General features: G+C 47.3%; 1 protein-coding gene across 1 annotated transcript; it reads right to left on the bottom strand.

Annotated features, from left to right (window-relative positions):
• Nucleotides 1-31,122: 31,122 nt before the first annotated feature.
• LOC144119677 (uncharacterized) lies at nt 31,123-33,253 on the bottom strand. Its single transcript, XM_077652243.1, has 2 exons — nt 32,464-33,253; nt 31,123-31,130 (listed from the first exon to the last, which is right to left on the bottom strand). The coding sequence occupies exons 1-2, from the start codon at nt 33,251-33,253 to the stop codon at nt 31,123-31,125; spliced, it is 798 nt and encodes a 265-aa protein (XP_077508369.1).
• Between the last annotated feature and the right edge of the window lie 38,836 nt (nt 33,254-72,089).

Here is a 72,089-nt window from a genome sequence, read left to right as displayed (position 1 = left end):
GCGACACCGCAAGAGAGAGCCTCGGCCGGACGGCCCCGGCTTCTTTCGTATCGCTTCTCGCTGCCCCCCTTATCCTCTTCTCTGCCCTTCCCCGCTTTGTGAAGGATGAGTTAAGCTCCCTACGGGCCGTCGTTGCCTCGTGCGCTTATTCTTGGTCTTTGTTAGCCTTTTGTGCTGCTGTTCTGGTGCGTTTCGTCCGAGCGCCTGGCTGGCTCGGCGGTTCACGTTTCAACGTTGTCGTTCTTGATTACGCTTGTTTCTTTATGGCCTCTGCGCTGCGGTACGCCTTATTTCGGAAAGCGTGGCGGCCACGAGTCGTCGCACTCTTCTTTTTTCCTCGTCCCATTTCGTGTCAATATCACCTCTTCCGGTAGTTTTGATTTCTTTGGCTCCGGCTTAACCTCTTTTCAAATCGAAGCGCTCCGTCTGCCGTTTCATTTGAAACAGGAAAGCTCTATAGGTTTCAGCTCACTATAGGTGGATAAATAAAGGGCTTTTTCCTGTTCGCTGCCGGTACTGAGGGATATCCTTTGAAAATAACTGAGTCGACTTTATTTTGATTTGTTGGCACTATTTTGCCCTTTATTGCTTGGCTGGCTATGGTTGACGGCTTCAGTGCAGACATTCTTTGCTAGTGATATTTCATATCAGTGCTTGCAACGATATTCTTGTGATACCTTTCAAATATTCTTTTGCACTTCGTGGAGTAACGATATGAGAATGTCAGTGGCGTACACTACCGCGGTGCCTATGTCCATTCGACCCGCAGCGCAACTATGGTAGCGGCGTATCTCAGACGTGGCTTTTAAAATCTATTGTTAGCCCTCAGAAACAATCGGACAAGAAAGCTTTGGCACTGAAATTTGATCTGTGAACTGCTGTGCACAAAGGTCAGTATAGGTAGTTCCTCTTGAAGACTTCGTTATCGAGAACCTTGCTGTGCGAATTCAACCTTTTTAAATTTATCTGTACCGCAAATCTCACTGCACCTAGCCCTGAAACTCGGGCGCAGTTTATAACACAGTGAAGAAGTACGAGCTACACGCTATTATCCAGACGCACGATTGAGCTATTTCGTTTCTCAACAGACTACGCAAACCAATTTGCTGCTCTCCTGTAAAGGATGCTTTGCTGCATAAAGAAGCACGACGAGGAGAAGCCAGCTCAACAGGTAAAGTGATGGTGGACGGCTATACAAACAAGGCGTCATCGTGGCTTAAGATCGAGCGGCTGGGTTAGAAAAGCACTGATTGAAAACAGCTTACACGTGCCGTCGTCTCTGAGCATGTTCCTGTGTAGATTTTACAGAAAGCTGTTATCAGGGTTGAAAATTCTGAGATGGTGGGACGATGCTGAGAGCGCGCTGCTGACAATTCGTTCAACAGCAGCCGCAACTGCAGGCTTTGGCAGCGCGATGTCAGGATCAAGGCAAAGCATGTTTTGCGCAAACCGAGGTACCAGGCACCTGAGTGTGATGAAGTGAGAGTGCAAGGGACGCAACTTTTTACTGTACAAAGTCTCACTGCATCTTGTCACCGTCGTTAATCCCTTATTCGCTACAACTGATCGTCCCCGTATCTTTGTGTGGAGCAGGAGTAAAAAAACCTGGTTTTCCTGCCAACCTTTCCACCTTACCTTCCTGAACGCCACCCTCTCCTCTGGCATGCAGTGAGCTTCTTCGCGTTGCGCCAGCGTCGACTCATTGGCTTATCGCTTCGCCCTTCGACTGCTGCAGCGCCGTTGTGTGGCGCTTCGAGAACCAATCGGTGCGCGGAAAAGGTCTGACGTCAGGTCGGGCGACAACCCGTAAAGCACGCCTATTGGTCACCGAGCCGCCAATCCGCATCCATTGGATCTGCACCGTTTTAATGCGCAGATGTCGCGCATCTGCTCTGAAAAACGCTGAATAAAACCACACAGAGCTTCTCGCACTCGTTCTCTGCTACTGTATCCTTTTGTTCAAGCTCCTGATTTGACCCTGAATGTTTGTGTGACGAAGAGCTCACGAAGTACAAGATATAATTACTAGTGCAAAAGGATTAAAGAATAAAAGAGACGGACATGCACTAGACACAAAACAGTTTTACTGCCATTAACTAATTGATGTATGCGTATGTACTCTAACATCCATTTGTTTTCGTTATTCAGTCCGTGTTCTTTTGCGCTTGTTATTGCGTACCGCTATTACCAATTACCCGAGCTCTTTGTTTTTAGTACCAGTGAGAATTTTTTTAGGCTAACCCGATGCTTATTTGCGCTCAGTTTTTTCACAGAGGTGGCATTAAGCTGTAATTTTTGTTTTATACTACGTCTGGGTCGGGTAATTGCCTGAATAGCTGATAATTGATCGAAAGTCCGGATCGTATGCAGCTGTGCCGGATAAGAAAAAAATTGTAGGACGCTTAATCTCCGCCTTTAAGAGTGGAACGCGACAGCGTGTTGAAGCACTGCCAGGGAGTACACGGAACGCCATCGCCGGTTCGGCGCGACGCCTTGCCCGTTAGGCAAATCGCTGTGCCACGTACGGTGAAACGGACGCGCGGAGCGGCAAACCACGTAGAAGCGCTGCCAGGCGCCTTGCCGAAACGCGCGGGACTCAAGTTACAGTCGTAGTTCGTCGGCACATCGTTCTCGACAAACCCGATGCCACGAACGCCAGCATAGCTTCCGCGCCGAACGAACGGGCAGCAAGCCGCAAGCTTCGTGGTGAACGCGCTTTGGATGTGCGCTGCGTTGTTCGCCGCTCACCGCATGATTCCTGCGTACCCGCACGGCCCCAATGCGCCCGAACGAGACGAGCGGGAGGCGCTGCCGTCGCGCGCCATCTGTTGGGGCAGTGGCGCACATTGCGAGGAGGAGGAGGAGGGATTTTTCGCTCACGGCCGACGCCGACGACACCGGCTTTTCTGCGACACGGGCGCTGTCACGTTAAAAAGGTGGTTTCGCAGCAGCTCTACTGGCAGCGGCAGCTCTTGTCGACGGCAAAATGGCAAACGTAGACGATCGCGAGACGCGAAACAAAAAGGGCTCCCCAAACTTTTTTTTGGGGGGGGGAGGGGGGGGGGGAGGAGAGATGACGCTGCTGGTACAGCTATAGCTATTGCGAAAGCATCTTTTTCTTCTTTTTTTGTGCGTCGTTGCTGCATACGATGCGGATTTTTGTTTAATTATTACCACTACAGCTAAGTACGCGACCCAAACGTATTGTAAAAAAAAAATCATCTCTATCTACCACCTCTCTTGCAAAATTTGTGCGCGAACGAGCCAGTGGTTTAGCCGGGAGAATTTTTCTTCGATTTTTTTTCTGAGCGGCGCAAAGCTTGGCATACTTACAAATGAGCGAGAGTACGTAATATTGGCGAAAGAAAAATATTAACCATTTTTAGCATTGCTCACGGCTGGGCGCATTCATGAAGGATAGTACACGTTTCCGAGTTAGTGGTAGCCGAAGTGGGCGCCCGGACAAGAAGCCAAAGTTCCAAGTAACAAAGAAAGAAATTTAAAGACGAAGTCCTCCTTGGGCGGGCAGAGATGAATCTTTGAGAAAAGTTTTTCACTGAAACATTAAAGCTGGGCGCTTACGTGCACGAGCGAAAACTACACTTTTCCTTTTTTTACAATGCCGGCTATCTGAAAAGTGCAGAAGTATATTTGCAGTGAACGGCTCAGGGCATCTACTTCAGGGAACCGCTTACTATAACACGTACAAGTTTCGGAAAACCTACTAAACGAGCTGAACCAGTAGTGCGTCTTAGTTTAGTAACAGATTTCGTCTGCATTTCTTTTACTCCTTAGCCTCGTTAACCGGCTTTGAGTTGTTGGTGTTTATTGAATTGAATGTTTATTTATTTCCAACAAAATACAGAAAATGGGCCTCGGACGAAAAGCTACCAGGATAGCTTGAGACGTGCCCGAGGCTCAGCTGGGCAGGTTAAAAAATATAAAAAGGCAGAGCAGCAGAGCATGTGTACACTCACAGGCAAACATATACATGAAGCACGTTGTGACATAGTACAGAACAGCGAAATTTCGGCTCATCAAACAAATAAATTAAAATAAAAGGAAAAGCAGTAAACCACCAAAGACCGCCGAACAGTATGCAAAGAAATTAAGTGCTCAAAGTAATGGCTTCCCTAGGCAAGGAAAAGAAAGACGGAGCTGTATGAAAGAAATGCAATGTAAAGTCCTTCATGGGTGCTGTAAAAATGACTGGGTTGTTTAGGCAATGATGATTTAACATGCACGGTAAAGTGAAGCGAAGGGTCTGGTAGGAATACAATGTCCTCCTTCGAGGAACGTCCCATTCCTGTTTACTTCCGGTGAGGAAGCGTTTTTCTTAAAGTTTAAGTCTAGCAGGAAACTTCAGAAAGTCGGATGCGCATTGCGGAGAGAACCTAAGGTAATGCAGCAAGCGATACTCAAATGTGGCATGCAGCCGCCATGATGGCTCAGTGGTTACAGCGCTCGGCTACTGACCCGAAAGACGCGGGTTCGACCCCGGCCGCGGTGGTAAAATTTTGATGGATGCGAACTTCTTGAGGCCCGAGTACTGTGCGATGCAAGTGCACATTAAAGAACCCCAGGTGGTCGAAATTTCCGGAGCCCTTCACTACGACATCCCTCATAACTGCCTGAGTCGCTTTGGGACGTTAAATCCCCATAAACCAATCAAACATGGCATGCACGCGAAGAATGGAAATAACCTTCCCGTTTGAGCAGTGTAGCCCGCACCAGCGATAAGTCTAATTGCCTTCATTTGGAGGGCGAATATTATATTTGGGTTCATTTTATACTTTGCGCCCCAACAAAGTGACAGTAATTTAAGTGGAACTGAAACAATGCGCGGTAAAGTGTAATTGTAACTGTAAATTGTCGTCCCGCCCCGTCCGCTTCGCGCCTCGTGCCTCGCGATACCTTCGTAGTGTCGGAGGGAGCGCGCTCACCCACGACTGTGTGAGCACACAGTGCGTGCAGGCGCAGCCCATGCCTCGCACTCTCCAATAATCTTTTAGCCTCGGTGTCGTGAAGCGCGAGCATTGGGGGGTGGGACGGGGGATTTCGTATGACGTCACATTACATCGTTGGCACGTGACCTGGTATGACCTCGTCATACTAACATGATGTAATCAATATTACACTAATTACCCTTGGCACTGCCTAATTGAATTAATTATATTGCCTAGGTATGCTAATTGCACGTTAATTAATTAATGATATGACTTCATCATCTTCATCACGAGCCTCGTCGGCGCGTGACGTCACATGGTGTCATTTATTGCGGAGACTTTTTGCGGCCTTCACCTTGATATTGAGCCATCTAATGCTTTCTCAAAAATAAAAAAGCGGAAGACGATCAATGCGATTGATGCCGAGGGATAAGCGTTAAGTTGCGACTCCGATTGTGCGACCGAATTGTGTTGAACTGAATTCACTCACACCAACGTACTACAATTAAAGATTAGATTTTACAGTTAATTTATTTGCATACTGTTCAATTAGTTGAAATTAGATTTTTAGCAGCCATCACTTTTCCTGTTGGGGTAGGTTTTAATAATAATTGGTTTTTGGGAGAAGGAAATGGCGCATTATCTGTCTAATATATCTTTGGACACCTGAACCGCGTCGTAAGGGAAGGGATAAAGGAGGGAGTGAAAGAAGAAAGGAAGAATAGGTGCCGTAGTGGAGGGCTCCGGAATAATTTCGACCACCTGGGGATCTTTAACGTGCACTGACATCGCACAGCACACGGGCGCCTTAGCGTTTTTCCTCCATAAAAACGCAGCCGCCACGGTCGAGTTGAGGTTTTCACTCTCTTGCACATAATCTCCAAATCACCAACGATTCCGACTTTGCCCGTAATGACCTTACTAACCTCAGCGCATTAAAGCATCATCCTCCTTTCTACTTTTCTCATCTACAAAGCGCGATTGAGGTGTTCACCGAGAACTGAGGCAGTCACTTCTTCTGTACTTTCCTATTCATTTTAGAGCGAAACCTCAACTTCACAATCACGGCTGCAAAAGCCGGGCCATCGCTGAAGCCTTGACCTTGACCTTGAATAAATAAATATGGCCGCGACTGGGATCCGTACCCGCGGCGGCGCGAACAGATTAGCTTCACGGGCCACTACACGAGAGCACTATGCTATCACCACTTTTTTTTATTTATTGCCCTATGCTATCGCCGCAGCCGATCATGCCTCGTGTTACACTGCAACACAAGTTGTTGTTATTGTCGTTGCCCTCATACAATGGCACATGCCCACATCGGGGGTTGGCCAAGAATTGGGGGGCACAGAGAGTTTTTCAGATAACTATTTCCTGGACAAAAATAAAATGAATGCTGAGGAAGGAAGAAGTAAACAAAAGGGAACAGCGAAAAGAAACGGGAAATGCATAACACGCGCAGGAGATCGACACTGAGGTTTATAGCCGAGTGGTTTAATGATAATGATAATTGTAAGAAGAAAAATAATATTGAGAAAAAAGTTACAAAGGTAGGCGATTTGATTCCATCAAAAAATTTTGGACGGCGATAAAAACAGACTTGTGGATGTACCGAAGTATGGCGGCTCCAAACGACAATATGACTGGGCTGCTCAAGCAAAGGCCAAGCTGTTGTAATGGCTGCTCTAAAAACCGTCTTCTCATCATGGTGTAGCGGCGACAAAATAACAACGCACTTATTGTTGTTGTTGTTGTTGGCCTCACACAATGGCACTTATGCAGCGCAACGCACTCTCGCGCTGTGCACTGCACATCGTCGTCTTCATCAACTTTCATCAGAGCTTAACCTGATCCTAATACTGTCGCCAGACGGGCCAACGACCCAGCAAAGCGAAACCATGCGACAATCAGGCTAAATACATGCTTTCGCATGTCTACTCAGTTTAACTACGTTGAAATCCTATCATTTTTTTTCACTATCTGACCCCGAGGCTTCACTTGCCGACAACGGTACTTTTTGTGATGATGGAAATACTACAGTGCTAACGCATTAATAATCATTATCATCATTCAGTGGCTATGAGTGAACCCACCACCTCAACAACCATCACCAAACTCGTTACACATTGCGTTATCATTTATTTCATCGATCATTTCGCGAACTAACGCTGATCCGTCGCTGTACCATTGGTATAAGCGCCCGTCATTTTTCATTTATTTTTGTTCGCTGCAAGATAAATTGAAGGATTCATTCAAGGTCAGATTCTGCTTACGGTTAGGTATAGTCTGGTTCTGCTTGTTTTTATGGAGCGCGGTTGTTCTCCTTCAGTGCATGCTTCCCCTCGTCTATTATTAGTTGTATTTTGTATTTTTGTAGTTGTATTTGTATTGTATTTTTGCTATCCTCCGTAATTTCGGCCAAACGAGCAAAAGTTATTCTGTTTCCCCCATGCAATAATGCCTTCGGGCGCTGCAGGTATCTGTAATAAAAAATAAATAAATAAATAAATAAATAAATAAATAAATAAATAAATAAATAAATAAATAAATAAATAAATAAAATCTATGAGGTATTTGCGGTATCGCGCAAGGCAGCTGTATGGTCATCGCAGTCGTTTCAAAATTGGTCGAGGTGAGCGATGTTTGATTTTGAGGATTTTAAGAGACTATGTGCCATAGTCAACATGCGAGTAAATGGAACTGTGTTGCTTTGTATGTGGCAAAAACTGTTTACATGCTTATTCCGTTGAAGCGGTTAACGTTTTGCGTACACTACATAGATCGCGATTCCATGTAGTTTAGGTCACCTACTTCGCTGCTCTCTTGGCGGCTGTGGCGCTCCTTTGCTAACTCTAGTAGGACAGAGAGAGAGAGAAATACTTCATTCGTTAACACCAACACTAACGCAAACGGAAACGTTAACTCGTTATCCTGTCGCTGTCGTTGCTTCCGCTTACGAGCTATGACCTACGCTGCCAAGGTGGCATTGCAATTGTTCCATTCGGTGACTCAAAACTGCTTTTGTCAGCCGCTTGGGTCGCTACAAACGCGAGAACACATTCTGCGCGATTAGATACCCGCGTTTGGCTGACAACATTCATTGCCTAGCTTCTCTCGGCGTAACCCGGATAGCTGACGCACGGCACGTTCGCCTTCGGCAGAGCATGGAGGCTCACGCCAATAAGCGCCTGAAGGTGGCGCGGAAAAGTACTAAGAGTACTACCCAAAACTGCTTGCTCTTCTCGCTAGGCAGTGTGTTATGGCGCTGCAATCGGCACCGCGAACTTCAGCGCAAGTTCCCCTCATTTAAAGACGCTCGCACTCATTTAATGACGTCAGCGGTAGCGCCACCCATGAAGTCCATTCATACCGCGGGGTCGGGTGATAAGGGCGTGACAAGTAGTGCACATTGTCCACTTTTTAAACCTAGAATCTAGTAGAGGGGAATTCTCTGTTTGAAATTAAGAGATACGCAAAGTATAACGAGTGGAGGCATATAGCAAATGGCTACGAAGATGAAGGCGCTGCCACCGGCACATTTTTTTTTTTTGCGTACTGTGTATGTTTTGCAATACCGAAGATCTGCGAGCACTGGAAGGTATTAGAGCGAACAAGAAAAATGTACAGGCTGGAACACCTGCACGACCTCAGTTAGAGATAATGGCCATAGTCCAACATTAACATATGAACGCCATTACTAGGGACGACTCTTTCGCGGTTCATATTTATGCTACATAAGCACTCTTTTGACGAACACCGCCGCGTTGTGAAGGAAAGACGATGAGATAAACTTCCACGTGCACAGATGAGACGCTGGAAAGTATGTTCCGGCTTCAGTAGGAAAGTCCTGTGAAACCTTTTTTCATGCCTTCTAGAGAATTTTAGTCAAACATTTAAATCAAGCATCGCAACTACGTCAGTACTAAAACTACAGGACGAATACTCTGACTTCAAAATGAAAACTGGTTTTTGAGGAAAGGAAATGGCGCAGTATCTGTCACATATGGGCTGTCACCCGAACTGTGCCGCCGTAAGGGAAGGAATAAAGGGGGGAGTGAAAAAAGAAAGCGGTGGTCGTAGTAGAGGGCTCCAGAATAATTTCGACCACCCGAGGATCTTTAATGTGACCCGCCGCGGTGGCTCAGTGGTTAGGGCGCTCGACTACTGATCCGGAGTTCCCGGGTTCGAACCCGACCGCGGCGGCTGCGTTTTTATGGAGGAAAACGCTAAGGCGCCCGTGTGCTGTGCGATGTCAGTGCACGTGGTCGAAATTATTCCGGAGCCCTCCACTACGGCACCTATTCTTCCTTTCTTCTTTCACTCCCTCCTTTATCCCTTCCCTTACGGCGCGGTTCAGGTGTCCAATGATATATGAGACAGATACTGCGCCATTTCCTTTCCCCCAAAAAACCAATTATTATTATTATCTTTAACGTGCACTGACATCGCACAGCACACGGGCGCCTTTGCGTTTCGCCTCCATCGAAACGCGGCCGCCGCGGTCGTATCTGACTATAGCGACTGTCTTATCGCATTTACTGTTCAATAAAGTTTCTTATTCTTCTTCGAGCGAACACAAACAACGAGAGACAAAAACAAGCCTCGCTTGAATGCTCTCGACATAACAAGAGCCGACGTAACTATGATCACGACCTCTCTTCCAGCCCAATCGAGCTCGCAATTAGGCGTGCGCGGATTACTAGACATTAAGAGAAGCACCGCTATGTCGCACTGAATCAGTGGAAGGAGCGACGGGTGCAGGCCCGGGAAGTTCAGTCTCGCATCGAACGTCAGTGTATAGCGGTGATCAAAAACAGCGTTCCACCAGACACCAGTAGCGACGGGGCTGCGGCGGCGCAGAGTCTGGGAAATTCGGAGCGGAGTCGTCGTTCCAGAACGCGGCGGATGCCGACGCTGCAAACTTAATTACCGCCTCGCTCGCACGCTGCATCGGCCGCGCATTGCGAGCGCCCCTGCTGCAGGGCGAATTCTCGACCCCCCCCCCCCCCCCCCCTCTCCCCGCCATATACGAACATGGCCGGGCCCGAAACACGTATACGAGCTGCCGGCGGCGATATTAGATTTATTAGCCGGAAAACTTTCTCCCCGAGCGGAGTTGCGCCTCCTGGCTGAGCCGAGTCTGTGCAGCCCTAATCGCCTACGCAGATTTGCCTATGGCTGTCTGGGAGGGAGTCCGCGCTAGCACGCGTGTGTTCGTTCGCCTGAGTCCAATCGCGTGAACACAAACGGATGTGCCAGTACTATTTCCAATGACGAATCGAATGGGTCCCGCTTCAGTTTAGGAATCGAGTACTTTGGCATCACATGTACATAAATGTGCTGTTGGATCGGGGAAATGAAATTACTTCCCTCGATAACGCGCTGTTTACCGTGATTTATTGTAGGAAAGTTCGATTGAGTTAGTGGGTAATCTCAATGGGTCACAGTTTTGTTTGTTTGTTTGGAAGATGGCTTGAGCTACATACAACGCAGAACACTTCGCTACTTTGCTGTTCTGCTGCGAGTTTGAGATGTTTCGGAAATGCTCGTATTACCTCAGTACTACGAGCCAAGTACTGGAAACGTCGAATATATCGATTACCTTGCCTAAATTTCCAATTTGCTCAGTGTATCTAAGCGAAGTGCGTTATTGATTACAAATAGGGAGTAATGCCTAAATAGTATCCAGAAAAGGTATACAGCTTTCTCAGACGCTTCGAAATTGAAGAAAATAGTTTTTCTAATAACTGTTTCACTTCTATTCGCCGAACAGCTATATAGCTTTTTCATGTGCTTGCTGATAACATGACACGAGCATTAGCAGCGGACTTAATTGAGAACTTTCCTCTGTAGCTGCAAAGCTGCGCTTGGGTGGATGACAATGAGTAATTACCCCCTTATTAAAAAGATGCTTTTTGGCAATTGATATACCGGGTGTTTCAGCGGACACTTTCAAAAATTCCTGAAAATATTGGGTTCAATATAGCAAAAAAAAGTGTAAGATCACACACTCTGCCCCGGTGGATACAACATCCTGCAAAACTCCTCTGATCATCCAGGTAATTAACAGAAACTCACTAATTAACCTTTTAATTATCGTAGCTGGGTGGTTGGTCTCAATTGGGAGTTTGATGCCGGGAACAAGACGATGTCATATCAGTTTTCGAAACGAAGAAAAACTCAATTTCTAGAGTCCTGCAGCGTGAAGAAATCCGACGCTTTTTCCCACACGTGACCGAAACTGAGCGCACGAGGAAAGCCGGAAGTATGGCGTAAGCGAAGCATCCGCTGGTGACGTGTCGTGATGAATGCAGCGCCTAATTCGAAACGCGTGTGCTAATTTTCCTCTACAGGCGTTTTTTTTTTTTTTGCGCGCCCCTTCTGGTATGGTTGCCCGACGGGCTCATTTTTGTGCGTCATCATGAATTCATTTACTCACTAGGTTATCTTCTGTTTTCTTATCGCTGCGCATCAGGAACCACGACCGAAAAAGAAAAGCGCTGTCAGCGTGGCAAGGACAGCTTGCGCTGCAGTGGCTGTGTACTATCGGGCAGTTGTTCTTGCGGTTGTGTTAGCATGTGTTAGCTTCAGTTTCCCAATAGAGCGCAGTCGTTTGCATTTCAGGGGCTTGTCTTGGAAGTGCGCGTGTGACAAGTACATTGAGTGCCAGTGTTTCAAATCACTTGAATGTGTGGAAGTGCCGCCTATAGGATTAAAACGTCACGTGCGAATTATGGGAATGGTCTCGCCAGCGCAACTCCTATACTCCACTGCCGAGAAGGTGTACATTGTGATCGCTTATGTGAGCACGTAAATGGACGTGGAGCTGGCATCCAGACTGTATGTTGCCCAACATCCTGGTCGTCAATTGCCGACTTGTCCTACGTTCGTATCGATATTTAATCGATATAAGTCTACTGAATCAGTTCATGTTCAGAAAAGGAAGAGACCAGGGAGCGCAACCAACGATTTTGACATTGACGGTTCTGTCAGGCCAGAAGCAAGTGTCAGGGAGATCGCCAACATGTACGGAGCCAGCCCGGCATCAGTTTGGACGTCACTATCAAGACACAGCTATCCCCCCCCCCCCCCCCCCCCCCCATATTGTGTGTCTTCACCAGGAACTGACACCGAATGACTTTCAGGAGGAGCTCGATTTTTGCAACTGGTGCCTAATTAAATGTGATGAAGACCCGGAATTCCTGCGCAAAGTGCTTTGGACAGACGAGGTCTAATTTTGCAGGGACTCCAATGTCAGCTCGCACAATGCGAGTTATTGGTGCGACAAGAATCTACACTGGCTACGCCAGCACGATCACCAAGTAAGATGGTCAGCAAATGTTTGGTGTCGAATTAATGACGGCCGTATTGCCAGTCCTTACTTCATCGATGGAAACCTCACTGGGAGAAAGTACACAGACTGCGTCCTAAAAGGCGCCGTCTCTAAATTTGTCTCAGAGCTACCACTGGCCGGGTTGAAAAAAAAGTGGTTTCAGCATGACGGAGCCCTGCCACGTTTTTTTCGTTTCGCGGTGCAATTCCTTTCCCAACCAATGGATTGGACAGAGGAAAAGGGGGGGGGGGGGGGAGGGGCAACAACGTGGCCTCCAAGATCGCCAGATTTGTCACCACTGGATACCTTCCTCTGGGGTATTTAAGAACAAAGTTTTCAATACGGAGCCAGCGAACCTCGAAGACCTGAAGGAGCGTATCAAGATATCAATTGAAAAGATTCCCCGAGAGATGCTCATTTCTGCTGTGAATTCCATCATAGACCGCAATATACTGTGCATCGCAATGGATGGCAAGCACTTTGACCACGTGATGTGAAAACAGCTTCTTTTCATCCCATACACTAGTTCTTTCCTAGAGTGTCCAAGTGGGGCTGCCACCAACTAAATCCATAAAAGGTACAAATTTCATTTTTTCCTGTTTGTTATACAACTAGAAAGTGCTAAACATCTGAGGACAAGGTTTCCCATTTAAGTACTAGGGCTTCTTACAGCACGGGACGTGTCTGATCTAGCACATGGCAACCGTACTGAGCCAGCCGATACGGGCACCTTAGTGCTTAAATTGCAATGTTTTCAGTTAGAATATTTTTATCAACGAAGTAATTCTCATTTGTTGTAGCAATCAAGCCGATACTGCATAAGAGAAATTGACGCTTGACAGAAATAATACAATGCATGTCGATATACCGGCACTGTTTAACGTTAAACAGTAATCCGCACACTGTCAGAGAAGAGTACTTTTATCCCTTTCACGAAGCTAGTGATGAAAAAAAAAAACTATTTCCGGAGTTAACCAGACAGGCAGAGCGCCAGGTGTGCTTATCAGTGTTCCCAAAAGCGACGGCCGCGTAGCAGACGACGACTGTTATTTTTCTTACTCCGAGCGACTAAGCGCCGAGGTTCTCTAGCGAGGAAAGTTAGCACACGCGTTTCTAATTGGGCGCTGCATTCATCACGACACGTCACCAGCGGACGCTTCGCTTACGCCATACTTCCGGCGCTCCTCGTGCGCTCCGCTTCGGTCGCGTGCGGAAGGAAGCGTCGGATTTCTTAGCGCTGCAGGGCTCTAGAAATCGCGTTTTTCTTCGTTTGAAAAACTGATATGACATCGTCTTGTTATTACCCACCGCGGTGGCTCAGTGGTTAAGGCGCTCGGCTACTGATCCGGAGTTCCTGGGCGGAGTACCCGACCGCGGCGGCTGCGTTTTTATGGAGGAAAACCGCCAAGGCGCCCGTGTACTGTGCGATGTCAGTGCACGTTAAAGATCCCCAGGTGGTTGAAATTATTCCGGAGCCCTCCACTACGGCACCTCCCTTTCTTTCTTCTTTCACTCCCTCCTTTATCCCTTCCCTTACGGCGCGGTTCAGGTGTCCAACGATATATGTGACAGATACTGCGCCATTTCCTTTCCCAAGAAACCAATTATTAATTATTATCGTCTTGTTTACGGCATCAAACTCCCATTTGGAATTAACCACCCAGCTACAATAATTAATCGTTAATTAGTGGGTTTCTGCTAATTACCTGGATAATTAGAATGGTTTTGCGGCACATTGTATCCACCGGGTCAGAGAGTGTGATCCTACACCTACTTTTTTGCTAATTGAACCAAATGTTTTCAGGAATTTTTGAAAGTGTCCGCTGAAACACCCGGTATATGATACATTTATTTTTTCGCAATGAAGAGGGTGAGAGACATAATCCGGCTCGTAATATTCTTGAATATGTGCGTCATAATAAAGTAAGGACGGAACAAAAACAAAAAGAACAAATAGAGGGACACCGAATGGAATGCTACTTATTGCTGTACTTTGCTGAAAAGAGATCTGGCGACTCCAGCTGGGCGTCGCGCGAACTAGTGCAGTCATGTGTAATATCTCGCTTGCCACTGGTTGGCACCTTGACATTATTTACTTGTCCGTTTGTCGCAGTGCAACGTTTTCTTTTGTTCTCAGAATGTCGTTTCTACATTGTATACATATACTCATCAGTTTACCCCTTTAACGCCAAAATTGTGAAGAAATCAAAGAAATCGTAACTGCCATATTTATGGTAGCTAACGTGACCGCATTCAAAAGCCAATATGAAAATTTGTTAGCGCCGCTGAAATTTGAGAAAGTGGTGCGTTGCGAATTTGTGACAATGGGAATTCGGTCCGTTTTGCGCAGCTACTCCAAGCTGAGCGGAAGATCGAAAACTTTTACCTGTGATGAATGTCGTGTGAACGTTGTTCTTGGTTAGACAGAGGTGCATATTGCATCTGTTGCCAAATGATTCTACTTGGCAATGTGAACTGTTCGGTACTGCCTGGTAACATTTATTCGACATGTTCGTTTCTACTGCCGCGAAGAAGAAACTCAGTCTGGCGTCCGCCTCTGCCACTGTTCTCCTCGTGGTCACTGCTGCTATAGGCTCACCGACAGATTCCTTCCGAAAACGTGCACGGAGTCTGGGCCATCACTGTCGCAGTCACTAGTGAGATGTCTTTTGAAGCACAAGCCCAGGGAGCGAGGAGGAAGCCTCACTCCACTGACCAGGGCTTCGACAAAAGGACTTGTCTTCGTCTGCGGTCACCCTTAGCGACAATTATATAGGCTCCTCCACACGTTGAGGAAAAGCAGGAGTGGGATGAAGGAATGGAAAGGGTGCGGAGAGGGGAACGGGGACATAGGGTGGTGTACTTTGTCTCGAAAATATCAGTGAATGCTTGGCTCAGCGTACTGAGACTTCCCCGCTCCTCCTCTTGTTCGTGCAGTGGTTGTCGCGACATTTTCTGACAAGCCGCGCGTCCTTTAGCCTACCTGAATTGTGTAACATCTTGCGGCACACACTATGTGTTAAGGTAAACGCGACATTTTTCAGTGCAGTGAATTTCGATATATTGTCTTGAACACGTAAAATGTGGCGGAAATGTTCAATGCCGCGATTACGCAACATGCAAGGAATAAGCAAATTGTCCGCTCAAAAGGAGGCTGCCACGCTTCCATTTGTTTCGACGCAGGCAACCTTAAAGACCCAGGAGGAGTACGAAAGTTTTTATCCGTCATATTTACTCGTATTCTTCACGTGATAGTTCTCACAAAATTATATACAAGGAGTCGTTCAACGCTTCCTGAAAGTCTCGCATTAGCGCTCCCTTTTTCATCACTTTTATAAAAATGGCTTGCAGACTGCCTATAAACATTTTATAGATTCTATTGCCTTCCTATAGATATTTTATTTTGTCTATTCATAGTCTATGCACTGTCTTAGAAATAAGTCTACTTAAAGTTTATGGCCATAAATATATAGATTGTCTGTTGAGTGTATATACGATTTGTATTGCCTATGAATAGTCTATAGGATTTGTCTATAGAAAGTCTAGAGGTTTTTAGACAAAAGTTTTTGGACCGTCTATAAAATGTCTGAAGAAATTTTTTTAGGGCACAGCGTACTCACTCTGGCGGACGATATTTCGTTAAGAAAGCGCAAGCTGTTGAGATCATCAGCCTGCGTGTACCTTCCGAGGTGCAAACCGTCGTCGTGAAATCCTGACACTGGGCATTAAAGGCGTAAAGAGTATTCCTACTATGAAAAACAAGTTGCAGCATCACCTTCCCCAAGTAACTTCGGCTTCAGTCCTCGTTGCCGAGTAACGCTGTGACAGCACAAAAGTCATCGCCGGCTGACAGGCCAACAGACCGGCCGACTGAAACTGACCCTGGCACTTCGACAAAGCAGTCGATTTCATGGCATAATCAGTAGTGCCCTGGGCCGTATTGACTATAGACTGTTAATCTCGCTCGAAATTACTATTTAGTCATGTCATCCATGTCTGCGGCGGAATTTAGCTTCCGGTAGTGTTATACGCCTCCGAAAATCATGCTGACCTTTTCAGTGAGGGATGCCTGGGCGTCGCCATACTGGTCGCGAGACCGTTGTGTAAACCTAGCGCTAGCATGGTGGAAGCAGCAGCGGAACCGGCTTGCAACAGTACAGCGAGGACACGCTTCGAAATCTTTGTCGCCCAATGGAAAGGCCTTACGAGAGAAAAACCGAACCTCTATTGTTCCAAAACGCGCGCGCGTGAGTGAGTGAGATAAAACGTTTACTGAACAACCAGGGATTGTCTCTAGTCAGATGGTTGGCATCCTCATTTTAGGACATAGAAATGTTGATCCATCGCTACGAGATGAGAACACAAAGAAAACACATACCACAGGACGGGCGCTGTTTTCTTTGTGTCCCCTTCTCGTAGCGCTGGGTCGACATTTCTAAGCAATGAACCAACTAGCCCAGACCAGAATCCTCATTCAACTCATTTCAGTACGCCGGAGGCTTGCGCTTTGTTTCTGACTGCATGCTGACGCGAATGCTTTTCCAGGAAACCAACGCTGCGCCGACCATTTCCTGTCTCGCTCTTGTGGCAACACCGCCGCTTTAAAGGAAGGGACCTTGCGATAAAAACTTCCACACTGTTGTGCAAGCCAGCAGTGACGTAAAAGCGACGGCCTTGCAGCTCGAGCATACGCGCATGCGCATCACGCTGTCACTGATTCTGCAAAGCGTCAGGGAGATGGAAAGAAAACGTATAATGCAGAAACTCGGGGATACAGAACGAGAATAGATAGGCGCGCCAGAGAGAACCCTTAGCTCCAGACACAGTGAGAACGTTCGTCCAATCCCCAACAATCCTTGCTTCGTACTGTAGTGGCCTGGAAAACCAGAGAACGAATGCGTTAGGAGCAGGAAAAGTTTTCGCGCTGGAAAAAATGTGCGTGCTTCGGAGAAACATGGGGCCGTAAGGGTTGCGAATGGGGAAGGGCAAGGGCGAGCCACAAGAGCGGCCCGCGGAGGAGAGAGCGAGAGAGACGAACTTGGGAGGGAGAGGAGGAAACGGTGGCACCAGTAGGAAAACACACGAGTGCCCGTTGCTGGCGCGTCGTGCATGCTGTCGCGTGCGTGCTGCGCAAGCAGCGCGGTATCTGCGCCGCGCGCTCTGCCAGCAGGAAGCCAGCCGGCCGGACGGCGGACGAGCGCAGGCGGCGGGGCACGTGCGCTTTGAGCGCGCGCCGCTCACCCGAGCAGAGCCAGGGATCCGGTCATATCTCTGCGCGTCCAGGCAGCGGTGCGCATTAAAGTTTCATTTAGGAGATGGCCGCTGCTGCAGCCGCACTCCGGAAAAGGGAGCGCAGGGAACGGGCAGTGTGAGGAGCATGGGGAGAGAGGACAGGGAAGGAAGGGAACATAGGGAACGAGTGGTGTAAGCGGGAGAGGAAAGTTGGGTAGGGAAGAAAGGGAGAGTGCGGAAAAGGTGAGGAACGGCTGGTTGGAAAGGAGGAGCGCAGGGAAACAGGGATGTTAGAGAGGAGTTTTTGGGAAAGGAGGAGCGAACAGGGAAGAAAGGAATGGCGTACCCTTCGCTCGCTGATTGCTAACAGGAAACAGAGGTAGGAGAAGGGAGGCAGAGCAGAGGGGGAGGGGGCTATGAGTATTGCTGCCTTTCCCTTGCCCCCCTTCCGCTCTCCTCTCTCAAAGCACGCACGTAGATAGAGGAGCGGCTGGCGCTGCTGCGTCGGCTTCCCCTGGCTGGACGGTTGGTTGGGCTGGCGCGCGTGACTGGAGACGGGATGGCTGCGTTGCTTCTCTACACGCGCGCTCGAGGGTTGTGCTCTTCGTGGAGTTTTACGCGTGTTTTCGTCCGCGCACGCGTGAGGCCGCGCTGTATAGGAAGAGCGAAGCCAAGGCTGAGCGAGGTATAAATAAAGGAGGAGTAAGTGGGAAGAAGAGAACGCATGCGTGTCAAAGTGTAGGTGTAGTGCATCGAACATAGAATCCACATGGGATAACGCCGCTCCCGGTCTGCTTGTGGTTCCAGTATGGCTCCTGACTACGTGAGGCAGAAGTGGAAGTTTGGCAAATTCGTGGCTGGCGCACACTTGTCTTCCACTCGGCATTCTTTGTGGTTAGGGCTCTCGGCTACTGAGCCGGAGTTCCTGGGTTCGAACCCGACCGTGGCGGCTGCTTTTTAATGGAGGAAAAACGCTAAGGCGCCCGTGTGCTGCTCGACGTCAGTGCAAGATAAAGATCCCCATGTGGACGAAATTATTCCGGAGCCCTCCACTACGACACCTCTTTTTCTCTCTGTTCCTTCTTTCACACTTCCCTTCTTCCCTTCCCTTGCGACGAAGTTCGGGTGTCGACCAATATGTGAGACATTTACTGCGCCATTTCCTTTCCTCGAAACCATGTCCATACTGAAGATGGGCCATTATTTGTTGCACTATAGAGAACCACGTTTTGCTGAAACAATGAAAGCTGCTAACCTCCACTTAGAAGCACAGAACATAAACTATACCTTAACTACTACGTTCTGTACTCTGCGCCGAGCGTGACTTCGCCCTACTCTTACTATTATGACTTTTCTGTCATAGTCAACGCTGGTTTGTCACTGGACCCTAACGAACAGAAGCTGAAAAAATAGAAAAAGCAAGCTGCGAATAACGTGAAAAGTTGTAGGCAGAGAAAAAAAGAATACTAAAAGACGTCAAAAGTTCGCTAGTTTGAGGGGCGGCTCAAATGAAACACGTGGTTATCAACCGCCGTCACGGAGGGAGAGTAAGTAACGCGCGGTCAAGAAAAAAAAAGCTCTTCAATACCCCGAATCACGGACGCGCTGCCGATCCAAAGTGGCAGATATTCGACCCGGGAGAAAGCGAGGCGGCCAAGAGTGCTTCCAAACTGCACAATTAGGGACTCGCCCTCCTTCCTTCGTCACACTCGGTCGCTGCGTGCTTCCGAGGCACTTCTCCCGGAGCCTGGAGTGGTGGTGCAGAGCCGCTTCCCGATTTTCCCGATTTATTCTATCAGCGGCGAGGTGTACGAAGGACGTTAAGGAAAGAGGAGTAATCCCGGAGACGTGACTCAAACACCGATAGCCAGTCGGGAGTCGATGAGGGGAGAAACGCAGGAGGAAGAAGAAAGGACAGACGTGCAGAAAGCATCGATGAGGAAAAGGGGAAAGAAAAAGGAAAAACAGGGAGCTTGGGCGGAATCTGGTCAGGAGTGAATGGATCCCGACAAGCGCTCCTAATGAGAGCGCCGCAGCCGGGCCGGTGGGAACCCTAGCGCGGCAATTAAGATAATGATCCGCGTGGCTGGCTCTGCTGGACTCGCCGCGCGACTGGCTGGATCGCACCGACGGGCGTCGGTGTGGCCACCGTGCGCGAGTCGCCGATCGTCGCGTGGTTTGGCCCCCAGGCAGCTGACGTGGGGGTGAAGGAGAACGCGCGACCACTCTCAGTTGCGGCTGGCAGGAGACTTGGGCGTCGAAAAGCGACAATCCGCGCATTCCCCGGGGTACTAGAGACCTGTTTGTTTTGAAGCGATAGTCTATGTATGGGACTTCGTCTGTCTGTATATGAAGGGTTAGCTGTCGGCGTGGTGTGTCGTAAGCACAAACTCTCGCTCTTTCCTGAGTGTGGTGTTTCAAAGTCTTCGAGTAAAGCTATGGCCTCCCCTCTTACACTCTTGTCGAGAGGCAATGAGTATACAAATACAAATGCATTTATTTCAACATCAGATGATGTTAGGAGGTGCACTCAAAAAGCCTTAGATCGGCTTGACAAAGGAGTGCACCCCCATCCTTCAGGAAACAGCGGCAGCAACAGTGTACAGAAAGCAGCAACAAAAAATAACGAAGCTTACGGCTCAATTTGCTTTGAAAACGATGTCACAAACATTGAAATGACACAAATGATGCACAAAATAGAATTACTTAAGCGTACATTTTGGTCTAAGCAGCAGGAACATACAATACACTGACTCTTCAGAGGCCATAGGCTTACGGACGGCCGGCTATTAAGAAACTCCGTCCTAGGTGCTAGCGCATTATGTCGCATTTAGCTTCACCAGGTAAGTCGCGGGCAAATTTTTATTTCACCTGTCGTGACGGACCAGTCACCATATCAACATCCAATGAAAACGACACACTGAACGTTAATTTTTTTTCTCCCTTGCTCCTTGGACGTCAGTCGATTGTTATGGCGCAGCAGTTAATTCCGTTATTCCACAGTTAATTCCTTGCTCCTGCTAGCCCCCTGCGATATGTGACGAGAGCAGGTACGAGGGGATTAACCATGACGTCATGAAAATAGGCTGACGCAATTGGCTTTAGAGCCTCCTTTCAGACGAACATGTCCCTTCGTTCTTTAGTTGAATCCCACTATAGGACCTTCCCTTCAATATCGTTCGACTTCCCTTTGTAAGGCCTATGCATGCATAGTGCATGTGAGCAGCACGAATGATGCTGGGTGCACAGTCGAAACGGTATGGGCAGTCACTTAAAAAACGAAGCGTACAAAACTTTATGAACAGGAGCGACGGATGGGCAGTCTCTTAAAAAAGGAAGCGTACAAAACTTTATGAACAGGAGCGACGGATGGGCAGTCACTTAAAAAACGAAGCGTACACTTTATTAACAGGAGCGACGGATGGGCAGTCACTTAAAAAACGAAGCGTACAAAACTTTATGAACAGGAGCGACGGATGGGCAGTCACTTAAAAAACGAAGCGTACAATACTCTGTGAACAGGAGCGACGGATGGGCAGTCACTTAAAAAACGAAGCGTACAAAACTTTATGAACAGGAGCGACGGATGGGCAGTCACTTAAAAAACGAAGCGTACAAAACTTTATGAACAGGAGCGACGGATGGGCAGTCACTTAAAAAACGAAGCGTACAATACTCTGTGAACAGGAGCGACGGATGGCACCGAACGATATCAGCACCAAGTGGTTGTATGCCCCGTCTCTTGGTTCGAGAGGTCCTTGTTTTGGTCTTGCATTTTCGGAGTAATCAGTTCCTCACTCCTTCCCTCAGCGTTCTTTTTTTACAGCAAAGCCGTTTAGTGGCTCACTTCTGGCTTGAGCGTCGACGCTGGCATTTGCGTCGGGCGTTGGCGTAACACATCACGGGACATGACGTCACCGACAGCGATGAAGCGTGAGAGCGCTCCCCGCGCAGGGGTTGGTGGAGTCTTTTGATATCATCGCAAATCGCAAATGCATAAACAGCCGCGATGGTGCTTTTGCCACTCCTTGCAGGAGCCGCCTTCGACTGGCCACTACTGATTCCCGGCTTCGGTATACGCGAGGAGCTGCAGTCGTGTCTAACACAAGGATCGAATTTGAACTGGGGCCTTACACCTCATGTGATCAAGTCGGTCAGGCGTGTACTCAAAACGTTTCCACCTATAATTAGACCCTCTCCACCGGAATATTGGGTACGCTCCAGAGCTGTTCGGTGAACGCCAAGATTAACTTGTTTAGGCATGTTTTTTTTTCTTAGGGGGCTATAAAGGTCTTTTCTCGAGCCAAACCTTCGACCTTCGCAGGTTTATGCAAGGCAGAAGAAACTCTGGGGCATTTTTCAATTTGAGGGCGCACGATGTCGCAACCGAATGCACTATATATATATACCGCTCATTTCAGACGCCCGTGCAGGCGTTTTCAGAAAAAAGAAAAAAAATAGCGTCGGAAGATTGCATGCTCATGTGCATACTGACTCGCCCGATAGAACAAAAACAGATGAAAAAAACAGGAACTGGGAAATTAACTCAGTGGTGTGCTCCAGACAGGACCCGATGTCATTTTTATTTTCTGCTCCTAAAGTCCTCGTGTCCCCCCAAAATCATAGGACATTTAATGAATGCTTTCAGAGCACCTAGCTTCGGGCGCCCCGCAATACTACACGCAACTTGAGGCGTGCTTACATGTACACATACAACTGCAGCACACTTTTATGAGATATTTTTTCTTCCAGCTTGACCGTCGGCTCCAAACTCTCTTTCGCGGTGTAAACTGTTCTCTCCCGGCTCACGCTAACTTGCTCAGACGGCGGAAAACACACGCGAGGAGGCCAGGCAACTGGGCGGGCCAAGTTGTGCTCCACTTCCACGACACACGCGCACTTAAAAAAAAAAAAGGTAGTTAGAGAGAAGCAAAGAGAGGGGGAGGAGGAGGTGGGCGGCATTCGACCCAGACGTCCGTGGCCAGGGACAAAAATTTAAATAATAGATGTCGGCACGCTCGACAAGGGCCTCTCGTTGTCGGCTGCGGCGGAGCTGTCGTGCGCAGCTGACGGCGCCGCGTGCACAACTTACGCCGAAGCGCGGGAAAAAAAAACCTAGAAAGTAAAGGAATATCGTAATGGCGCGTCGCTCGACGTCCAGTCCGGCTACGCTGCCGTTAGGTTTCGCTCGCTAGAGGCGCCTGCTGGGGAGAGAAGGAAGATGGCGAGAGAGAAAATAAAACAAAGGAATAAATAAGTCTCTCTGCCTCTCTCTGTCGAGAAGATAAGTGTACACGCGCAAATGCGCGTATTCGAGGACAGTCTAGATTGCGGGACTGGCACGTAAGGGCAAAGTGTAAATGGAGAAAATGGCTAGTGCATGCGTATAGTGGACGGGGCTAGTAGTAGTAGTAGTAGTAGTAGTAGTAGTAGCAGTAGTAGTAGCCGTAGTAGTAGTCGTAGTAGTAGTAATAGCCGTAGTAGTAGTAGCCGTAGTAGTAGTAGTAGCAGCAGCAGCAGCAGCAGTAGTAGTAGTAGTAGTAGTAATAATAATAATAGTAGCCGTAGTAGTAGTAGTAGTAGCAGTAGTAGTAGTAGTAGTAATTAAAATAATAATAAAAAGGAAAGATAATATTTTTGCTAGCCCCGACATCTGCCATCGATACTGAAGCACCTGAGCTGGGGCAGCGTAAATAAAGTATAGCAGGCAGAATGGAGAAGTGAAATGAAAGAGGTGAGGGGACAGCAAGAGAGGATAGGGGGATAGGTAATATACACAAACTATCTACACAATAAGAAATGTGTACAGGTTGCGCGCGTGATTAGGGCTCAATCTTGCATTCTACGGCGCGACTTGAAAGAGCGAAGGGAAGAGGAAGGAAGCTTCCCTGCGTCGCCTCTTATGTCTTGCTGTAGTAATAAGGAAACACAAAAAACGTAGGGGGCTCCCTGTAGTGATTCCGCCGTTCTTAGTGCACGTAGACCTGGGTGAGATGAAGAATTAAAACCACCAAAAAAAAAAGAAAGAAAGCTGAGCATCTCTGTAGCCATAAACACCGTGGTGACCGTGCCGCCGAATTCGTGATGGTTGGTGTCGCGGTTCTTTTAGCTAACCTTGTCTTTCTTACGTGGACAGCTAAGGAGAAATGCTGGTTCGGCTAAAGTTACTGATCTCTGTTTAACACGATGTTTTCTTAGAATGCTGAAAAAGCGCTTTAGGGGTACGGTGACACATTTTCGCCCACTTTTTCGGTCCGCATTTTTCCGCAAAGATTTTTCATTCGCACTGCCAGATCTCATGTGGTTATCAGATCTAATTTCGATGGAGGCGAAATTCTAGAGACCCGTGTACTGTGCGATGCGAATGCACGTTAAAGAACTCCAGGTGGTCGAAATTTCTAGAGCTCTTCACTACGGCGTCCCTCATAGCCCGAGTCGCTTTGAGACTTAAAAACCCCCATAAATAATAAACCATACCAGTTCAGGCCCATGCCCACCCGGGGAACAATAAAAAGCACCAGTCTTTCACCTTTTGGCGGTCGAATTTTTCCTCAAGAAACGTGCCCGCATGGTCATATTTTTAAATTGATGCGTTAAATTAAAGGAAGAACCTTTCTTAGGCTTGCGGAGAGGCTCAGGAACCTTGCCTTAAGCGCCTGCGTTCGGTCTGGGCGCTCAAACAGGTGATCTCCACCCTACTTGTACGGCAATTACCACGAGTAGCATATACAAAGCATACATGAGAGCGCAGATAAAAGTATATGATACTTTGTTGCCCAGATAGGCTTGCGAGAAAATGAAGTAGTAGGCGAAGCAGGTAGTCTCAACAGAATACATGGGCTTTGATGGGAGCTCCCGTGAAAAGGTCAGAACAAATTATATGCCGCAATCCGACACCAATCGCAGGCGCTATCGCCCAGAATGCATTCCCGCGGGAATGGGGCTGTTAAGCAATTAATGCGATTAAACAATTTCTGTAGCGGTAGCACCCTGCGTTTCGCGGGTGTATCTGCAAAATTTTCTTTTTTGTTTTGCTCCTTATCTACCACTTCCGCTGCCTGTAGCAGATAGCAATGCATAACACGTGACCGAGAGGAGGCGCCGTTGTGGAGGCAGATTATCCCAGTCCCCTTATTGCTATGCAGTCCTTCCAGGAAATATTGTCAACCACGAACGCAAAAATACTTAATGTGCACTTACTGGACATCGTCAGTGAAACATGGTCGACGCCAAAATACTTTGCGAAATACGGCAGAAGGCATTTGGAGAGCGAGTGGTTAAGAGCTTATTGCGAGAAAGTAGAGCTTACTGCCGTTCGTCGTTTGCTTAAAAAAAAAAAAAACATTCAGGGGGCGATCAACTCAATTCATGCAGCCTTCTTCTTTCACTTGCCACTTTATTCCAATTCTGATTGTATGCCAGTTATGTCATTTCCCATTGTTTTATCTTCGGTTGTTTGTTAACGGCTGTGGTAGCTAATCAAAACGTGTCACATTAATAGATCACGGCTAGTCCTGATGCCACTTCCGGCGCACTGGTGTAGCGGTTAAGCGATGTGCCACTGCACTGGCAGGTGGCTGTTTTTCCTGGTTCTTCGCAATCAATTCGGATAAGGAATAGCTCCCGCAAGCCTCATTTTTGCACAGAGTTCTTCGGGAGGCTGTCTATCTTGCACGTTGGCCTCGCGTGGTCTGAGTGATTTTAACTCGATAGAATAACGGTTTCCGTTCTGCAGAAAATGTGGCATCGGCGTTTTGAGCTGAAAAGCAGGTGGCATTCCTGCCAGCTAGGTCCTGTGAGCTTGTGCCGTTATCACAACCTGCCCATCGTGGCGGTCACAAGTGGTTGGTCGAGAGAGGTTGCTTAGGGGAGCAGCCTTTGTTTCACAAACCCTGCCGGTGGTTGTGTTTGAAACAGCCACCTAGCATAGCAACAGCCTGTGCAGAAATAAAATTATTATTGCCGCGTCTGGGTTTAGTACTCGCGGCGGCGCGAACAGATCAGCTTCGCTGGCCACTGCACGAAAGCACTAAGCGATATCGCCGCAGCCAATCACGCCTCGCGTCAAACTGCAACACACTTTCGCGCTGTGCATTGCACGTCATCTTCATCAACTTCCATCGGCGGCGCGAACAGAGCAGATCAGCTCAACCTCGGTCAGAGCTTAACCTTAGTCCAGTACCATCGCCAGATGCCAGATGTGCCGACGATCCAGAAAAGCAAAACCATGAGCCAACCAGGCTAAACACGTGCTTTCGCACATCTACCAAGTTTAGCTACTTTAAAACCTTACCACTTTTTTTTGTACCGGAGCGAGGAACTCTAAGGAATGTGATGTGATTGTTAACCCTGCAGTTGTAGAGGGGGCGGGAAAGGGGACAGGTGGGAGAGGCGACGGTTGGTAGGTGACAGGTGAACAGAGGGAAATCCCCCTAAACACCACCTGCCACGGCCACACAGACACCGACGCCAGACAATTTACTTCATGAGCCTCCAGTTGCTCTCGCATTGAAAAAAAAGAAGGAAAAAACTATGGAGACGTTTAAGTCACCGTAAAAGTGGAATGCGATAGCATTAAATTTCACATATGTCGCAGCCTCTGTTGCAACTCCTATGTGCGTGTAGCGTATCCATGGCATGCTCGCAGTAACGCCACACCAGGGAAGCAGCAGCGTAGTCAGTAGAACCAAAAATGAATGTTTATTCATAGGTGTAGGGCGTATTTATAAGTAGTCTAGTGGCAGGAAGATAGGAAAGAGCACGTGTTAGTCGCGATAGTCCGAGGCTCTGAAGGATCTTAAGGCGATAAAAGGTGCGCGCACGCGCACTTCGAAACCACACATGACGTTGCAACAGTGTGTTTGTGTCAGTTTCTTTGCAATTGTAGGCCTCTCAACCGACGTATTCGGGCTGCTATAGCTGCGGTAGCAGGTATCCGCTATACAAGACGGTGCCGACATTTGCATTTGTATCTATCACAATTGAGTTTATTTTTGTATTTTACATTTTGTTTATTTTTTAGATTATTTCTTGAACTCAAGTTACTTAATTCATGTACATCAATTTATTTCGAATGGTCTTCGACTCATGTATTGGAGTCACTTTGGGCCCCCATTTCTTCTTGGAGCGCTACGAGCATGGCCTCCTGGTCAGTGAAATGACAAGTTGTATATTCTGCTTCCACAATGTTGTTCTTGTCAGGGGAGGCCAAGTCTATGCAAGTGTGGCGACTTGCCGAGATGGCATTCTTTGGTGCGACCAATTAGAGACCAGCTGTGTCATGCAGCAGTTGGGGAAACTTCGTGTAAACTTCTACGTTTTGATTGAAGTCACCAACCACAACCAATTTGTGATCATGACACCGGACGGTCGTTGGTTACTCCTGACGTGAACTCTAATGTTATCTAGGTTGCTATCTAGAAACTAGGTTCCTCACAAACCGGTAGGCAGGTTTTGATGATCTGAAAAGGTCACGTGACTTCTCTCGACCAAGCATTAATTTAATTGCCTCCTGACGTGGTCGGCAGGTTGCACACAATCTGGTGGCCAGGTTGCCACCTGTCACGGTGGGAAGCTTGTGATGACGTTGTAATATCACGTGACCTCTCTCGACCAATCAGCGAATTTCGTGGCATGGGACGGCGGATATTGCTCGTGACGTGAAGTTGAGTTGAGTTGAGTTGAGGTGTTAAATGCTACAGGTGGGGTTAGCCTTGTTTTATCTGCCGGCAATTGCTCTACCGTAGCCTCCCTTCTATATTAACAATGTCGCATCTACCCCGCTATGAGCACAGTCTCTTGTAATAGCACACATTCTCTCCCACAGTCACCATCTATGCACACAATCAGTCCACACAGTCCACATCACAGTCCACTCCAGAAGTCACCATCTATGCACATATTCAGTCACAGTAGAACATAGGCCATTGTAGTGCTACAATCCATACACACATTCACTCACAGTATAACGTAGTCCACTCCGGAAGACACCATCTACGTACACATTCAATCACAGTAGGCCATAGTCCGTTCCTGCTGTCACCATTTAGAAACAAGATCCGTGTCCTTCAGAAATGTTAAAAGAAGGCGTGCAGCCTCCCTTGAAATCTAATGCTACCGCATTGAAAGATGCAGGTACTTCCGCGAAATGTCGGGCGCAATTCCTACAGAAATACATTTCCACCGATTGTCCAAAGAAACCTCTGTGTTCCATCGAGGCTAACTCCATCGTCTGCTATTCTCCCCCTTACTATGCATTTTCGTATCAAAAACAGAAATACGAAGCAAGACGAATCAAAACAGGAATCACAAAGCAGCGCCTTAAAATCTTTTCTTTTCAGCGACTGTGTTACATCGTAGCTCAGCGTTCTGGGAAAACTTGCTACAATATCTGAAAGCGCAACTTAACAGCGGGAGAGTTCAGAACCTCGTCGCAATCTAGCTCGGCAGCGTGGCGTCGTACGGGTGCGTGATTTTTGACGTCGCGTTCTTGCCTCCCCCCCTTCATCCACTTCCAAAGCGTGCTGTCTCTTTTTCTCGTGTGCGTCTTTGAACGACGCCTTTCCTTCAGGACAAGAATTCGTCCAGTCTTGAGCAGCTGAGCTCAAGCGGCGCTGTCAGCCGCGGCAACGCGTGTGCAAGAGTAATGAAGCGCGGTGCTGTGTGTGAACGGGACGGGAGCTCGAAGGGAGGAGGCATTCATGCCGTAGACAGGGACCAAGGAAAAACGTTGCATAAACGTTGCTCGAGCGCGGAGTTAATAAAACAGGAGGGAGATACAGGGCGACACAGTGATTAGAGAACGAAACAGGCGAGGGACATGCATGGTGGTGTTGACACGATGAAAAAACAAGCCGTGGATTAGGGAAGACAGGAAGGCTTTAAAGCGCTGTAAAAAGCAAAAAAAAAAAACACCAACAAGGCAGGAGGGAAGGAAAAAATGCTATCTGATCTGTGGTTTTCGACAGCGTTGAGATATTAGTGAGGAGGCGAGTAGGCGTACATCAAAGTTCGATGTCCAACGCACGCCTGTTAAAAATGCCAGTTAAGCGCAGAAAAGAGCTTGCTTCATGGTGACTGGGGGGGGGGGGGGGGGGCACTGTAAGGAGATTCGAAGCTAAACAAAGAGTACAGAACGGTAATTTGTTTACGTCCGGAAAGACATGACGTCAGGTTATTATGACAAAGAAGAAAATAGAAATGGCAGAAACGTACCATACCCTGGAAGGCAGAAAGTTCGCCACTGTGCACAAGGTTTTCCGCATATACTTTTGTTACGAAACGCTGTGACTCAGAGGGGCGCAATGTGTTGTTCACGCGATGGAACAGCTGCCTGAATAGAGAGGAAAAGCGCGCCGTGTCAGAGAACAAATGTAGAGGCAAACAAATAACGCTAAGACAGATGTGCAAATACGTCTGAATCCAAGAATTGTCCGTAAAAATCTTGAGGAAAGCAACAGAAATGCCCTTTCAATTGTGCTTTGTAATTATTGCGTTTGAACACTGCACCACTCGGTGCTTCTGCTATTTGTGATGCAATCAAACGACTTCACCAACACCTGTGCAGAGCGTGCTCTGATGGCTCCTCGGTATGGGTGACGTCACCGTTAAAGCGATGGTGGCCTCACGGTAACGTGATACCGTATGATCTGTCCCATGATGGCACCATCATGGTCAGACGATGTCACGCGACTCTCCGTGAGCCGCCGCGGTGGCTGAGTGGTTACGGCGCTCGGCTGCTGGCCCGAAAGACGCGGGTTCGATCCCGGCCGTGGCGGTCGAATTTCGATGGAGGCGAAATTCTAAAGGCCCGTGTACTGTGCGATGTCAGTGCACGTTAAAGAACTCCAGGTGGTCGAAATTTCCGGAGATCTTCACTACGGCGTCCCTCATAGCCTGAGTCGCTTTGCGACGGTAAACCCCCATAAACCATAAACCGACTCTCAATGACTAGTCACAAAATCGTGACATCACGGCTACAACGATAGTGTCACGTGGTGTGTTACACAAACGACGATGCCGTTCACGCCATAAATGAGCCGTTAACAGCTGAGCTGTAAACCAATTAGAACATTAGCTATGGAATACTGCAAACGGAACACCGACAGGAAAGTCGAAAGGAATCCGAATAAATAATGACATGATCACCAAGGTAAGCGGCGGCAAGCTAACAACAAGGTCGAACCGGCCCTCATCGAGATAATTGAACCAGTTACCAATGATACATATCACTTAGCAAGAGCGCATTAAGCCAAACCGACATGAACTTTGATCAAATAGGTGAAGCATGGGTTCACCGTCGCATTATTTTGGAGGAAGCTCACGTTCACTGGGGATCCGACATTCGTGTAAAACCAAGCAAAAGGGTGTCACGAAAGAAGACTAATTAGCAGCTCAGACGCGTAGCACGAAATAACGGAAAGTGGTTTCGACGCTAATAACGAAATCCACAGCATGAACGGCACGGTAATGAGCTGCGACAAAAAAAAAGGAGTGAGCGGAACGATACCTGACGTAAACTATCCGGCCTTCTAACAAGTTACCACGACGAACTGATCCGAGTTCCCTGATTAATCAGTGGTGAAATTCAGGTGAAGCAGTCTGTTAAACATTGCTTTACGGCATCTGCCACTTTAAGCCGCCCCTGTATGCCGACTTCTCACCAGAATCGCCATTTCTTGCATCCGCTGTTGCAACAGTCGTGAGGTGACCGAACACCATGAGTGCACCTACTCAAAGTTTGCTTCATCGTTGCGTGTATGCAAGCGCGCTTTCAGATTTTTCGCAGTACTAATGCGTGCGGCAGTGAAAGTGTTGTTTTAGTGCGAAAACACTACTTCACGAGGTCAAACCGGCTCACCTAACGTCTGCGAAGCTTGACCTTGGACAAAAAACAAAGACAGACAGAAGGACAGACAGACAGACAGACAGACAGACAGACAGACGGACGGACGGACGGACGGACGGACGGACGGACGGACGGACGGACGGACGGACGGACGGACGGACGGACGGACGGACGGACGGACGGACGGACGGACGGACGGACGGACGGACGGACAGACAGACAGACAGACAGACAGACAGACAGACAGACAGACAGACAGACAGACAGACAGACAGACAGACAGACAGACAGACAGACAGACAGACAGACAGACAGACAGACAGACAGACAGACAGACAGACAGACAGACAGACAGACAGACAGACAGACAGACAGACAGACAGACAGACAGACAGACAGACAGACAGACAGACAGACAGACAGACAGACAGACAGACGGACGGACGGACGGACGGACGGACGGACGGACGGACGGTCAGACGGACAGACAAATTATGGTGAGGCATAAAAAAAGAATAAAAATAAAAGAGCACAGACAGACAAACAAACAAGCGAACAAGCAAACACTGCTGCGACTGGGATTCGAACCCGCGGCGGCGCGAACAGGTCAGCTTCGCTGGCCACTGCACGAGAGCTCTATGCAATAGCACTGCAATTTTTTTTCTTTATTGCATGGAAATAGTGCCGAAAAGGAAAGTCTAAGCACGCTTACGCCACAAAAAACCAGGCCACCTTACCCCTGAATGACTCCACCTTCCCAAACATCAAAAGTCTGAGAGGCATACACATGCATCCAGTTAGGGGAGCCAGATAGGCAGCTCTTCCAGGGCAGCATATACTCCCCGCACCAAAGCGCATTGTTCGCGAAACAAAGATTTCGACAGCCGTGGTGATTCGCCGTGGCGGTCCATTATGCGGCTCTTTCAGAGGCTAAATAGTCCCAGCAACATAAGTAGATCATATGGCACAACACAGTTTTTCTCCACAGGCAAAAAACGGATACTGTGGGGTGTGATGTCAATGTCCTTCTTAATTGTTCGTTGTAAAACGCTCCAGAAGAATAAAGCATCAATGCACAGAATAAAACAGTGGTCAATTGTCTCTGGTGTATTGCACAGGTGGCAATTCACTGTCCATGGAGCAAGCATCTCCTTAGCATGAAAACATGCCTTCACATGCAGCGTGGATGTGTGCATTTTAAAGAAGAATATTTTTGCGGCAGAAGAAATGCACATTCGCCTAACCCGTTTTAAAACACAGGTGTCAAGGAACTCCAGAAAAGGTTGCCGATACAACAGTACAGGGAACAAATACTCTCTAAGTGCCTGAATCATCTGCCTTCTGGAGAGGCTATACATGCAGTCTAAAGAAAAGCGCACAGTGAGGACAGCAGCTTCAGTCTCCTCATCAGAGGACAGCTTGGTTTCCTGGATGGCTGCCGCACTCAAACCCCACTTGTTTAAAAGATGCCATAACTGATGTTGCATTCGACGATTACGCAAACCCCTAATGTTAAGGGTAGCGACCTGAAAGGCTGTGGCGTCCGCCATTTTTGGTGCTTGTCTTATTGAAGGCCACCCCCTGTATTGGGGTGGCCGACCTGCAAATCGGCGGCCTGTAGGGCAGACATCGCCCTTCGTTTTGAGGTGACCCTTCCCAATGCCACCACACCAGGTGCCTTCTGCTCATCGTCATCGACACACACCTCAGCATCTGCAGGACGCTTCAAAAGTGCGCTGTTGTCCATCGCCTCTTCCGAGACAGACCGAACACACTAGAAGCTGACACTTCAGGCGACACACTGCTGCTCTGCGATGACGAAGGGGAATCGCCGGCGCAGAAGGCATGTCGCACATTCACTGGCTGAAGCGCCTCCACTGATTCTACAGCGGGGGCGTTCTGCTCTCGTGATCGTTGGGTGACAGGTGGCTCCTGAGCAGCAAGCACAGGACTCAATGTATCAGACCCGGGCAGACCCGGGTCCGGTGGCTTTGGGTCTGGAGACAGGGATTCCTGTTTGTCCGTACTTGCAGGCGGACCCTTGCCGTTATTCGGTGCAGAAGCCTTTGGTCCATCTTCTGTTTGGAGCTCATGACTCAGTTCACCCGATGCTTCCACAACATCCAACAAATCCATAATGTGCCCTGACACCACTTCATCCTCATGTGCCCAGTTGCCTTGGTGTAACCTGTCAGCATAACTCGTAACGCAGTTGTCTACTGTGTGCCCAAAGCGTCGGCACTGGGCGCATCGAGGCGTACGACACTGACGCCGTACATGGCCCACACGGTTACAACGAAGACACAACGAAGGCCTGCCTGGGACCACAAATAAAGCTTGTACCCCGAAAACGTTGAGCGTGTGAGGAATTGTACTTGCTGACACTCCGTCCTTAAGCGTGAGCGAGATTTCACGGTTCGCTGTATCCATGTGCTCCATTTCGGGGCACCGCCACTTCTCACGCTCGATAGTTTGTACGGTTCCAAAAGGCTCCAAAGCTCCCTCAATCTTCCGGTGCTTCATATAGCGCGGGAGACAAAGAAGCTTGGTGTCCGGGTCAAACACGATACATTTTAGACATTTGACGTGTAACTCTGCTTTGCCAATAAGCTTCTGTTTTGAGGAACTGCTCTCGCAGGTAACCACCCAAACATGGCTCATTTGGTACTGGCCAATACACAGAATCTCACGGAGGTCCACAATCTGTGCGAGCGCGTCTCGGAAGTCGGGAGCACGGTAGGGGCGACCCTTGAGGTCAGCATGCAGAAAGACGGTGTTGAGGACAACACTACCGGTAGGTAGTCGAGGGAGGACAACTTTGTACGTGCCCGTGGCAACTTCATGTGTCGGGAGACCTCGGCCAACGGCCGATGCGCTGTTTCCAGCTAGGAGCATTTCAACACACAGCCGTTCAGAACGGCTTCCTCTTCCTCTTCCCCATGCTATAGCACTGCAACTGATAATGCCTCATGTTAAACTGTAACACGCCCTCACGCCGTGCACTGTACATCGTCATGTTCTTCAAATAGCACTACGATGGAACTAATATATATACACAATATCGCGCTATGAACTGCACATCGTCGTCTTCATCAACTTATGCTAGTGGAATGATGAAGATGATCATGCGCCGACGCCAGCGACGACGAAGCTCTTTAGTTGCTTTAGTTGCTGATCCAGGGCCTCGCTGGCCAGGGCCACCTCCCATTGCTCATATGTCGGGTTGGACACAGTTAAGTGCCCAACCCGACATATATGCTGGGGAACTGCTCCTTGTGACCCTGCCTCTCATCCCGCTGCTTCATCGATTACTTATGCAAGAGTCTTGGTCGCCGGCGCTTGCCACGTCCAAGTAAACCACCCATTCACCACTATCGTACTGATATCGTCGCCATACGTGCCAACGATTAGCCAACCAGGCTAAACACATGCTTTCGCACGCCTACTCGATTTAACTATGTCAAAACACTGCCATTTGTTTTGTAACCTCCACAGAAAAAAAAATCACTCAGACCACGGGAGGCCTACGTGCAAGAGAGACAGCCTCTCGAAGAACTCTGTGCAAAACTGAGGCTTGCGGGAGCTATTCCTTATCCGAATTGATTGCGAAGAACCAGGAAGAACAGCCCCTTGCTAGTGCAGTGGCCCATCGCTTAACCGCTACACCAGTCCACAGAAAAAAAAAATCTTTCTCCCTTCTTCACAAGAGCATGAGCTTAGGCGGCGCATGCGCAGTCAAGCTGACCATCACACGCCCCGTGAAACGTGATGAAACGGACACACCACCTACGCAGGCAGCGGCGAATGAGAGGGCATCACAGGGAACGAAGATATCGTATCATCTCTTGTAGAAGCACATCAAGTTGGAAGCACTTTCTCAGACGAGAAATTGCGGCGTTGCTTCGGGTTACGTTTCATGGGCTTAAGTGCGTGCGGATATGCCCTTTTCCCGACAAAGTACTGCCTCAAACTTTTCGAATTCACGAATATTTCTTCCCGTATTTCCCCACTCCCACCGACCTATCCTCCTTTCCACTCCTTTCCATTCCTTTTTCTCTTCCTACATACGATGCGCAGCAGGTGCTTGCTGGCGTGTGCTCTTACGCTCGAGAAGCCTGTATAAACATTCGAATTTCGTGCCAATACGCCTTTCTAGTCGGCAGGTCTGGGAAGCAAAAAAATAAATAAAAAGAATTCAAGTAAAAGCTCCAGAGACATCGAGAAAAGGAGGATGCATCCAAGACGGAGGCGAAACGAAATTTCAAGTGTGGCTTGCTGTAGACTTCATCTCGAAAACAGCGGCCTGCATTGTTGAGGAGAGTCTCCCGCAGGAGTTCTCCTTTGCCTGCCTTATTTCCCGCTTTTACTCAGCTGTACATCGCGCTTTTGTGCGTGTATGGTCGTCGACGCCGAATTCTTCTCGACGAAGAAAACTTCAAACTTCGTGCTGCCAGAATTCCGGATCTGGTATGGCAGTTTAGCAGGAGGGCTCCGGCACGAAGCGAGATCGACAGAATAAGAAAGAAAGATAGTAAAGTAAAGAAAGAACAGGGTAAAAAAAAAGAGGGGAGACGGAGCTTTGATGCGAGCCAAAAGTTGGTCGAGCCACCAGTCGAGATATTTCAAGATTGGCTCCAGTTGAGCGCAAACTGCTCAGTGGTCCGTGCGTTAAGGTAGTTCCTCGCCGGCGTTCCTTTCGAGGCCGGTTTGCAATTCCTCAAGCTTGTTTTATGCGAAAGAAACGAAAAAAAGAAGGAGGAGAGAAAGAAAAATGAAAACGAAAACGAAAAAATGCAAAGGCAAGAGGCAACGTGCTGTTCGCTTTCCTATCACATATATATTTTATTCAGAATGTCCTTTTCTTCGCTATTTTCTCTTTGTTTTTTTTGTTTTACTGCCGGCCTTTCGAATATGCGCCGTTTGGAATTTGGGTTTCGACGTAGAGCTGGAGAGACCGGACAGCGCGGCGGTGGGCTCGCTAGGCGAGTGATGTCAGCCGAAAGAAACGCCCCCTCGCGTCATTGGAAAACGCAGCCGGCCCAGTCTTGGGCAATAAGACTGGACACCCGGGCAGTACTACGCTGGAAGTCTGGGAGAGAATGTGAACTATAGGGGATAGAAGACAGGGGCCGGGGTGGGTAGGGAGTTTCAATATTTTCTGGTGACCCAAGTTCTGGGTTTGCTCGACGAGGGTTGGGCTCGCACCTTTTTCAAGCAGTTATTTTGGTTCCCTGACCGCCTCAATAAAACCTATTTACTGGGTTTTGTTCTTTCAAGAACAACCTTAACTGGAGTTAAGGTTGGAGTTTTGTTTCGCAATTATTAAGTTAAAAAAGAACAAATACACGATTCTGAACGGTATCACTCCACGAAATAAAAAAAAAATATATATATATTGCGTTGGAGTTAGCAAACCGTGAAGCGAGATCTCGAGGAAACGGATGGTTGAGGCTGTAGTAACTTTTTCAATGCTCCAAAGTGGGCTTCTTTTTTCAGAAATTTTTCAGTGCCATAGGACGGGCAGTTAAGTTATGGTGCTGGTGAGCTGAAGTTAAAGGCTAGACATGTAGTTAAGTTAAATCAAGTGTTAAACGAAAAGGGTAAAGGCGAGTAAGCCAACTCCTAATGAACCTGATGTCGAAATGTCTTCTGTGAGTCGTTCATTCAGTGGGAGATTTTTTAATTTAATTCAGCCTAATTTTGATGCGCATGCTGTTCATTTATCGATACGTTTACCACGATTTACTGGGCACCTAATCTTCACTCCTCTAGGCATTTACTGAGGAGAGAGAGAGAGAGAGAGGGAGTAGAGTATGGAGGCATGTAGGCCTAACGTATTGATTTATTGCGAACAGCCATTCTTGCCGTTAAGCGTCGTCGTATCGTGATTGATACATTAGAAACAAGAACCGTATTCTCCCTATTTTGTTTGATATGCTAACACGTCGCTCTTTCCCGGTGGTTCGGAGTTCGCATGGCAAGTATAAATAAGATGGGACGTACAGATGTGTCTATGCTTGATAGGTTAATGCTTTTATAGTTTTTATTGTTTGAATTTTGTTGTCTTAAACTTTTTGCTTGCTTAAACTTGTACGTTTGGTTTGTAATTTTTGCCACTATGTTCATGTATATTGTAAAGAAGAAGATGACAAAGCAGATGGCTCGTGACAACGAAGAAGATGGTTCTGCGCGTCAGCCGCATTGCTATCGCCACGTGTGTCTGTGCCCGACCTGGTTTGCCCTCGCACTATTCTTGCCCCTGTTCCTGTCCTCCTAGCTCTTTTCAATACCCCCCCCCCCCCCCCAGCCCCCCTTACATTTGGTGGAGGTGCGGGGTAACAGCCCTGGAATTGCGCAGCCGCACTCTCCCGCCACCTGCGATGCCTAACGACGTTCAGCATCAAGCCGTGCAAGTGGGGCCAGCTGTTACCTGCGCCGGCTCCCTTCGCCAATGGGACCCGGTCATCTTCAGTGGGACCGATGAGCAGGATGTCGAAGATTGGCTCACGTCTTACGAGAGGGTGAGCCTTTACAACAAATGGGACGATGCGACAAAACTAAATAACGTAATTTTTTATCTCACCGGTGTGGCTAACCTGTGACCGGAACCACGAGGTGGACATCCGAACTTGGTCTGTTTTCAAGACAACCTTTTCCGAGAGAGAGAGAGGGTTTGTTGATAAGAAAGGCAGAGAGGTTGGCCTGAAAAATAAATATCTGGCCTGCTACTCTGCTCTGGGGGACGGGAAGAGGAGATAAAAGAAGGTCACGATGGGGGACGATGATGATGGGAGGAGGCAGATGAAAAACTACTTAAAAAAAAAAAACAAGGCACACTTTCTGACATCACAAACGCGAGACAAGGTCCGTGTCGCTCAAAAAGCGTGAGAGCGCTCGCGTTGCCTTTACAGTTCTAAAACTATCTGGCAAAGCGCCGAGGATCAAATCCTCAGAGAGGAGCGATGTGTCCATAGGCTTCAGAGCAGATGCGAGTATGAGTCTTTCACGTGCATACGCTGGACACGCCACTAAAACATGTTCTATAGTCTCTAGCACGCCACATGTGGTACATTCCGGGGAGTCCGCTTGTCCTATTAGGTGCAAGTATTTGCGCGTGAATGCCACATTTAGACGTAGTCTACGGATAACGCATGCAATAGGGCGAGGTATTCCGCGAGGAACTGAAAAGGTCATCGTCGGATCAAGCCGTTTAAGGCGGATGTGGCGGGTGTCTGGCAGGGCCCAGTACCTAGCCGTCGCCCTCCTCATCAATTCCGAAAGGAGACAAGTTGTGTCCACTATAGAGAACGGTACAGCTGTACGCAGGCCACTGCTGAAGGCGCTCCTTGCTTCAGCGTCGGCGGTCTCATTTCCATCGAGTCCGCAGTGTCCGGGGATGCACTGAAACACTCTACGGTGGCCGTTTCCCTGAGCAAATGATACCAGACTAATAATATCAAGAGCCAGAGCTTGGTAGGCTGTGTGGCGTAGGAAGCATCCTAAAATGTGTAGCGCAGGTTTACAGTCGGTGAAAATGCACCACTCCTGAGGCGGTTCTCCGCAGATGGGGCGAATCGATTCCCGAAGGCCCACAAGCTCTGCAGCGGTTGAAGTAGACTTGTGTCCCAAAAAGAATCTGCGGGTCGTCTGTTGTGCAGGGATTGCGAAAGCTGCTGTTGATGCATTTGGAGACGCAGATCCATCCGTGTAGACGTGCACACATTTGTGGTATTCTGACCAGATGTAGGCAAGTGCGAGTTGCTTCAGTCCGCTAACTGGCATCGCAGACTTCTTGATTATGCCAGGGACATGCAGGCAGACTGAAGGCTGAGCCATTACCCATGGGGGCTGCAAGGAATGATGCGGCAGGGCAAAGTCTCCGAAGTGTTTGGTCGTCCTGCTGTCCGGAAACTCCGCGCCGAACAACGCTTGCGCGAACGGTCCCAGCAGTTCGGCGAAAGCTTTACCAGTTACATAAAAGATGTCATTGACATAAGCAAGCGTGTCAACCTCGACATGTCAGAAGCTGACAAGATTAAACACATTTTGAAGGGTGTTGACGACGACGCCTTTCAGATGCTGGTAGCGCGCGACTTGCGCACTGTTGCCGAAGTCGTCACCCTCTGCAAAAGTTTCGAGGAGCTGCGGAAGCAGAGGCTCCTGACTCGTCAGCACCCCCGACAGGTTGAGTCGCTTTCTGGGCTGACGCCAGCATCTGACACCTCCTCCTCCCTGCTGCGACAGGTGAAAGACTTTGTTCGGGAAGAAGTGGCGCGTCAGCTTTCTCTTCTGCCGAGCCCTACAGAGCGAGCTCCATATTTGGCTCCGGCTCTTCGACACGCCATTCAAGAGCAGGTTGCCGAGGCTCTTCCACCCGCCCATCCGCCACCACCTGTCGCCGCTGCACTGACATACGCCGACGTCGTTGCCCAAACGCCGCCCTCTATGGCCGCTCCACTGACATACGCGGACGTCGTCGCCAGACCTCGACCGCCTACCAATTCTTTGCCTCCAATACCTGCGCAAGCGGTGGCTCCTTCTCTTCGACCGGCTCCGCTAGTCAGCAATCCCTGGCGCACCATCGACAACCGGCCTATCTGCTACAATTGCGGCTTGCCTGGTCATGTGGCCCGGCTCTGCCATCGTCGTCTCACAGTCTACGCGCCACCTCCTCCAGCTCCCGCGTACTGGCCTTCCACGAGTCAGTACTCCAGACTTGCTGAGTCGCCGTCTAGTCGTCCTTTTTCTCCTGACCGTTCGGCCCTTTCTAGACACCGTTCATCTTCACCGAGGCGCCGCTCCGTTTCTCCTATGCGACGTCGCCCCAATACCGCTCAGGAGGAAATTTAGGTGCCGCAGTTCCTGAGGCGAGAACTGTGCCCTTGTCGAACTTTCCAAGGCCTCGCATATCCTCTGCTAATCTGATCGAAATTTCTGTCGAGGGCATTTGTCTTGGCCCTTGTGAACACCGGCGCTGCGATTTCTGTTATGGACGAAAAGTTTTGTCGTTCGTTGAAGAAGGTAAAGACGCCGATTGCTGGACTGTCGCTGCGTATACGCCCAGCGTCGAGTACATCAAGCCGTCCGCAGTTGCGATTCAGTTGTGATTCAGGACTCGCTCTACACGATAGTATTCATCGTGCTGACTTTCTGTTCCTATCCTGTTAATCTGGGCTGGGATTTCCTTTCCGCCCATGAAGCTACCATTGACTGTGCTCGAGCGGAAGTCGGGTTCTCCTCTCTGCCCAATCATTTGCTGGACGCTACTCGTGTTGCCTGTGTTAAAGCCCTCGCCGCCGAAGACATCGACATTCCCCCATGCTCTTGCGTTCTTGTACACCTGTCTTGCGACTCTATCGGTGACGACACTGTCCTCTTTACTTGAGGCCATACTTTTCTGAACCGCAAGTGTCTCCCTCTGCCATACGCTGTACTGACTGTGTCCGCTCGCCTCTCGATACTTTTGGTCTCTAACCCGTTTTGCTGCCCTACCGCTTTGCGCCCTGGTGAATTCCTCGGCAGTGTGCAGCCCATCGCATCTCTGCTCATCCGCGAGGAGACCGACGATACACCGCTCCTCGCCATGAACGCGCTCAGCCCTCCTGCCCATACGCCAGATCCCTCTTCTACCGAATTGTTCTTCCGCTCCATCGACGCAGATCTTCCCCCGCTGCAAAGAACACAGCTTCTCGCCCTCCTTCATCAATTTCGCTCTTCCTCCGACGCTCACCAAACTTCCTTGGGTCGAACTTTCACCGTCACCCATGGCATCGACGCTGGTGCCCACGCGCCGCTGCGCCAGCGCCCCTTTCGTGTGTCTCCAACCGAGCGCCAGAGTATTACAGAGCAAGTCGACCAACTGCTTCAAAACGGCGTCATTCAGCCCTCAAGCAGCCCTTGGACATCGCCTGTTGTCCTTGTGAAAAATAAAGATGGCTCCATACACTTCTGTGTCGATTACCGCCGCCTTAATAAGATAACGCGCAAGGATGTCTATCCGCTCCCACTCATAGGTGACGCTCAGGACTGTTTGCAAGGGACGGAGCTCTTTTCATCCCTCGATTTACGTTCTGGGTACTGGCAGGTCCCCATGGAAGCAGCCGATCGTCCCAAAACTGCTTTTGTGACCCCCGACGGATTGTACGAATTTACTGTGATGCCATTCGGCCTTTGTAATGCCCCTGCAACCTTCAAACGGATGATGGACACCATTTTGCGTGGACTCAAGTGGAAAATGTGTCTATGCTATCTCGACGACATTGTCGTCTTTTCTACCGTCTTTGAAACCCACCTATCCCTCCTGAAGCATGTTTTGACCTGCCTCTCTGACGCTGGCCTGCAGCTCAACTTGAAGGAATGCCATTTTGCTGCGCGTCAACTGACAATTTTAGGCCGCGTTGTCTCTAAGCAAGGCACTTGTCCCAACCCAGCCAAACTTTGCGCTGTCGCTGCCCTTCCCAAACCTACTTCCACCAAAGACCTGCGCATCTTCTTAGGTCTGTGCTCTTACTTTCGGAGGTTTATTCGCAACTTTGCTTCGATTGCTGCGCTTTTAAAACAACTGTCCGGCAGTTACGACTTATCGATGTGGTCTCCGGCGTGCGACGATGCGTATAACACCTTGCGCCGCCTCCTCACAGCGCCGCCCATACTGCGCCATTTCGACTCGACCGCTCCTACCGAGGTCCATACGGACGCAAGTGATGTTGGCCTCGGCGCCGTACTCGCCCAGCGCATCTGTGGTTTTGATGAATACGTTGTTGCCTACGCAATCCGCTCACTTACGAAAGCTGAATCTAATTACTCCGTCAGTGAAAAAGAGTGTTTGGCCATCGTATGGGCCCTTGTCAAATCCCGCCCGTACCTCTATGGCCGCTGTCTTGACGTTGTGACAGACCATCATGCGCTTTGTTGGCTTTCCTCATTAAAAGATCCGTCCGCCCGCCTTGCCAGGTGGGCTCTTCGTCTTCAAGAATATGACATCTGCGCGGTCTGTCGCTCCGGCCGCAAGCATCAAAACGCTGAGGCCCTGTCCCGGTGCCCACTTCCAGCTGAGATCGCCAGCCTTTCCACCTCTGGTCTTCCCGTCGTCGCTTCACATCAGCGACATGCCCTCAGCGCAACGTAGCGACCCCTGGATCGCTTCTCTTCTCGACTGTCTCTCCTACCTCACGGCTGCTTCTCCATCCCGTGCTCTCCGCCGCCATGCTTCCCACTTAGCGATTCGCCATAACCTCCTCTATCGCCGGAACTACAGCATAGACGACCGCAAGTGGTAACTCGTTATTCCTCGCCACCTGCGCACGCACATATGCGCCTATTTCCACCCTGACTCATAATGCGGTCACGCGGGAGTTTTCGAGACGCACCCGCATCCGGCTGTGCTATTACTGGCGCGGCATGTACACCTTCGTACTTAAATACGTGCGCTCCTGCCTAGCCTGTCAACGTCGCAAGCCATCTCCTCATCGTTCTGCTGGAGAGTTGCAGCCACTCCCTTGCCCACCACGCCCTTTCGACCGTATCGGCAATGATTCCTACGGCCCGCTTCCGTACACTGCGGTCGGCAACTGTTGGGCTATCGTTGCGGTTGATCATCTCGCGAGGTATGCCGAAACCGCCGTCCTTCCGTCTGCCACAGCGACAGACGTTGCCTTCTTCCTTTTGCAACGTTTCGTCCTTCGTCACGGTGCACCTCGTGAACTGCTCAGCCGCTGCGGACGCGCCTTTTTGTCCGATGTCGTCACAGCCCTGCTCCGCCAGTGCAACATAATGCATCGAACCACCTCCGCCTATCATCCGCAGACCAACGGCCTCACCGAGCGATTTAACTGCACCCTCGGGGATATGTATGTCGCATCCAACCACTCGAATTGGGATTTCATCCTCCCTTATGTGACTTTTGCCTACAACACCACTCAGCAGTCCACTACTGGCTTCTCTTCCTTCTTTCTTCTTTACGACCGTCATCCATCTGCTACAATAGACACCATTCTGCCTTACCAACCTGACACCTCCGAATATACCCCTGTTTCCGGAGCCGCGCAACACGCAGAAGATTGTCGCCAAATCGCCCGGTAACTCACAACTGACGCCCAGTATCGCCAGAAATTCCGCCACGACAACGCTCACACCACATCGCACTTCTCTCCTGGTACGCATGTGTGGCTCTGGATACCGTCAAGCACTCCTGGACTGTCCTCGAAATTTCTCGCCAAGTATCACGGTCCCTGCCGTGTCCTAGAACACACATCTGTTAATTACGTTGTCGAACCCCTCATGCCATCTCCCAATCTCCGCTGCCGCGGCCGCGAGACAGTTCACATCCAGCGTCTCAAGCTTTACTACAACCCCTCCATCTTACAGTCGCCGTAAGTCTCCAGGATGGCTCCTCTTCTCCCCGGGGGTGATTGCAAATAAATAAAGACGTTTAAAAAAAAAAGAAGATGACAAAGACAAAGCAGATGACTCGTGACAACGAAAAAGATGGTTCTGCGCGTCAGCCGTATTGCTATCGCCACGTGTGTCTGTGCCCGACCTGGTTGCCCTCGGAATTTTCTCGCCGCTGCTTCCGTCCTCCCAGCTCTTTTCAATAAACCCCCGCCTTACATTATATGTATTTCCTCTCCCCTAAAACCCTGAAAACTGAATTGCAGCACCCGCCGCGGTGGCTCAGTGGTTAGGGCGCTCGGCTACTGATCCGGAGTTCCCGGGTTCGAACCCGACCGCGGCGGCTGCGTTTTTATGGAGGAAAAACGCTAAGGCGCCCGTGTGCTGTGCGATGTCAGTGCACGTTAAAGATCCCCAGGTGGTCGAAAATATCCGGAGCCTTCCACTATGGCACCTCTTTCTTCCTTTCTTCTTTCACTCTCTCCTTTATCCCTTCCCTTACGGCGTGGTTGAGTTGTCCTCCGATATATGAGACAGATACTGCACCATTTTATTTCCCCCAAAACCAATTATTATTATTATTATTATTATTATTATAATTATTATTATTATTATTATTATTATTGGTGTACCAGCACCAAGACCTTTGGGTTGTTCCTGGGCACCGAAAAAATAGATTGATCATCATCATCATCATCATCATCATCATCATCATTATCAATAAATACAGTGCAATACAAAAAGTCATCTCTAGTTCTGAAGTCTTGTCAGCTTCAAAGAACTGCACTTCTAATGACGTTATGCATTGATCGCAAGCCCGGCGCTGTTCTAAAAAAAAACTTGTTTCTTAATTGTTGCAGTTAGAACATCAGTCCGAATAGCGTACTGATTTAGCCAGCACAGAAACTGCAAGAATTGCCCGAGGGGCATCTGCAGCCAACGACTGTTTCTTGTAATGCGCTTGGCTGAGCGCTTACAAACGTTGTTCATGCATGCCTTGTGCGACTAAGTTCCGTTGTTGCTTCGTGGCCTTTTTTGGTATCGGCTATTTGTGGCGCAATTTGATGCAGACGCTTTTTTGATGGTGCGTGAAATTTCACAAACAAGTGTGCCGAACAAAGTTATTGCGCATCGAGCGAAAAACAAAGAAAATAAGATGATGCTATATAGTTCCTGCTTTTCTTTGCCCCTTCCAACTTTTCAGATTTATTCAGTCGTTCGAGAATCTTACTGCTTCCCCCACGCGACAGATTTGAGGCGCGTTATACCGAGAGCCAGCCGACTGTAGGGTCAGCATAATGAAATTCTTTTTTTATCAATTATGTTTCGTTCATTTTCTCTGTAGCTTTGTATTTGTGCTCTCGCCATGTGCGCGTTCTCTTGCACTGGCTCAATGCTTCTTAAAGCGGTACAGGCACAAAGTTCATGGTCATCCATTTTTTTTGCTTGATAGAGGCCTACGGGCCCAGCAATCAAGAAAATAAGCTCAAAACACCTATGCGCAGCGTCAATAATGAATTACAAACGAGTTTGTACCGGCAATTTCTGTCTCGGTCGGCGCCAGGGCTGAAGTCACCGGCCATCCTTGGACCACCACATTCCTGATGACATTGGCGCTGGCGGCAAGCACTGATTGTTCCTGTGAACAACGAATTTCTTTGGTGATTCACAATAATTGGGGCAAGTGCACCGTTATGTCACTCGATGCGGGTGAAAATGCCGAGCGGCTCCTCAAACAACTTTCAATGTCATATTACACTCTAAACACGAATACGCCTATGTGGGAGTAAAAAAGGAGTAAGCTGTCCTTTAGCTTACACTCTTCTATAAAAGTGACTGCGTCAGAGGACAGCTTACTTCATTTTTGCTTTTTTTGATTAGAGTATATATGTTACACTCAACGCCTGCGACTGAAACTTACTGGAAGGCATCTCCTTACGCCTATAAAAGAAATGATGTCATTTGTATTTTAAGAAAGTCAACTGGCACAACTTTTCACCTATTAAGTTTTTATGGTGCTATAATTGGCAACAACTCAAGAACGGAGCGCCATATGCCTCTCAAAGAAGGCCCTCCAGCCAATGGCGTCGACTGATTTTCGTGATGTTATAGTTATTGCGTTAGCCCGTTGTTAGTCCCCTTTTATCTGCCACCCCCTGCGAGTTCGCGCAAGCAGGTAGAAGAGAACTGACCACAACGTCATAAGAATCGGTCGAAGCTATTGGCTGGAGGGCATTCTTTGAAGGCATTTGCGGCTTCGTCCTTGAGCTGTATCCGACTATAGGAGTAAAGCGGAAAGTTGAACTATAGTCGGATACAACTTAAAAACGCAGTGGCTGTTCACCGTCAAAGACCCTTTTCCAGCCAATGGCGTCGGCCGATTCTCATGACCCTGCTAGTGTGACAGAGCAGGGAGTGGTAGATGAAAGGGAATAATCCCTCTCCATTGTGGCGCAGCTCCCTGAATTGTCACGCTAGCAGGGTCATGAGAATCGCACGACGCCATTGGCTGGAAGGGGGTTCTTTGATGGGGAAAAGCCCCTGCATACTTGAGTTGTATCCGACTATAGTTGATGTATGAAAAGAAACAGCGCAGGGTCAAATGACAGCGCAGTTAGAGAAGACAGGCACTATCAACTGAAGTTTTATTTGAAAAAAATCAAGAACGCAAAATATGCAATCCTTTCGCAACCAGGTGCGAACGTGCTAAAGACAAATTAAACACTGATACTTCAGTCAGGTGCGTCCACACATTAGTTCTGTCCTTTGTCTTGCGGCACGCCAAGCTGACTGGCAGATCCCCGCTAAAGCGTGGCCTTGGAGCCTGTTCAGCCATTAGTGATGGATGAAAAAACAAAACAACCGATTTGGCATGTAATCATTACATTATTCCTGCACAGCTGTGACGCCCTCTCTGCGTAACCAGCACAGTTAATTGCACCAATTAATCGTAGAATGACAGACCAGCGTGATGAATCTTTTCTGTAACAAAGAATTGAAAAAAGTGATGAAGATGGAAACAACCTGTCATAATTAGTCGGTAGAAGCTCAGGGGTCCTACTGGTCCTACTTTTGCTAGTTTAACCTGGCTTCTTTGATTCCTGAAATGGGCAATCCACTCGGGCAGGGGCCGGAACATAAGGAATTTAAGTCCGTTAAACATGACCCCGGCCTAGTTTATCCGCATTTCTGTGGTTAAAAAAACAAAAAAAAACAAATAGGGCAAGAGAAACAGCGCCTGCATTTCTCTTCCTTGTACCTTATAGTTTTTCGCTCGACATAATAACTCACACACCCGAAAAATGAGACTGCTTAGTAAAAAAAAGTGAAAAGATAAAGGAAAAAAAGAGTGGGGGTGGGGGGGCTTTACCTTACTATCCAGCGGCAACAAAATAAGCATAGGCGAAAACAGCCAGCTGGGCGTTCAATAAAATTGACTGGGTTTCATATGGACATGAAGGTTTGCAGCTTGAACACCACAGATCTTGGAGAGAATCAAGACAAGGTCAAGGCTTGCTTTAAACGGACAATTAGATAGTGTAATCCAATTTTATTCGCACTAAAAATATGTTTTATGGTTCCGTCTGGGCATATAGATATGTACCAGGCAGAATTAGAAACGTATTTGTTACTGAGAAAATTTAATTAACAAATTTTCGCGGCACTCGAAGCTTGTGACGTCTACGTCAAAAATGAAGTGGATGACTCTGAAGCCTAGCCTCTGATATTCGCCTGCCCCCCCCCCCCCCCCCCCCCGTCACAAAAAAAGAGAAAAGAAAAGCTGGTAAATTAGGCTAAGACAACATAAAACATGCAGCGAGAGCCACGATGGTCCTCCATTCTCGTCCCCTTCTTCTCCTCTTTCTCTCTACTTCTTTCTCTTGCTGTCTATTTAAGCTTGCCTTGTGTCTTCTTCTATTTTCTTCTTCGCTTGTTCTTCCTTCTTCTTTTCTTCTTTTTCTTTTCCTTCTGTCTCTCTGCTTGGCCTGCATGCGGATTACTACGACATCTACAACTACTGCAACGTGCTTCAGTTACACGACCACACAGGCTGGGGTCCCAGTAACCGCTCTCGCTGTAAATTTTTGTCCGGACTCCGGATTTTACTTATGAAAATGGCCGGCTGGGCCGACAACTAGAATTTTTTTTGGCGTTTAATTTTTTTTGGCGTTTTATAGATTATGAAAGCTACGATTTCAGTGAAAATATAGCGTTTTTGTCTCGAGAATGCCGTAATTTATCGATAGAGGCCAACTTCAATCAGCCCTCTATGTCCCTTTAAAGGAGCAGGCCTGTATTGCCATAACGCTTTACGACAGGTGATAGTACGAGCGTAGATAAATGCTTAACAGTGAAGAAATTACGGTTCATCAGCCGGAAGAGCTGCAAGCTTCAGTGGGCAGGCTGACTCTCCTTTCTTCACAGTCGTCAGCACCGGCGCCACGGTGGCTGGGCCCCACGTGGTCGCTGTAAGTCCGGAGCGTTTCCCTACAGCCTGCTTCATAGCCACTCTCTCGGCTTTGCTCCCCCCCCCCCCCCCACCCCTTCCTCATCCGCCCAAATATCAGCTCTTTCTTCTTCCTCGTTAAGGGTAGCAAACCGCATTTTCATTCCTCTCTATCACTAGGCTTTGGCTCGAAGAAACTCATTATTATTTATGACATATACTCGCTGATATGACTTACAGCGTTCTTTAAGGTGCCGCTTGGTCTCTCTCACGCCATCCTTTAAGGGGCTCTGAACGGGGCTCTCAATAAAGGTTTGATATGCCTGGAATGTTAAAGGACGCCGTATCACAAATATCCTACAGCAAGAATTTTTTAAATGTGTTTTGTAGGAGCTGAGTTATCCGTAGTAAAAATTTGAATTTCAGCATCGTTCCTTTCCTCTCGTCACATTTCGCACGCTCAAAGGTTGGCGCTCGTCCGCCGGCTCCACCGCCGCCGTTTGCGGGAATTTCTCGTGGGACGGAGCTTCCTGACCCGTCGGAGTGAAGCCGCTGACTGGCCACGGTCATAATAGCTGCGTGACGCGTGAAAGAATCTAACCAGTAGCCAACTTTTAATCTGCATACGCAGGAGCGTGAGACGGAAAACTGCGAGAGCATGAAAAAAATGACCGGAATGGACTGGCCAACTATCGCGCGTGGTAGTGGGTTTTCTGCTGCGTGTAGAAGTGTATTATAGTTGGCTCAGGTGCTCACGACGACACAACGTAGTGATTGAGCGATTTTATGCACTCTCCTCAGAAGATGCTTCAGAGCCCCTTTGAGATCCTGCCGCAGCACTTCTGCATTTCCTGTCCCTTCATGCGACACGACGGCTTTATGACATAACGTCAAGTGCCCAAAACACCCATTTATCCTTTTCCGAGCCTTGACGCTAAAGTAAAATAAGCACATTCAGGAATCATCCACTGATAACGAGTGCAACAAGGGCCCCTTCTGGAAAGCTTCCTGCTTGAAAACTTATCCATTCGTTGTTTGGTAATTGCACAGACGACATGAAAAGCGGAGTCACGACCATTGTAGCCATATTTCTCTTCCGTGTTCTCTCTTTTCTATGAGTACATGTCCAGCTGCACATGAACGAGCAGTACCGACAACCTTCGTGTAAAAAAACAAAACAAAGTCTATAGGCAGATTATCATAACGCAGCAAAGGAAAAACAAACAAGGGTTCGGCCTGGCATTCTTTCACGCATAATTTCTTTCTTTCTTTCTTTCTTTCTTTCTTTCTTTCTTTCTTTCTTTCTTTCTTTCTTTCTTTCTTTCTTTCTTTCTTTCTTTCTTTCTTTCTTTCTGTCTGTCTGTCTGTCTGTCTGTCTGTCTGTCTTTCTTTCTTTCTTTCTGTCTTTCTTTCTTTCTTTCTTTCTTTTCTTCCTTCTTTCTTTCTTTCCTTCTCTCTTCCTTTCCTTCTCTCTTTCTTTCTTTTTCTTTCTTTCACACAGCATTTCTTCCTTTCTTTCTTCCTTTGTTTCTTTCTTTGCTTCTTTGTTTCTTTCTTTCTTTCTCTCTTTCTTTCTTTCTCTCTCTCTTTCTATCCCGCCTTACTTCTTCCTATTCCCTTTTCAATCGCCCCTTGTCGCTCCCGGCAGCCCCGTCGTCGGCGACATGCTTAGCACGCTGTCAGGGGGCGTCGTATAGTCTGAATCGCAGCTCCTTATTTCGTCGTCGCCGCCATCGCCTCCGCCCTTCTACTCTGCTTTCTCGCCCTCCTTTTACTCGTTGGAGAATCGAATTGACGCCTCCCTGGGGAGGTCTTGCTGGCGGCTGTTTCTCGCCAGAAAAAGATAGAAATGAAAGCATAAAATGTGGTGTGGGACTGCGATCGGCGCCGCTCACGGAATCGCGTGTCTGCGCGGGGGCCACAAAAGCGAGTATGTGGCGATAGAACCAGGGGAGCAAGAGGTGGTGGGGAGTGGTCGGATAGGTTGGCTGGTTTGGTGGAAGACAAGTGATGTCTATATAGTGAAATCTATTTCTCTCTCTCTCTCTCTCTCTCCTCGTTTCCCGTTTATTTTCCCTTCCACGCCGCCCGCGGATTCCTCTATTCTGTTTCCCTGATTCCCTATCGGGTCGCCGGTGCTTTCCCTTTTATCTACGCGACGAATCCTCGCCGGAGCTCTTGTGCACGTGTAAGTCGACGGACTGAAATGCGCGCTCTTTCCCGCGGACAGCGACTCCTAAAGGGCCGATTTGAGGCTGTTTATTCTCGGCCGAGTCTTCTTCTGATTTTGTTCGTTTTTGGCTTTGGCGGCGCTCGTTTCCAAGATCGGGAGCGCTCAATCGAAAACACTAGCGCTTATTCGCGAAGGTGAAATCATAGTTTTGTGATATCAGAGGAACGAAAAGAAAAAAAGAAACAAACAGTAAAGGCTGACTGTTTTTGACAGGTGACATTTAGTGGAAGAAACTTCATCTAGGAGGGCGGTAAGCTCACACAGAAAACTGCTCTTCTCTCTTCCGATTGAAATTTGGTGGCGGGATGCAATCATCACTTTTCTGACCTGTAAAATGACAGCAAGCTATATGCGAAGGTCTTAGAAGCTGTCGCGACGACCTCAACCTGTTATTCTCGCTCTGAGTTGTGCCACCGAGCATCTTTTGGCCTTTTTTTTGGATAATAACCATACCTATATTTTAAAGTTTCGTGGGAGTGGTTGGTATCATTCGACCCCTAACAAACCTGTACATGCGAGTGACTTTGCGCTTTCGAAAGACATGTCCTTGAAGTCGACCTTCAGCTTCCCTTTACACTGTACAGAGCTAAAACCAGGCAAGAAGGAAAAATATAAACTCCCGTGTGCGCAGTGTCACAACCTTTACAGCGTTATTTGGAGGTTCACACTGTAATTATTGTTGGCGTCATAACAGACGCTTATTCAATAAAATATTGTACCATCTGGAGCGAATGAAACGCGAGCAGATCAATTAGAAGCGAAACAAGAATATTGCAATTCGGGGAAGTTAAGTACTCGTGTAATTTATTATCACTTCGAATTTCTGATGGTAGCTCTTTTAAACTCATCACGAACGTAGTTTGTACTCTTTTTCCTCGGGCTATTTGTTTCTTTTTTTCCGTATTTGATGTTTTAGCTTTCACATTTCATTTGTTCGCGATAACACGTGCTCACTTTTATGAATCAAATTTGTGTATATTATACCGGGTGCTTCATATTAATCCACACAGATTTGTCTTTTAAAAGCTGTTGAACATACGTCGGAGTGGTCTGTGGAAGTGGATTGTATGGCTAGTGGGATTATTTGCGTTATAGAGTGAAATGAAAAAAAAAACGACTGATTAAGAACAAAGCAATTAATAAAATCTTTATTTTGAAATTTACGTGTCGGCAACGTGGTTCGTGATATCGAAAGGGTAAAAGTTGTCTTCGAACACAATTTAAGTTGGCTTTTCCACTTCGCACATTTATCAAGAAAAATCGCTGTTCGTGATGTCGTCACGGAAACAACGTCAACATTTAATGAAACAGTAGAGGTGCCTAAGTAGCGCATGCATTAAAATAATCAAGCGACGCCATTTACCAGTGTGCAACGTGGGATACCCAACCCAACGACTTTTTCAAAAGCGTGTTTTTTTTTTGCGTTCGATACCTCGAACCATAACACCTGTTCTGAAATTTTAAAAACTTAATTCGCCTTCGATGTTGCTATGAATTTAACAATATAGTCTTTTGGCTCGAAACTTGAAATGAAAAAAGGTTGATTAGTTAATTTTAGCTATTAAGCCGCATTTTGCTTGTACTTTAACATGCAAATGTTGTCTACCTTGCCACACAGTCCACCAGAATAGACCACACTGAAGAACTTTCCAAGGCTTTGAAAAGACAGATTTGTACTGAATGATTTCAAACACCAGGTATTTCAGTAAGTTTATTTTCATAGTTACCTATTTCTGTATGGTTCAACGCCTGGTGGAACGCATGGTGCTGGTGGTGTACCTAGTTAATAAGTCCCGTTTGAGCGCATCATTGGCTCCCGTATACTGTGAACTCACTGCCCGCTATGGCTGTGGGTGAAAACAGTATTTGTACTCAGCCTGAATCATGACGAAGAGCTAAGACTTGATTCATTTCAGATTAAGAAATACTTTGATATTTACAAAATGCGTGAAAATCCAAGACTTTCCGCATTTTATTTTCTTTTTTTTTGTGGGATCGTCGACGTTTCTTAATCTGTTTCCTACTGACGTCAGTTTCGGTGAGAACTAATCTCAAGTTCTTAAACAATGTGTTTCCTATAGTTCTGTAAGTGCACTTTGTTGCGACCAGTGCATAAGAAGTGCACCCGTCGCAGCAAACATAGCAATAACCAAAGGTATCGAACAAAGCAAACAAATAAAACAAATAAACAAAGATAAACTTAAAGCGGCATCATCCTAAGGAGTCGCTGTTGTTGTTCGCATTGAAATGTTAGCGACTTTGTTCTACAAATAAACCGTGGAGAAAAGAAAAGAACAAGAAGCGAAACTTGCTTTAAAAAGCAGGTCAAGGAAACTACCGTCGTAAACGACAGCGTTCATACTGTGCTAGGTACAATACGATAAAAAGAAAATGTTACGGCGCGTGCGACGGAGCAGTAAACGAAAACTGGACGTAAAAGAAAACTTGCTTCACGTATACATAAATATATGAGTTTTCCGAACTCTACCCCCTTCCTTTTCCGCCCTCCAACCTTCTTCAGGCATATCTCGAGAGAGGTGGCTTCGCCGCATTTAGAAACTTTAATCAAAGTCGTCTCGAAGTGAGTAGTTCTTCGAATTTCCGTTTCCTGCGTCGCGAAATTACCATGACAGGCATTCATACACCGAGACCGATAAGAAGGGACAAAAAAAGAATGGGCGCGAAAATAAATAATAAAAAGACAAATAAAGAAAACAAAGCCAGTGCCTGCTGCGCAGCGCCCCTCCGTTGCATATATAGTATCTCCTCATTCCTTCCCTGCTGCTCCTGCGACGAGGAGGAAAGAAGGAGGAGGAAAGGAGCAGAAGGAAAGCGCGACGCATGCTTCGCTCTTTCCTCCTTTCTCTCAAGAGGGAGGGGAAGAGAAGAGGTAGGAGGAGAAAGGAGAGGATAGAAAGTTGTTGTTCTCCGTCTTATATTTCGTCCTCTCGAGGCATGGGTTTCACTGCGCAGTACTTTTCATCGTAGCTGAGCAGGATTATGACGTCGCGCAGTCGTCACAAACAAGCAGACGCGTGCGAGCGTATATGGATACAGAAACGCGAGTTCCAAGCCACTCCGGAATGTCTTTACTTTCTCCCTCCAGTTCCAACTTGCCCCACTTCGCCTTTTCGGCCGCTTCGTGCTTATTCGAATCCGGTATACGGACCCCGTAATATAGGAGCGCAGTTTGCGAGCGTTGCTGCGAGCCGACGTTCGCTATACGGGTGGGAGTAAAGGGCGCTCGGCCCCCGTAGTTTATATTTATGAGGATCCACCTGATTTTCTTATGCATGCGGGGATATAGCTTCCGCGGCGGCCGTTGTTCGGAGCTGGCGCGTGTGTACGTCGGCCTTTCTCTCTCGCTCTTTCTCTTTCCCCCCTCCGAGTGAATTTGCTTTTTCCGGGGTCGCGGACGGAAACGAACAAGTGTGGCAGCCCCGGAGAAAGCTCGCGAGGCTGCCAGAAGTCGCCCCGCAATTTCTCGCGGATGAGCTTCCGCTCTGGCTTGTTCTTCTTTTTGCCCCACCGGCGGATTCGACCGAGTCTTGTTCTCAAGCTCTAGCGCGGCTGTTTGTTTGGATCAACTTCTCGCTGCCTTGCCGTGGTGGTCTCAACGCTGTAATAAATATTTATCCTTTCTATCTCCCCGGAGCATCTGAACGTCGGTTGATTTTAATGCGGCTAGAGCAGCCGCATCAACTATGAAAAGAAAAGCTATGCTCGGAGTTATATAGAAAGAAAATAAACACAGCGAATAGAGAGGTAAGTAAAGAACAAGTTCAATTTTTCTCGAGACCTATATGAACGACTGTAGACGTACTGCTTGGATACAGAGTATTAACGGTTATAATGAAAAGTCGCTTCTACATGTGCCTCATTTCTTGTTCCAGGAAAGTTGGATTCAGGAAGGTCTTTCTGGGCGCTCTTCGGCAGCTGTAACTGAGCGAAGTTGTGCTCTTGCTCGCTCGCCTGTAAATGTACTGTTTGCGTACAGCGAAGTAATGGATATAACGAAAAGTCGCCACTATGCCTCAGTTTTGTTGCAATATAGCTCGACTGCAGGACGGTGTCTACATGGTGAACATTTTTTTGACCACTGCAGCGCTAGGCTCTTCTCTTGTATTGCCGCCATCTTACTGCCGTCCTTTTTGAAAAGTGTCAAGATTTTACCTTTTTCCGAGTAATTAACTGTGTGCTCTGTGGATGAAGCTGTTTGCTTGTTCCGAGTTAGTTTCCTGTTTCGTAATTGCGACCGGCGTCGGAAGAACACGCAGTCCTTATCACCACCCGTTATCGTCTTATTCTTATCGCGTGCATTGTTCTTTTGGAACCACGTGAATAGATCGCATAACGTAACTATCTGGTACAACTAAATGCACCTAGCGAATAGTGATTTGCGCGAAGAAAGCTACAACAGAATTTTAATAAGAGGCGTCAAACGAGAAATCATTAGTTAAGCACGTTAAGATTACGTAAGAGCAGAGGAAAGGAAGACATCGGACTCGCTGTCAGTGCACTTGCAGTGGGAGTCTTTGGCTGATACCATTGATTAAACCGTCAAGATTCGCCAGCAGCCACTGACAATAAGAAAAGCGCATCATTTTTCCTGTTAAATTCCAGGGCACATCTCATTATGGCTGCCATGAGAGCTGCAGTTAACAAAACAGGGCGCATCAACAAGCCGCAAACTGCCGATTTCTATCATATGCTGCCTGATAGAGCATTGCAAATCGTTTGGCAAAGCTACAAAACTGCGCTGATTAAAACTGTAAGCCTACCTTCGTGAATGAGATAAGCACCTCTGCGATAAGAGCGCCATAGCTGAATCATTCAAGGCCTGTTAAATAGATGTAAACCTATTTCATTGGTAGTCCCAACTGATTTCACCGTTCCAACAGGTTTGGTCTTCCTGGACAATCATTTTTCTGTGTAGGGTGGAGGGGGAGGGTGCTCTGGAAGAAGGTTTGCTATCTTACAATACATGTTCAGCATACTCGGACAAAAATTCTAAACATTAAAAAAATTGTAAGGTACTTTTACGGAAATATTGAAGATAATTGTCCATTCTCCCGCTTTGTAGCAAAATCTTTCAAAGTTTTTGCATCGCTCGCATCGAGCAGTTAAGACTGCCATAGAAAACCAATGGGGAATGCTTTTGATGATAGCAAAAACGTTACTAGCAAAAAAAAAAATTGGAAGACTGCCGACGGGAGATCTGTGGATATATTGATTGTTATGGTGAAATCCTACAATACATAAAAAATTGCGTTCATAAACTGGTCCCCGTTCACGATGCTTTCGCCCAGAATTGTTTGGCATGAATGCAACTGTAGCGGATAACTCGCGTGTATATAACTCGATGTCTCGCTACTGCAGATACATTTATTATACTGCAGTATAGCCTCAAAAACAGGAAAACGGCGAAAAAAAAATAAACACGGTAAGCACGAATTCGGGCGAGTTTGCAGGTCATCAAGTGTGTGTCGTATATTTAAAAAAGTGCTCGCTAAACCGCTCGCTTGCTTCCTTCCTTCGTATCATTACTGTGCCCTCTCCACCGGCTTCCCCCTTCTTCCTTGTCCATTGCAGTTCTTTCTCGTTTACCCAAATCACCGCATTTAAAAACGCATTTCGCTCCGCGTACGAGGACCATTAGCACTTTTGCACACGCTACTCTTTTTTAGCTTGCAGGCCAAAATCGCATTAAGCTCCAGGCGTTTCCGTCAGCCGTCTTTGGGCGCGGACTATAGTTTATTTAGTTTTTTTCTTTCAGAGAGCGACACAGGCAGAAGTAAGACGTGCGAGATCAGGCAATATAAATATATCAGTTTAAAAAAATTTACAAATAATGTCGAGCGACTTAAGAAGAGTAGCACGTTCATTCCCCCCCAAAATGCGCCGCTAAATGCGCTTCGCGATTTCTGCGTGGAAAGCGGTCGTGTTTTGTTAGACCGCCCCCTCTTATTACGTCGCTGTAATGAAGCTGTTAGAAAGAAATTGAGTTTATTTTTTGTTTGCCCGTTTTTTTTTCTCTCCTCGTGCCGGAGGGGCTAAAACTTGTACGTGATGAAGCCCGCGAGCCGCAAATAAGCACAGCCGCACCATTTCTGTGTTCTCAATTATTTCCTCGTACAATGTTAACGCGCCGAGCCGACCCCCTTTTTTTCCCGATTCCTTAGGAGTCTCCTCCTAATCGTCTTTTGCTTCGTATGCGGATCTTTTTCAGCTGTACACGGTTCTCAGCCTCTTCTTTCCAACATTTCCTCTGCGGATATATTTACATGCGCGGTCGGTTTCGCGGAGCTTCTTTTTTACGTTTTTTTTTCGGTTCCTCACTTTCGGTCGTTTCGCTGCGAGCCGTTCTTGCTAACTAACCACCGGCAGATAAATATACCCGGTGTTGCATAACCGTTGCGAGCGCATTAAACATATCTTGCATTTAACCCACGAGGTTATTAACGAAGCTCCTCTTCAGGTACTATTTTTGGTGCCATACTTGCTGCTTGTACAGGTATAACGGCAGCGCCTGCGGGGCTAGTGCGAGCAAGGCCGAGAGTTTAGTGCTACTTGCGGCAAACCGTGGCGAGGCGTATCGAGCGAGGAGGGAGTAGTTAAAAGGGGGGGGGGGGGGGGGGGGAGTGCTTTGCAGCATGGCGGGGAACGTTGCTCGTTGACTAATTACCGCACTTGTACCTGCCTAGCAGCAATCCGAGCCTTTAAGGAAAGCATTAGCTCACAAAAGGTTTCTCAGAGCCTACATGTGGTTTTTGAAAGCAACACTGCGGAATGATTCACGTTGGCCTGCATGTATAGATTACGGCATTATAACCATAGAGATGCTATTTTAATTGAAAACGGATATTTTATAAGCTGGAATTCGCCGAAAAATGAAATGCAGTTGTCGCCATAAGTGGTCGATTCCGCGAGCAAACTGAATGCGTCTATACCTTTCTGACGCGGATCCAAGAGGCTGGGCTATAATCACGATTAGCTTCCCAATGGTGATCACGGAGTCCTTTTTCGCGTAGATGCCATGAGTTTGAATCGAGCGGCGGCAAAATTGTTGAATGTTATTTTTTCAGCAGTAAGTGCGTTTTACGCTGCCGAGCATACATTGGCATTATACCCATAAAGGCCCATAATATCGATCTCTACTGGGAACAACACTTGGACGGAGCTGTCTGTTCAGACACACATTTGGGCGCTTTTCCATTCAGCCTCGATTGAAAGCCATTCAGGCCCTTGTGCTCAGAAGCAGAACTGAATTGAAATGAATTGTACTCTTATTATGTGCAATTCACTCGTGACACTTGCGAGGGCGTGTGGGTCTAGCATATATTCACGGCGGCCTATGCACGTACTAGTTTGGTCGGCGTTGACTGCGGTAAAGCCTGGTTCTAGGGTTTTCATAAACGAATTCCACTAGCTTCGCTCAGAGCAGGGTGACCGTCATGCTGCCGTGTGCTTTGGAAAGCGCCCGGTCGCTGTACGTGGCTATAGGCTCATCTCAGTGGAGAGTTGCGCGAGCTGCACAATGTGCGAAGCTTTGAGTAAACGGGACACTACCTGGTTGTTACGTCGGCAGTGGTCGCGGTTTCCACGACAGTGACTGCAGGTCCCATCGTCTGGGTCGTTCTGGGAGCGTGTGTCTCAGAGCCGGCGATAGGGCAGAGTTTTTCATCAGGCTGCGCTCATATGAGAGCCTGCGTGATATTTGCCGGTTTCTCCGGGGCATAGACTCAATATGGTGCGCTTGATCCTCGGATCGTTCGCGTAGTTGGCTGTTTGGTGACTTCGCTGCAACCGAAAGCGCTTCCGGCTGCGTTACCAGACAGAGCCTTCCACAAATGTGGCTGCTGCAGGGGAGTGAGTGAGTGAGTGAGTGAAAACTTATTGGATCTTTCAAGGGTTTCGCGGTTATGAAGACTCCGTCGTCTTCTCTGGCGCTGGCGACTTGAGGCTTCTCGTCAGCAAGGGTGGGCCCCTATTCCAAGGCTCCACTGAGTCGTGCTGCATCATTCGCGTGCTGCACAAGGCCCTTTGGGCCGTGAGCTCGCCGCTGGTGAGCCGACTCTCCCATTGCTCGGCACTCGGGTGTTCGTGTAGGTGGAATGCTTTGTTGCGTTCGCACTCCCACGTGATATGGTAAAGTGTAGGTGTGGCATCGCACCAAGGGCAGGTGGCTCTGTATTGTGTCGGGAACATCTTATTAAGTACGTGTAGGTTAGGAAAGGAGTTGGTCTGTAATCTGCGCCAGCCGGTCGCTTCCTCCTTTGTTAGGGCTTTGTGTGGTGGTGGATATCTAATTCTAGCTCCCCTATGCAAGTTCAAGGTCTCTGCGTACCCCCCCACCACCCCCCCCCCCTCGCTAGGCGGCGCTCCGGAGCATTTGACTGCCCTGCTCGGAATGCGTTACCTCGAGCTAGGCTGTCTGCCCTTTCGTTCCCCCCTATGCCCGCGTGGCCCGGGATCCAGATTAGGTTATGCCCGGGTTTCTCCTCGGCGGAGGTTACCCCGCTGAGTATTCTAAGGGCTGTTCTGTTGATCGTGCCCCTCGTGTAGTAAATTTTAAAAGTTGAAAATTAGTATAACAGTACTCTATGCGTCCGCACCTTATTCGATGCATTTAGATGCAATACAGATGCGAAGCGCTCTAACTGTTGGTAGTTATTGTACAAATGTCTCATCAGTTCTCGGCCCCGACTGGCGGCGCGTTTGTTTTCCTCATCCTTACTCTGCGCTTTTCTCTCTGCTTTGCACGACACACACAAACTCTTTTGCGCCTTGCGTTATTCATATGAATGCATTAATTTATCTGAACGCAGTATGAAACGCTGACAACGATTGTTCGTAGCCCCTCTCTAGAAAATTGAAAAGCCATATAAAATTAAGCTCTTGCAGAAATAAGGCTTTCCCCCTGCCCCTCTTCCCACCCTCGCAATTTATTTATTTTTTACTTTTAGACGCGGTATCCCGTCCTGTAGTTTGCCTAACTAGCACCGCGTGCACAGAGAAAATGACGGTCGCTGCCACGTCTTCTGTGCTCGACGAACACCATCGACTAGTTCCCGCCTGCCGGTCCTTATCTCCACGTCGTCGTATCCGGGTCTTTCTGCGTCCTTTCCCGTTGTCTGAAGTGTCCGTGCTTTCAATGTCGTGCACAGAGATCGTTGAATGTCACCTTGTCGCTCCCGTCTCGTCGCCATTGCCAGTGCCTTGAAGTTTTCTCTCCCCCTCCCCCCCTTCTTTTTCTGGCTGCCTTAAAAAAAAGAGAAGTATTAATACCAAAGCGATGGGCAATGGCAAAGTAAACGGAATGCCTTTCACGCTCCGATCATCATAGCCCGAAGTTAGGAGGAGGCCTGTTTCAAAATGGAGCCCTGCATCCGCACTGGGAGGACGCGGACGGGGGGTAGTTTAGAGAACGACGCGAAATTGAAAAGTAACGACTTCATTGAAGAAAGAGAAGGAAAAAAGGAGCAGAGAAAGAGAGAGAGAGATAGCAGCGAAGACATCGAAGTGGAAGCATTAGACGCTCCGAGTGAAGGGGCGTGGCGGAGTTGATATCCTCTATTTGCTGAAGGCGCTCTTCCTTCCTTCATTTCTTTCTATCTTATTTATTCCTCCACAGACTTCAAAGGCGAGGTCGAAATGCAGAGTAACAAACTGGGAGAGAGAAAGATAGACACAGAAAGAGAACGAAATAACTGCAGCAATAGAGAAGAGAGGAACGTGACGCGATTTGCAGTTCCTTGTCGCCAGCAAAAAGAATAGACTAGAAAGATTCAGCACTTCAGTAATCACATCGTAGCCTTCGTTCGAAACGCTCTGCGATCTTCCGCCTCATTCATTCAGGACACCCGCCAATTTCTTGTTCGTCGAGAGAATCTCTTGCTAGTTTTTTTTCTCTCTTTCAAATTTACAGTAATCAGAGTGCAGTCCCACTGTGAAGAGGCGTATAGTCAGCGTCGGCTCTTGGAGTTTTTTTTTTGCGTCTAGTTATCTTGTTGCTTACTTTTGCTGGATGTAATGGACTTCTAGTTTGAGGGTGAAGGAGTTTCAGTTTTGATTTTCTAGCACTTTCGGGTCAATTTTGTGGCTTATTTGAGGATGCAGATTAGTTTCGCGGCCACAGTCTGCTCTTCTTAAGAGAAGTATTAAGCTTAATAATAATTAATGATTATTTTACTCAGTTATGTGCCTAAACGGAAATAGAAGTAAAGTCTCGGTAAATGACGACAACCATTTCAGCGAGAGTGACTTCATTTGTGGTTTAAATACATGCTGTAGTCATCTCAGGTGTGCGCATCACAGGCAAGTTTTTGTATTACCGAGAAATGAGAGAATGAAGCGGACTCCGTCGGGCGTACAGAAGACGAACACGAAGACGAACGCGATTATTAAACCTAGAGCGCGATGTCATTGCATTCTATTGAAAGGCGAGGGCTCTGTCAAGGCCGAAGAGTTTCTCTAAGAGGAAGACTAAGCGACCACGCTTGTCTTCTTTCATATACCTTGTATTCCCGGCTAATCAATTGCGTGATGATTAGCCAACGTACGCCCTCCGATCCTTGTTCGATCCATCACTGCAGGTTTAAGCCATCGGACGCCAAGATGACTATAAAGACTGTGAATTCATTTTAAGGTTTTAGTAGTAAAATTAAACCCGGAAATATTATAGTGACGTACAGACTCATATGTAATGATTATATCATATCTTCTTTTATATCAAACCGTACCATATCATATTCAAGAACTGAACAGGGGCGGGGGGAAGGGGGGGGGGGTATCAGGGTGCTTGCCAACGTTTCGACAAAAGGACTTGTCTTCGTCTGGGCAAAACGTTCATCATTTTCGGGGTTTAATCGCTCCGAGGAGGAAGGCCCTCACCCTTTCTTCTCCTTCTTCCTTCCCCTCACCGCGCCTTCCTCCTCGGATTGAAGACCCTATTTAAACACCGCCAATGATGAACGCTTTAACCAGACGAAGACAAGTCTGCTTGTCGAAACGTTGGCAAGCACCCCGAGGCTTTCCCTCCCTTGTTCACTTTTTGAGTGTCAAGAAAGGATCTGTATACCTCATTAAGTATCATATTAGTCACGATCAAAGTACAGTGTAAACCATCAGAAAAAATCGAGTAAAATAATTCACAGGATGGTTACCACAGCAATATGAATTTTAGCGACAGCAATAGTCTCAAACTGAGTTCATCTTACGGACTTCAGGCGGAGACTTTCATTTCTTTTACTTTTTTATGAGCCAGTCGAAGTTTCTTAACACACGGTAAATTTTCATGATTGAGTCACTGAAGGGGTGGAGGAGTATATATGTTGCAATGATAGGCATCGATATCCAGACAGTCGTGGTCACTATATATCGTCTGACCTTTAGGTAATCTATAGTCTACCGGTAGACCATTCAGCATGTATAGGCCTAAAACTATATCTCTCATTTCGCGGTGTGGAGTTTGCGGTGCCATAGCTGATGAAATACGGACACACAGTAGACAGGACAAGCGGCAACTATCAACTGTGTCTACCCTTTTTTTAAGGGTGGGGCGGGGGGGGGGGGGGGGGGGACTGCTTGCAAGCACTCAGAAGTACACACAACAGAAATAAAATGAAGCTGGCTTAAAAAATGATAAGACAGACCAGGAAGCGTAGAAAATAGAAGAGAGATTAAATCACGGGCATCGACCCGTGGAAAAAAGGCAATCTCTTCGTAAATTATTGACAGCGACGGCTTGCGGACGCAAGTCGGGTCCTTTAGCTTAATGAAATGTGGTTGTATTATTTCTCTTTCCAGTCTATATTTTTACTGACCAATGAATTAGCTTTTTTTTAAAGCAGGAGAGCATTTACAACTTCTGCATTATACCGTCATATGGCTACCATACACATCCTTCACAAAGCGCGTTGCGGGGCTAGTTGGTCATGCATGTTTTCTTGAAAAAGTAATCCAATGCAGCATTTAAGACGAAGACACAGAAAGAACTTGACAGGATGGGCGCAGACGGACGGGCGGTTTCTAGTCCGAATGTAATGCTGGATTACTTTTTGAATAAAACATCCTTCATCTCAGTCTCATGCTGCCTAGCTTTATCATTATAGCATTGGCGAGTCTTTCCTACGTATTTAAGGCCGCAGCTGAGAGGAATGACGTAAACAACATCAGCGGTACAAGCTGTAAACAGTTTCCTGTTCTTTGCTGCGTTCTCTGATACGCTTTTAGTTGTTAAGGTTGCAAATCTGGAACAACTTGCAAGGTGAAGATAGAACAACATAACCATGTAGCTGTTAGTTACCTTCTTGATATCGATGTAATTAAGGAACTACCGAGACCGGTCGCTTTTCTTTCTACATTTCCTCTTAATTATTCATCCAAGCACGTTTAAGTTCTCTCAAAAGAGTTTCAAAAACACTCCTGCCTATGTGATGGCATCATTGCTTGACTGCGCTTTGCCCAACAACAGTTCACGGTAACAACGTTTCTCTTTTGTGCTACCTGAACACTATCTCATTCGTCCCAGCTTTAATTTCTTTGCTTTTTTCTCCTGTTCTCCTCTTGTCTTAAGATTTTCTCACTCACTTGTGGTGTTTTTTGTTACGTTTAATTTATTTGCTCGTCATAGCGTCAACTGTAACAACCAGAACCTCGCTATATCCCGTGGTCATTGTCCATATGAAATGACGTCACGATATAATTCGGGTCACCAAACATATTCTGCCATCGTACACTTTCTTCCTCATCTCTTTTAGAGCTGACGCTGAAAATTAAGTCACATTACTCCAACCCCACTTGCCTCAATTTTTTTTTTCTGTTCGACAAGGCAGGTCGACGGCTCATTTCCTACTCGTGTACGCATCGCCCACCCAATCGTATCCATCATGAACAATGCAACACAGATCGACCCAAACGTAGCAATAGGAAGCGACCAGGACGACAGCTCATACAAAGCGCACTGTCATCCCAGCCAGCTCGTACAGCCGTCCCGCAAAAGCGGCAGCTGCGCAATCCGCTGTAACAAGACCCGAGGGCAGACTGCTCAATGTGTTTCTGATTTACCTGTCGATGCGGTGGAGAGCCGAGGCCCCGGAAACTTTGATCGCGGGTGCTAAATGGACTTTCGCGTCGCTTGCCTCGAGCGCTCGCTCATTACTTTCTTTGCTTTCTTTCTTTTTCGCATTTCGTTCACTCGCCTCGCAGGCGGGGGGTGCCGTCTGCACCGTTCAATTTTGAACTTTTCATCGAATTCGCGCCGAGCGTTCCGACCGACCGTCCGGTCGTCAGGCAGAGAGCGGGATTGCTACATAAAAGCCGCCGCGCCAACGCGCGTCTTTCTTTATTTAATTTTTTTAAGCACTTCATCCTCACCTTTCTACCCGCTTTTATTTTTTTTTTCTGTCGGCAATCACGCCTGCCTTTTGCTGAAGCGCCGTGGGAGGATTCCCAGAAACGAGGCAACGCATATTTGATGAAGCTGTCCCCCGTGAGCCGAATATCCGTGAGACATTACGTATTTAGAGGCTAACGTGTAAATAATGAAGGACCTTTACTGCTGGGTCTGCCTCAAGCTCGCGCACAGCGCACCGTTACCGCCGGCACCACCGCCACGGGCCGAAAAGATAGGAAGCGCCGGCTAAGGGAGAAATAAGATGACGGAAACGGAGATTGCGAAGCGGATGATAAAATAAAAAAAAGGAAGAAGAGACGAGACGATAAGAAGATGAAACTCGCGAAGGACAGAAATGCAATAAGAGAGGCCGACGTTGAGGACTTCGTCAGAATTCTTTTTTTTTTACCTGGAGTTAAAGATGGAGCGGCAGAGATTGCAGAAAAAAAAGGACTAAAAAATGATAATAAAGTCGAGAACGAAAAACTTAATACCAAGTATAAAAATAAGTAAAAGTGAGGGCGAATGAGGAGAAGCAGGCTGTGAGTGGACGGTGAGCTAAGTTTTGCCTGGGAGCGTGTGTCAAGAAATTCGATTCTCTCGGTCTGAATTTTTTAGCACTCGCGAGGTTTTGTCTGTTTTCTTTTTGTATTCGGGGTCCGGCCGGGGTTCATTTCGGGCGTTTTTTACAGCGCCTCTGACTTTTTTTTCAGCATTTTGCTAAAATCCTCACATCGTCACAGCGCCGAGACGAGGAGGGGGTGCTCGACTCGTGCTCAGTTCGAATTGAAATTTCTGGGATGGTTTTCGTCGCCACGTCGGAAAAGCTTTTTTCTTTTTCCTATGTCTCGTGAAGATACTTCTATTAAGTGCTTGTCTTATTACTTTCAGAAGTCGTTCTTGGTAGAAGAAAATAAAAAAAAGAAACTGGGAACCGACGCCGATCAAGAAAGAGACAGCGCAATATTTTTTTCGCTCTTGTCTTAAAATGTTCTTGAGTTTTAATGTTGTCCGCAGGACGTTTAATCTTCTCCGCCACAAATCTATATAAAAAGTGCGCGTTAATTTCTCGGGATTAGTCACGTCTGGTTTTTTCGCATTAGCTGAGGCGCGAACGTCCATTTACACTAAGAGCAAGTGCGCCTGACTCCTTACCAGCTTAGACTGCAAATTTGAGCACGCCAGACCAGACAGGGCCGCAGTTTGAGTTCGAAAGCTTCGCGAGCTCAGGTATGGCTTCTAAAATAGCAGCGTGTCTACAGCTATTTCGCTGAGCAGGACGAACTAACAGGACACAAGTGAAAGAAGGAGAGAGAAAAGGCTAGGTAGAAGTGTTTAATCATTGAAGCTTGTTCTGATAAGCATTTTCCTTCATATTGCGCAGTGGTTTTTTTTCTGCCACTAGTTCCCCGTGTTTTGCGCATAAATTCATGTTATGTAAATTATGCACTTCTACAAATGACAAATACTCTCGCTTTGAACCAATCTAAAAATCAGACAGAGTTTTCTTTATATATATATATATATATATATATATATATATATATATATATATATATATATATATATATATATATATATATATATATATATATATATATATATATAGCTTTATTTGCTGCTCTAAGTAGGGCCACGCCTTCGTGAGAAACCACACATCGATCACTGCTAGCCTCTACATTCCGTACCTCCAAATTTGGTAGACATATTGTAAATAGCGTTAGATGCCAATAGGATGCTCAGATAACTGCTGAAAACTAAACATTTCGACAGATTTGCCTGTCTGGTTGGGTTTCAAGACTTATAATAAACTGCACATCTCCAAACAAAAATTTTTAATTTCAAACCCAACGTTTCGAATCCCGCTCAGCTCCTTCATCAGGGGTGACTGGGGGCAGTAGCTATAGCGTCTTTAAATATAGGGGGAGGAGGGGGTCAAAGGAACAAAAGCTGTGATGCGAAATCGTGGGGGTGGGGGAGGAAGGGGGTAATTAAGGCTTTGAGCACGGTGGCTTTTTTTCGTTGAGTTGCAGAGCGAAGTTCCTGGGCATATACTGGGGGCAGGTTTCCTTTTGTGCGGTTGATGTTGTTCGGGGTGGTTTGGATGTGCCAGGATTCGAGAAGGAGCCTTTTGTGGTAATTTGTGGTAAATTACCACAAAAGACTCCTCCATACTTAAATACGGTAGCTACTGCCCCCCAGTCACCCCAGATGAGGGAGCCGAGCCGGCTTCGAAACTTTGGGTTTGAAATTAAAATTTTCAGGCGAAAGCCTTTAATGGCTCATACTGTCGTCCGTCTATTCGCAGAGGGTGTCACACGTTTAACTCCGGAACTAAAAAAAAGATAGCTGAAAAAAATGGTTGCTTCAGAGAGAGGAGAAAAAAATGAACCCAGAAGCCAAGTTTGATGGCTGTAGAGTAATTAGTTAATTAATTATAGTCAAAAATGTCGAAATTGCGTTGAAGTAGTGCGGACGTCGATATAGCCACAGGAACTGTGTGACGTCACACCCACCGAAAGACGTCATGGCATAGTGAAAATTGTCACAGAATGGTTGGAAAAACGTCGGATTTGTGTCAAATTAGCTGGAAAATTGTGTAATTAAGCGTAATTAACACTTAATGTCCCCTAAATATGTATAATTTGTGTATTAATATAGTCACAGGAACGGTGTGACATGTGACAAGCAGTGGAACTTTCTGGAAATCTGGCATTGATTGACAGGTGCTGCGGTGTGCGTGATTGAGTGTCGGAGAAAAAAAAAAGGCAAATACCGTCTATGGCCACGCGTCGTGCTATGCAAAAAACATCAGCAGTCACTGATGGGCAGACGGTGTGTCAAGATGCCCCCTCGCCACTCTGTGTCAGCAGTGGAACTTTCTGGAAGCGGCTTTCGCCTCTCAACACTTTCGTTGCCAAAGTATCTCGTAAATTTTTTGGTTAGAGATGTGCAGTTTATTATCAGATAACTGCTGTCCGCACTAGCACATTTGCGTTCTGGAGTGCTCACTTCTGCGAGCCTTCCTTGCGCTTAGCCTTCGTAGGCCTAAGAGCGAAGGTATTGGGAGAATTATCAATGTATAGAGAAAGATACAAAATGCAACGAACAAGAGACGCGCGGAAAAAGAGACGGACCGTATTTCCCGTCGTGTCTGCCTATCCGTCTCTGCTTGTGCTTTTGAGCTTCCAGTCAATTCCAGTCTTTGCAGCGCATCTCTTTAAAACCTCCACTGCCAGCCTTCTCCTTCTTGTTGTTATATACAGAGTGAATTGTATTTAAAGTTTGCTGAATGTTATTTTAAAATCTGCAACAGACAAGGTGGTGCGCTCTGTGCAAGTTTATTCTACAGCAAGGCAGATGTATGTACTTGATTGAGCTCAATAATTGGATGATAAATTATGTAAAATTAACAGATAACTTTTTATATTAGATCATAGGGAGGATGATTACATTGAGAAATTGAAGGCCATAAACACCGAAGGTGTGCCCAGTTTTTAAATTATTTGAATCGTTAAGGCGGTTGGAATTATCGAACGTCAAAAATATACATTTTAAAGCTCGTTGATTTGGCTTTTCCGCATTGCACATTTATAAAATAGAGTGGCTGCGCATGGTATTTATTATCGGTGAAATAGAGCGAACTTCTACATCGTCAAATACATAAACGACGTCTGTATATGTCGCAAAAAAAAACAGAACAAAAATGCGAGTGACGCTATTTTTCACATGTGCTTAGCAGAAAAGGCAACTCAACGAGCTTTCAAATGCGTATTTCTGACTTTCGATATTTTGAGCCACGTTGCCGATTGTGAGAATTTAGAACCCCGGCTCGTTTTCGATGTGGGCGGCCTTCAATTTAGCAATATAAACTTGCCTTCTAAAGTAAAGAAAATGTTGATTAGTTAATTTTACTTATTCGATCGCCTAATCATTGACCTGCATCAAGTATATAAATCCGCCTTGCTGTACAATCACCTGCACAAACCGCACAGCCGTATCACCCGCAGTTGCAAAAATAAAATTCTGTAAACGTTAAAAAAAATCTCCCTTGATATATCTCGAAAGAGCGCCGAGATTGGGTTTGGCGTTCGTGTACTGCTTGCTGGTTGAACTGGCATGAACCAGTCCACAGCAGTCAAAACTCGAGTCGCGTACGTATATTGCATTTAGATTAGGCTTCAGAGCGTACCCTATATCTGGGGAAGAAAGCGCTGATGCATATACTTAGCTTCACGGGCATTTGTTTGCCTTTTCGTAATTAGGCTGGAGAAAGTTTCAGAGCGGTGCTCTTAAGTTACGCAATGTGCCATAAAGACCAGCGCGTCCTTATCTGCACGCTTTGTAAATTACGTCTTCAGGCCTCGTCAGCTCGGTTTCGTCATGATGTCTTCCGCTAAGTGCCTGGAGCATCCAAATTTGCACAACATGCCTTCATTACGGCTCGCAACGCGGCGACGCAGTTTCTTCGTCGTCAGCGAAATTATAAAGAGCGGATCTGCCTGCCTGCCGGTCCTGTGAAAAGTATTGAGCAACAGAGTTCAAAACCCAATTTATGAGGTGAAATTAATAAAATTGTTGGACACTGTTGTCCAAGGGCTTTTTGTAAATATTACTTTCGAGATGTCATGTTAGTCTTTATGTGCTCGTTTGTTGCTATGGCGACGTAAATGTGGCAAACATACGTCCTGAACCGAACTTGAACATTGAAAAACATAAATGCTTCTTATATATCAGCAGGCGAAGTTATAAAGCAACTTGCTGTGCAGAAACTTTAGCGCTTTTGCGACCACGAAGCATACTTAAAGAAAGCGTTTTTCATTATCCTCGCCTCATTAAAAAATTCCTTATTAGTTTGGAGGACGTCACTGTGGCCAGAACATGGCCAGTACATGGCCGAACACCTGGAAAGCTCCAGCAGGGAGATCGGGCATTTCTTTTCTTCCTAAGCTGCGAGAACCTCACGAGCGCTTGTGGGAGGTGTGACGATGATGTGCTTGCTTGCATACATCGCCACCTGTCTTCTGCCTTAATCGTCAGCCAACATAACAGTCTTCCTTCCCTTTCAACCCCTCTAATTATAGAGCAACAGGTGCCCGGGACGAGCTTTCTGCCTTTCATTGTAAATACAACGCAAACCTCTCTCTATATCAATCATCTGTAAATAAAAAGATGCTATAGAACTTTATCAATCTTAGAAGTTCTATTTACAGAAACAGAATTGATTTTCATCTCTAATAAATAACTTCAGTCATAAAAAAAGAAAATATTTAACATCGAAACGAGCATATCAAGCCACAGACAGATTTTGCAGGGCTCAGGGTAGTTTAGATGCCCGAAAACAGTGCCCCATGTTGGCCTGCTTGAAGAATCCGAAAATTAGAAGCAACCAGAGAGCAGGTGCAACGCTAATGAAAAAAAAATAGCTGCGGTTCAGCCCGGCTGTACCTAGTAAGATGAGAAAAAGCTCTGTTAAGCATGGTTAGATATGATTTAACTTTGATTAAACTTTATTGCATTTCGATGGTTTGGTTTGGACGGCTACGGCACATCGTCGAAGCACGAGTTCCGGAACGTTGCTCATTCATGGCTTTGTGTGAAGGTAAGCACACGCCACACGCCTTCATATAGTGAACGGCACGTCACGCGATTTCCGGCAGCTGTGAGAGTGCCGTCGTCTCCGCATACGAACCTGTAGCGAGGCGCAGCGAATCGTGTGATTCGATAGTTGCGAGGCGAGCGAGCGCCGTCGGCACAACGCGCGAAGCTGTGGCGAGGCGTGCCGAGTCAAGTGGCATGACGTCAGAGCCAAGCCTCCGCTCCTCCTGCTTAGAAGGTCAAATTTCATAGCCACATGACCTTCAGCTTTGTACAGGAGAAGTAGAGCTTTCGCTCTAAGACTCTGTAACGAAACGTTCGGGGTACACTAAAGCTCCGCCTTAACAGTATGACGTGATAGCGTTAATGGGTTGCTTGAGTGGCCTGAGGTCATTTTTGCAGGTCACTTCGCAGACCCGAACCCTGTTCTTTAATTTAACGCAAGGACTCCCTTAGACCGAGTCGAAGGAGCTTTTCTGATTGTCGAGGGTTTGCGCACCCGGCTCATCTCCCAAGGAGCAGCGGTTCGAGTCCCGGCTCGATCATTTTCCTTTCAATCGCTTTGAGGTGTTGCAATTGCTCGTGTGTGGTCACGTGGTTGTGATGTCACGACCCTCTCGGCCAATCCGGATTTCCCCGACACGCCAACACAAACCACGATGGCGGGTTTCCTCCTGAACGAGACCCTTGATGCTATCGCGTTAAAAGCTGCAGCGAATAGCGTCTAAAGCCGGTACCTCGGTGCCCGAACAGCCGGAGACAGTGAGAATACAAGAAGCTTTTTGTCAACTTGAAATAAAGACCCAAGTAATCTCTCCGGGGTGCATTTACCCTGATACTTAGAAAAACAAAATGGCAATACGCTCGCAAAACGCAGCGAGCATTTGCTGCAGAAATGCATTCTCACGATATCTCCTAGAAGCTCATGTATTCTATCGGGCCACCTTCTTTGTTTTTGTTGTTGTTGTGCCTCAAATCGTCTACTAGCTCTCCATCTTTCTCTTCATCGAAGCTTGCCTGGACAACATGGATAGCCTAACCTTCCACGTAGGTGGTCATGCATCCAGTGTATGGTATACAGAGACACATATTGCGCAGTTATAAATTCATGGGTGCTATTTATTGTTATACTGGTTAGCCTCGATCTAGATTGTTATCCAGATGGGGCGTCTGTCTGCAGGTGGAGAAAGTTGTGTGCAAGCGGAGAAAGCTAACACGAGGAATAGGAACTCTGGGAAAGGTATATTCAATCTATCATGTGGCCTAGTATCAATTATCACTAAGTGCGAGACACACCCACTCCATCCCCCCATTCGCTTTTTTTTTTGTAAAGTTGGCTTCTTTACACCATTAAACTTTGTGTGGCAGTGCACGCTTTACAGGCAACTTGTTTGCCTGAAGTGCGTTGCTTGCTCTTACCTTGCTTCGGTGCGATTCCACAAGCAGTATATATTTCTTTTTCGCTCTCTCCTTCAAGTTTAACAGTTACTGCAATGACTAACGATGAACAATTTTTGCTGTAAGCATTGAATCTATACTAATCAGCCTATACTTACTATCATCTTGTTAAATACTCGGAAAGCCGGCCGGCGCAGGGCACAGTCTCAGTCGCGTCTCGAATGCGGACAAGCACTTCACGAATTGAGGCCATCAAGGAAAAAAAAAAAGTATCCACTATGAGTAGTGGCTGGCGTCTACCACGCATTCTTGTTCTTCAAAACTCTTGCTGGCAGCGCGCACGGACGAGTTAAAGGTGCTTACTGACCACGGCTATACACTGGTTGACAAAGAAAAAGAACTGACTCCATGAGAAGAAAGAAAGCGCAAATGAGTATTGCATAGTTCTTTTTTTTTTGCGAGCGTGCTGCAAAATCTGTGTATTAGTGTTTAGACACTGAAAGTATTCAGGATGAATTTTGTTCTTACTTTTATTGATGGCTGCGTTGCTGAAACAGACAATATGATATCACTTGGTGTTTCTTTTGAGTGATACACACGGTGAAATGGTTGTTTGGAGCCGACCACCAATGATCACTTTGCGGAAGGGGCTACACAGCTCATGAAAAACGGCGCACAGAAAGTAATGCAGCAAAATAATGAAAGAAGTAGTGATTGTGAGGATTACTACCTGACTGACGGTCATTGAAATCGCACATCAACGCACATTTGTTCACGGTAATGTTGTAATCACGCTGATTTATTCAAAGCTTAAATATTTGAAACATTTGATCCTTTTCTCGGGAACCACAAGTACTATATCAGAGGATTCTGGTGTGGGCTGGTTGGTTCACACTCTACGACACAGATTGACACAGCGCAACGGAACGAGGACGAGAAGAAGAAAGCACGAAACACAGGACGGGCGCTGTTCGTGTTTCTTCTCGTCCTCTTTGCGTGGCGCTGTGTCAATCTGTGTCGTAGACACAAGTACAAGTACTAGAACCATTATTTTTGCCACGTACATAAAAGAGGCAGTTAAAATTTTACTGTACCAGAATTATAAAAAATTAATGCAGCGAATTTTGTTTCACAGGATGTTTACTGCTGATTTTGGCTTGAAAATTGGCTGGGTCCAGTAAAGAAACAAACAAAAATAAACCAAACAACTATTAAACAATTGTTCTGGTTCAGTACAGGGAACTTAAAAAGCCGATTATAATGATACTGTATGACTGCTATAACCCTAGTAGTACCTGAGAAAAAGGATCTCAGACAATCTAAAATAAATGGGAGGTGTAGAAGCTATCCTGTCCTCTTAATGAGACAGTGATGATAACTCCATCCACTTATTGTTCTCAGTAAAAATTGATTCTCTGGTTCCTTCTGCCTATGTTGATTTTTTTTCGACAGAAAAGCATGCAATTTTCGCCGATAAAATTGGATTTTAGAAGCTTTCGGTCAGTCAGTTCAAACTCGCGGCGCTTTATTAAAAGGGCGCAGACACAAAATTTCGAACGCAAACAAACGACATTATTTGTTTCGTGAGCATAAGAGGTGCCTTGTTGCAAGTTTCAGTCCCAGGCGTAGACTGAAGCATATTTTAATACGATTTTGAATCTTGTCCACCCAAATAGAATGACGTCAAGGTGCACCTGTCCCCACTATCGCGCCGTCATCGACAACAGGGATTGTTCTCAGGAACAACCAGTGCTTACCGGCGACGCTCACGCGACCAAGACTGAAACTGCCTGTACAAAATCGTTTGTATTGAAGGGACAGCGAGGAGAACTCCGTCAAATTTTTTTGTTAGCAAAATCTGATATTTCGGCATTTCATGGCTTTGTTGCCGCTTGTCCGGGAGCGAAAGATGCATTTATTTCAAAGAAATTTGGATTCGAAGTTGAAAAAGTTTCCCCGCCGCTCCGATTCAAACTCAAGAGCTCTTATGACATCACGGCGCACTCTTATGACGTCATAGGACGGAGTGACGTGAAACGTGACGTAAACGCAGGCTTCGTGATTTCTGGTGGCTACCGGTGCGGTCTAGCAGCAGCCGAAATGAAAGCTACCGCCACCGCACTTTGAAGGCATATATCAGGGCTCGCTACCGTCGCTTTGTTTACGTTTGCACCGGCGTCTTGCCAGCGTTACGATGTATCCCGTTCCCGAACCCGACGACGAAGTTCTCGCAAAAACTCCGGCCTGCATTTCAGCGACCTCAGCCCCA

This window comes from Amblyomma americanum, chromosome 2, assembly GCF_052857255.1.
Source record: "Amblyomma americanum isolate KBUSLIRL-KWMA chromosome 2, ASM5285725v1, whole genome shotgun sequence".
Taxonomy (NCBI): Eukaryota; Metazoa; Arthropoda; class Arachnida; order Ixodida; family Ixodidae; genus Amblyomma; species Amblyomma americanum.
Note: the sequence above shows the minus strand (reverse complement) of the source record. Positions and strands in the feature narration are given on the sequence as shown.

Coding starts and splice junctions, on each gene's coding strand:
- LOC144119677 (XM_077652243.1), bottom strand. CDS start 33,253: ATGCTCCTAGCTGGAAACAGCGCATCGGCCGTTGGCCGAGGTCTCCCG.